Source organism: Bufo bufo, chromosome 2 (assembly GCF_905171765.1).
Source record: "Bufo bufo chromosome 2, aBufBuf1.1, whole genome shotgun sequence".
NCBI classification, from domain to species: domain Eukaryota; kingdom Metazoa; phylum Chordata; class Amphibia; order Anura; family Bufonidae; genus Bufo; species Bufo bufo.
In genome coordinates, this window is record NC_053390.1 from 637,140,830 (window position 1) to 637,212,918 (window position 72,089).

Consider the following 72,089-nt stretch of genomic DNA (forward strand, 5'->3'; position numbering starts at 1 on the left):
CTAATATACCTGTTAGGGGTTAAAAAAAATCGCATCTACAGCCTGCCAGCAAACGATCGCCGCTGGCAGGCTGTAGATCCACTCGCTCACCTTCCGATCCTGTGAACGCGCGCGCCTGTATGCGCGCGTTCACAGGAAATCTCGCGTCTCGCTAGATGACGCGTATATGCGTGACTCTGCCTGCAGCTGCCGCCTCCGGAACGCGATCCTGCATTAGGCGGTCCGGAGGCGGTTAAATATGGATGACCTATCCGGTGGGGGTACATCTCCCAGTTGAGTGCTGAGGCCTCTTTTTCATCTTGTGACATCCCATCTATTGGTCACATGGCCTTTCTGCAGCTCAGTGCCATTTTAGTGAACGGTATTGTTCTGCAATAGTCCAGTCACTATACTATGCTTTGATTCGATGCTGCAGCACTCGTCCAAGTACCATGGCCCCTTTTAACAGCTGATGGTTAGGGGTCCCAGAAGTCAGACCAGAACCCATTTGATATTAACCACCTCCCATCTGCCCGTTGACTATAAACGTCCGGGAGGTGGATCTTTATCTCTGAATGGACATTCAGAGATGGCAGCTGCACGCTAATCGTGCAGCTGCCGAGCGCGGGGCCTGCTGTCAGTGACAGCAGGGCACCCCAGAGAGAAGGCAGGGACAGTTCCCAGGCGTCCCTGCCTTCTATATCGCTGTATATGCGCTTCCTGTCCAGGCGGTCATGTGACCGCCGGGGCCGGAGAAGTGCAGGAGCTGTCGGGTCTTCCATAGACCTTGATCAGCCCTGCACTGAGGCTGTACAGCTACAGTATTAGGCCGAATGCACACGGCCGTGTTCCGCGGCCGAGAGCGGTCCGTGGTATGCCGGGCTGGATTCCTGTTCAGAGCAGGAGCGCACGGCGTCATTGGTTGCTCGTATAGTGTATTACTGTAGTGCAGCGGCGACATGAAGCGCACGGCGTCATAGCAACCAATGACGCTGTGCGCTCCTGCTCTGAACAGAAATCCAGCCGGCATACCACGGACCTCTCTCGGCCGCGGAACACGGCCGTGTGCATTCGGCCCTATGCTGTACAGCCTCTCTGGGGGGTGTATTTCCCCTGTAACTGGGGCTACTATGTCAGCACCAGTTACAGGTGAAATCAATAGTGGAAAAAAAAAAAGAAAGTCAAGTCAAATGTCCCCCAGAGGTCTTGTATGGGGGACGCAAAGTGTAAAATAAAAAAAATAAAAAGGTTTCACATGTAAAAATAAATAAATTCCACATGTAAGTAATAAAAAAAAAGTTAAAATAGAAAGAAAAAAAATAGACATATTTGTTATTGCCGCGTCTGTGACGGTCGGCTCTATAAATATATCACATGATCCACCCAGTCCGATAAACACCATAATAAAATATAAAAACTGTGTCAAAAAAAAACATTTTTGTCACCTTACATCACAAAAGTGCAACACCAAGTGATCAAAAAGGCGCATGTCCCACAAAATGGTACCAATAAAATTGTCACTTCATCCTGCAAAAAATGAGCCCCTACATAAGAAAATCACTCAAAAAATATATATATATAGCTCTCAGAACATGGAGACATTAAAACATAATTTTTCTGTTTCAAAAATACTATTATTGTGTTAAAGTGAAATAAATAAAAAAAACTATACATATTAGGTATCGCCACATCCGTAACAACCTGCTCTATAGAAATATCACATGACCTAACATGTGAACACAGTAAAAAAAATAAAAATACAAACAGTGCCAAAAAAGCCATTTTTTTGTCACCTAACATCACATAAAGTGCAACACCAAGCGATCAAAAAGGCATATGCCCCCCCAAAATAGTACCAATCAAACTGGCACCTCATCCCGCAAAAAATAAGACCCTTACTAAGATCGGTCAAAAAATAAAAAAGCTATGGCTCTCAGACAATGGAGACACTAAAACATAATTTTTTTTGTTTCAAAAATGCTATTATTGTGTAAAACTTAAATAAATAAGAAAAAGTATACATTTAGATATCGCCACGTACGTAACGATCTGCTCTATAAAAATTCACATGACCTAACCCCTCAGGTGGACGCTGTAAAAATAAATAAATAAAAACTATGCTAAAACAACCAATTTTTTGGTCACCTTGCCTCATAAAATGAAATAATGAATAATCAAAAAATCATATTTACCCAAAAATGGTACCAATAAAAACGTCAACTCTTCCTGCAAAAAACGAGCCATTGCACAAGACGATCGGCAGAAAAAAAATTAAAATATGGCGTTCAGAAAATGGAGACATAAAAACATTTTTTTTTTCAAAAATGCTTTATTATTATGTAAAACTGAAACAAACAAACAAAGAAAGTAGACATATTTGATATCATCGCGTCCGTAACAACCTGCTCTATAAAAATAGCACATGATCTACCCTGTCAGATGAATGTTGTAAAAAATAAAAACAGTGTCAAAACAGCCATTTTTTGGTTACCCCGCCTCACAAAAAACGTAATAGAGCAATTAAAAATCATATGTACCCCAAAATAGTACCAATAAAACTGGCACCTTATCCCCTAGTTTCCAAAATGGGGTCACTTTTTGGGAGTTTCTACTGTAAGGGTGCATCAGGGGGCTTCAAATGGGAAATGGCATCTAAAAACCAGTTCAGCAAAATCTGCCTTCCAAAAACCATATGGCGCTCCTTTTCTTCTGTGCCCGGTCGTGTGCCCTTACATCAGTTTACAACCACATGTGGGGTGTTTATGTAAACCTCAGAATCAGGGTAATAAATATTAAGTTTTGTTTGGCTGTTAACCCTCTATGTGTTAAAGAAAAAAAAATGGATTAAAATGGAAAATCTGCCAAAAAAGTGAAATTTAGATATTTCATCTCCATTTTCCTTTAATTCTTGTGGAACACCTAAAGGGTTAAGGGATCATGCACACGACAGTATTTTGCGGTCCGTATACGGAACCATTAATTTCAATGGGTCCGCAAAAGATGCAGAAGGCAGACGGGCGGCATCCGTTTTTTGCGGATCCGCAATTTGCAAACCGCAAAAAACGGCACGGTCATGTGCATGAGCCCTAACAAAGTTTGTAAAATCTGTTTTGAATAACTTGAGGGGTGTAGTTTCTACAATGGGGTCATTTATGGGGGGTTTCCACTATGTAAGCCCCACAAAGTGACTTCAGAACTGACTTTAGAAATTTTGTTAAAAATTTAAAAAATTGCTTCAAAAATTCTAAACCTTCTAACGTCTTAAAAAAAATATAATTACATTACCAAAATGATGCCCACATAAAGTAGATATATGGGGAATGTTAATTAATGAATATTTTATGAGGCATCACTAACTGTCTTGAAAGCAAAGAGATTCAGATTTAGAAAAGTGAATTTTTAAAAATTTTCGTTAACTTTTAGATTTTTTTAATAAATAAAGGTAAGACATATTGACTCAAATTTACCATTAACATGAAGTAGAATGTGTCACGAGAAAACAATATCTGAATGGCTTGGATAAGTAAAAGCGTTCCAAAGTTATTACCATATAAAGTGACACATGTCAGATTTGCAAAATTAGGCCTGGTCAGGAAGGGAGTAAATGGCCCGGATGTGAAGTGGTAAAGCACCATAGGCCAAAAATACTTAGTTTTTAGGTAAGCCCCTTTGAAACCACTACAATCAGTGCTTGGCTACAGCGGTCAAATATCCCTATGTTGGGATGTCATGACTGCAGCAGGAGGTAGAGAACGGTATGGGACCACATCTGATGTAGCAGCAGAATTGAAGCGGGGGATCAATATGATATGAATATGCCTTTTTTTATTCATGTACAGGATGCTGATAGGTTTGAAGGTGTTCCAGCATATTCCCAAATTCTACAGTACTCTACCTGCAAGGCTCGGTGGGCCTATGTTATGATTATCATTTTAGCATCTTTGTAGTTATGCTATGCCCGATCCAATCACTATGCCTTATTGGTGACAACCTGCATTAGCTACTGAGGGTTTATTTTTATAATGGATCTTCAGAGATCACAGAGGAGGCCACAGGTGACATTGTAGCCACTCACATCACCCCATGGGGCACTCTAGGACTGTTTATAGGGGACGTCTCAAACAATCCTTCAAAACTGCTTCCCCTGTCACCTATAGAACAGCTGACAGACTCCCTTTAAAGAGGACCTATTACAGAGAGCTTACAGGGATTTATTAGGGCTACCGGGCCCAAGAGACTGAGCGGGCCCAAAGGCCCTTGTGCCACATAAGAAGACACCAGTATTATAGAAAGTGCATGCTAGTCAAGCTATCCTCTGGCTGGAGGGAAGGGGTTAGGTCAAGAATTTGGCATGGCAGGTAGGGTGGGGGTGCCGTTTCAATTTTTGCCTCAGGCAGCACAAAGGCTATGTGCTTCCCTTCCCCTTGCCACAAATAACTGAGGGAAAGGGGGCCCAAGTTGAACTCTTGCACCAGGATCCATGAGCCTTTAGTTACGCCACTGCATCTACGTACTTCATTCCGGCAGGCTGTTCCTTCAGAGAACAGCCTGCCGGAATGAACCGGATCCGGCGCTGCCGGATGCAAACGGAATGTCCGCCGGCCCCATTATTAATAAGTATATTTACAGTATAATTGCAAATAAATACATTCCGTTAACATCCGGCTGACAAGCGGAGAACCCGCCGGCCACAAACAGCTGCATGCTGCTGTTTGTGTCCGGGCGATCCTCCGATTGCCTGCTGGTACAGGCTACTGGAACACTGCTACCGCAGAGGTGAAGGTAGCCTAAGACTGATCAGCCAAAAAAAAATTGTTGGAGTCAATTTTGTCAATTATATTAAAAGCTACACACCTCTTACTGAATTTTGCCCATTTTGGACTGCCCTAGTCAGAAAATGAAATTTTACACACCAAAATCTGCACCAATGTCTTGTGAATTCTTAGGAAAACTGAAAAAAAGAAACACTGCAAAACCGTTAACAATTCCTCTTTGGCCCGCAATTTGCTGTCCCCAATGCACAGGCACCATCCGTGCGGTATCCACAGACGGGTCCAGACCTATTCAACTTGAATGGGTCTGTGATCCGTAAGCACTGCAAAAAAAATAGAACATGTTCTATTTTTTTGCGGTGTGGAGGCGTGGAGAGAAACCACGGAAGTACTCCGTAGTGTTTCTGTGGGGTTCCGTGCCTCCGTTCCGCGCTGCACCTCCAGATCAAGTGAATGGGTCTGCATCCGTGATGCGGTGAGCACATGCCCTGTGTCCGCATTTCACAGACCCGCGGGCCGCAATACCGACACGGCCGTGTGCATGAGGCCTTTGGTATATACTATATACAGCACTCTTTTTAATAAGAGTTGCAGGATCGCACTATAACAAGCCAGATCATGGCGACTTTATATGTTTCAGCACATTGGGAATATAATTATCAGACCTAACACAAAAGGTTTTATGCTCCTGCTTCACACAGTGAAGCAGTCTTCTAATTGGAATACACAGAGCAATCTGAGGTATTTCTCGAGAAATGCTCATATAGAAAGACTTACATAGCATGCTAAAGCAAATTTTTTTTTACGGCACAAAACTATAGTGCACCACAAATTCATGCTTGATAATTGGATGCCACCTACTGACTTCTTACAGAATAGAAAACAAGAAATCTTCAAGTGGATTAAAGCATCTATTTATCACAGGAGAAAGCACCAGTACATTACATGGACTATGGTAAGTAGAAGGCCCAGTTACAGATTTTGCAGCTTCTAGTGTCACCTAGTAACATAGTACATAAGGCTGAAAAAAGACATTTGTCCATCCAGTTCGGCCTGTCATCCTGCAAGTTGATCCAGAGGAAGCAAAAAAAAAAACTGTGAGGTAGAAGCCAATTTTCCTCATTTTAGGGGTAAAAATTCCTTCCCGACTCCAATCAGGCAATCAGAATAACTCCCTGGATCAACGACCCCTCTCTAGTAGCTATAGCCTGTAATATTATTACGCTCCAGAAATACGTCCAGGCCCCTCTTGAATTCCTTTATTGTACTCACCATCACCACCTCCTCAGGCAGTGAGTTCCATAGTCTCACTGCTCTTACCGTAAAGAATCCTTTTCTATGTTTGTGTACAAATCTTTTTTCCTCCAGACGCAGAGGATGTCCCCTCATCACAGTCACAGTCCTGTGGATAAATAGATGATGGGAGAGATCTCTGTACTGACCCCTGATATATTTATACATATTAATTAGATCTCCCCTCAGTCGTCTTTTTTTCTAAAGTGAATAACCCTAATTTTGATAATCTTTCAGGGTAATGTAGTTGCCCCATTCCAGTTATTACTTTAGTTGCCCTCCTCTGGACCCTCTCCAGCTCTGCTATGTCTGCCTTGTTCACAGGAGCCCAGAACTGTATACAGTACTCCCTCTGCATCGATTTCTCTTGTTTCCTCAGGAGTTAGGGCTGATTCACATCATCGTACACGGTCCATGTGTCGGCCGCATCTCCAGGATGACAGCGTCTCTCCTGACCCAAACTGACTGTCAGTTCCTATCTGACTACTGGGCTCTTACAGTGTACTCAAAGCATTATGTGAGCGCAGTACCATCAGTAACTGTATCATAAAGACCTATGATACAACCAGTTTGGGTCACGGGGCCATGTTTCCCGGACTGAACATGGTCGTGGGAATAAGCCCTTACTTATCCCCCTTCTTTCTTGAGCTAAACTGAAGATTCGCAGAGCTGGACTGGTAAGTTTTGACTATACAATCGCCTCTATAGTTATGGTCACCATTTTAATATATATCATATAATACAAATCTTAATATGATAGCTTAGTAGATGTCTTCTAGGTCTCTAAGCATCAAACAGGCTACCCTAAAACACAACAGGAAAAATATCTCTATAGTGAGTGGGAAAATGTGAAACTATCATTTGACTAATTTTATATTTAGTTTTCTTTATTGATTTCTGGAACCCTGCATTGTAACTATACAGAATTGTTACAGTATGCAGTACTTTTTCTTCTTTATAATAATCAGCACTCTGTAAGACGCATTACTGAAGCAGACCAGGAGGAGGTAAGCACTAGATGTGGTCTGAGCTCGCATTATGTCAGATACTGTCAATCACAAGGAAAACACAGAGCCGGCAAAAACTGTTAGGTAAACGTGGGCCTCACCCCCAGGGAACAGTACTGCATTTGAAGAGATATTTCTATCTTTTAAAAGGGTTTTCTGAGATTTTTTTCTACTGATGACCTATCCTCTTGATAAGTCATCGATTGGTGGGGGTTCGACACCCAGGACCCCCTCCGATCAGCTCTTTTGAGAAGGTAGCCGCTCTCCTGCGAATGCTGCAGTCTTCTCAAAACTCACCAAGCACAGTGCCGTACATAGTATAGTGACCGTGCTTGGCATTGCATCTCAGCCTCATTCCCTCAAATGGGGCTGAGAGGCTCTTAGGCCACGTGATCGATGAACGTGTCGTCACTGGCCTAGGGAAAGCCGAGAGTAGGTCACAGCACTTACAGGAGCCACGCTGCCTTCTCAAACAGCTGATCGCCGGGTGTCTCCTCACCAGTCAGATACTGATGACCTGGTCCTATCCAAAAGGATAGGTCATCAGTATAAAAATCTCAGAAAACCTCTTTAAAACCTTGGAATATCACCCTTATGATTAGTGGGTGCCTGTCCTCTATGACCCTCTGCTGATCAGAATGAAATGGTGTTCCCTGCTGTACAGGGAACTGCAGCGCAGCTTTTATCTAGTTCTCTGTACAGTGGGTGGCCACCAATCTGTGAAGTAGCTTAAGGCCTCATGGACACGACCATGTCCGTGTTGCAGTCCACAAACCGCAGATCCGCATAATACAGATGAGGTCAGTGTGCCGTAGGCATTTTTATTTGGCAGACCCATTGACTTCAATTGGTGCTTGGTGCGCATTTTGCGGAATGGACATACGGATGCAGAAAGCACATGGATGATCTGTGTTTATGATGGGCAAATCTAGTTCATCCTGCTGTGGACAAACTGAAATTCGTTATTATCCCTATATCCGTAGATGCATTAAAATGTATTGCCTCCGATGCGGCTGTGTAAAGATGGCTGTCTTTAATGGTAGACTGCATTATTCTCGTGCATATGCCATTACTGTGAGTAGCGGCGCATGCATAGATATATTACAAGCAGGCAGAACCAGATTCGCTCGTCACTAACCTGTGATCTTTCCGCATCTGTATGTCCGTCCCACAAAAAGGATAGAACATGTCCTGTACTTGTCCACAAAATACGGACCACAGACCCCATGAAGTCAATGGGTCCGCAAAAAATGCGAATGCAACACGGACAGTATCCGTATTTTGAACATATGCAATTTACAGGCTGCAAAATGCATACGGTCGTGTGCAGGAGGCTTTGGGGTGATTATCTGGTTACAACAGAAAAAGGCAACTTTAAGAAAAGCCAACAATAATTAACATTACTCAACTATTAGACTGGTTCTCCCTTTCAGGCTTTTGTACATGGCTGCAGTGATATTATCATGCCAACACGTGACCGTTCAAGCCTTAGCAATGCAACATACAATGAACATTCTGCATTTTGGAAAAAAAGAAGCCACAAAAATGCCAAAAAGTGTAGTAGTGTATATAGTGCCATGGGGCACTGGAGTGAACGGACAGCACACAGCCACTATTCGGCCACCTTTCCATGCACCGCTATGGGACTTTCAAAAATATCCAAGCCTCTGCTCTCCATTCACTCCAGGGCCCCGTTCTTGAGATAGGAGAAGTTCCCACAGTTGGAACCCACACCTACCAGAAATGTATCCTATCACCATGCCATAAATGTCCCACATGGGAATAACCCTTTAACCCCTTAGGGACTGAGCCAATTTTTGTTTTTGCACTTTAGTTTTTTTTTCTACTTCCCAAAAGTCAACTGTGGTTAGGGGAATATGTTGTCATAATGGAACAACCCCTTTAATAGATGCCACTTACTATATTTCTCTGAACTATCAGGTCATAAATGACATGATCATCAGGTGAAGAAAATAAAAATATCCCCATGTGGCAGATATATCACCCAAAGACCTCCTAGGTGTTCACAAATAATAATAAAGTTATAAATCAATAAAAATAAGAAATACACAAAATATTCTAGCAAATGTAGTAAAATGTTCACAGACGACAGCCCTGAACTGATAAAGCTACAGCGCCAAATCAAAACTCCTGTAGCAGAAAGAAGAACTCTGCTTTTACTACAACGTTATACCAGTAAAGGCTATGTACACCTTTGGTGGCAATTTTTGTTTATAATTGCCTTTTACTTATTTTTGGTGAAAAATCATACTTTCCAGTGGCCCTTATTAAAAAATATTGAGCCGTTCTGTCACAAATGGTTAACTGTTTTTCTAGCTGTGTGACTAGTACTTTCACTTTCATCTAATAACCCTTATCTCTAAACTACTGAGAGGTCATAATCACTTATTTAATCAGTAAGATAAGGAATCAGCTTTGATGAGTGTTTATAATGTCAGAGAGCGGGGATAAGGAGTCTGTCTGCTTCTCAGATGACGGAAAAGACAAAAAATCCACTAGAGCATGTCAGCTCTCTACACAAAAAAGGATTCCATATTTTTAATAAAGACCAATTGAAAATATGATTTTTAGCTCAAAATAAGTACAATGCAATATTTAAAATAAAAAAATTGCCTACAAAGGTGTACATAGCCTTAAAAATGAATGCATGAGAAAATGACATTTGTTTTATTAACATTTTTTTCCAGAAAAAAAGTAAACAAAACAATCAATACTCTGTATTAAAGATAAGACCTAGGGGAAAATATAAACATTAAAAACTACTTAGAGAAGCAAAAAAAACAAAGAGTGTCTGTGTTCATTATTGTGATACCACAGTCTGTATACGTGGTCAAATGTGAAGCCATGACATCTCATTGCACACGAAAGGTCAGCTATGTATCAGCCTAATGCAACACTGCCATCTAGTGTTCATTCAATTATCACAACGCCATGGTTTCTGACGGAAAAAGATTTACCGAGTCTCCAGAAACATGGCTACTCTTTTGAGACATTACTATAAACGTATTACTGCTCTAGTGTTCACAAATCCGCTTAGTCTCGAACGGATGCTCCAGTTTTCTGGCCAATCACAGTCTTTGTTTTATGTCCGTAGTGAATGGAATGACGAAGGAGACACTCAGCTATTGGCTGAGTTTAGACTCGCTGGTTACAGTAGGAGGAGACCTAAACTCTACACAGCTGGGACGGAGCTCGGCGCTGTCTCTGCTCTTCCATAGCTTCCGGTGTGCATTAGGACACAAGGTAGGTGGTGGTGACCACTAGTGGTGCATGAGGTTTGCCGTGTCGCCCAGTTACTCCAGTTCTGCTCATTATAAGTTGGTTGTCCTGTGGTGGACTGCACTGGGGATAAGAAGTGTAGTACACATGGCAGTCTGCTTGAACTTTCCCTAAGCTGCTTAGGGACTCTGAGAGATGGAGGCTCCAGGTCTTCCTTCCTGCCAGTTATGTGAAGATGTGTAAGGTCACATTTTGCAGTAATACACCGGCCTCCTAAATACTGCCACACCGTGTCTATAATACCGCAGTGAACTGACTGGGTTCATTTCTGCTGCAGGTTTTTCACATTATTTAAAGTTCCAGCAAAGTCGAGCATTAAAAACATCTCATCCACTCTGTACAGAGAATGTCCTCACCGGGATCTGTATGTAGCTGATGTCCTGTGAATCTTAAGCGGTTTTCCGGTTATAGTGATAGTGAGGGGTATTCCCATCTTAGACAATGGGGACATATCGCTAGGATATGCCCTAATTGTCTGATAGGTGCGGGTCCCTGAGGTTAAACGAAGCCTAACATGAGGCCGGCAAAGTGGTGGCTGGCGGTGCCGGGTCCGGCCACCACCAAGCCTTCCTATTGGCCCGCCAAAAAATAGCCAGTCATTGGCTGGCGCTGTGCATGTGCCCATGCCGATGTAAACAGTGGGGAACCGCATTAGCATGGAGTAGGTAAGTATGAATCTTCTGTTTCAGCAGGCAGGCTGCGGGCACTTGCTCAAAAAATCATTATAATCGGGTAACCCCTTTAAAAGCTATGTACACCTTTGGGGGCAGTTTTTATTATTATTGCATTGTACTCAATTTGAGCTAAATTTTTTTTTTTCAATTGGTCTTCATTAACAATATGGAATCCTTTTTTGTGTACAGAGCTGTTACGCTCTACTAGCTGCCTGTGGATTTTTTGTCTTTTTCGTCATCTGGGGAGCAGACGGGCTCCTTATCTCTGCTCTCTGACATTACATGCACATTATAGCTCAGTTCTTATCTTACTGATAGGTGAAAGTACCAGTCACACAGAAAAACTGTTAACCCTTGGTGACAGAATAGCTCAATATTTTTTTTTAATAAAGGCCATTTGAAGGTATAAAACAATCATAAACAAAACTTGTCCGCCTTTAAAGGGGTTTTCCCATCTTAATGATCATATTTTAATGTGTTAATGAAGTGCCTGTGATAATGTTTCTAATTATGTTCCTTTATCAAATCCCTACCTATCTTGGGGAAAAATCATGCACTCCTACCCCACAGTTGTCTTCTTGTAACCACTAGATACGGCCACCGCTTGTGTGCCGCATCAGTGGGCCGCTCCTGCGCAGAACACATTATTATCCCCCGGCCGGGCTGCACATTGCTGTCTTGAAAGTGCACGCTGCTGCGCATGCGCAATGTTGACTTCTTCCTGGCCGAGTCTAGTACAGAGCCGCGCATGCTCTGTATACAGCGCGGACATCGGTAACAGGCGTGCACATAGAGGACGTGCAGAAGTGTAGGAGGATCGGGACAACTTCAAAATAGGTAAGTATCATTTTTCCATAAATAAATTCCCCACCAAATCCACCAACGATATTATGCTAATTGACACTAAAAGGTGGAAGTCAGGAGGAACTCCAAGGGATGAGATTAGGGAGCGGAGGGTATATAGTGGTGCAGATGGCGGAAATTATGGAATGGAGGGACACTGTATATATAGGGGTTCAGGGAAGACAGATGTAGCAGAGCTGTGTATATATAGCGGTTCAGGAAAGACAGATGTAGCAGAGCTGTATATGTAGCGGTTCAGGGAAGACAGGTGTAGCAGTGCTGTATATGAGGAGGTTCAGCCACAGTGCTGGTGGGAGAGAGAAATAGACAGATGCAGCAGAGCTGTATATGAAGTGATTCAAACAGTGCTGGTAGTGGAGAGCAAGACAGATGTAGCAGAACTGTATATATAGCGGTTCAGGGAAGACATATGTAGCATAGCTGTATATATAGCAGTTCAGGGAAGACAGGTGTAGCAGAGCTGTATATGAGGAGGTTCAGACACAGTGCTGGTGGGAGAGAGAAATAGACAGATGTAGCAGAGCTGTATATGAAGCTGTTCAGACACAGTGCTAGTGGAGGAAGGGAAGACAGATGTAGCAGAGCTGTATATGAAGTGATTCAAACAGTGCTGGTAGTGGTGAGCAAGTCAGATGTAGCAGAGCTGTATATATAGCGGCTCAGGGAAGACAGGTCTAGCAGAGCTGTATATGAGGCGGTTCAGCCACAGTGCTGGTGGGAGAGAGAAATAAACAGATGTAGCAGAGCTGTATATGAAGTTATTCAAACACAGTGCTGGTAGTGGAGAGCAAGACAGATGTAGCAGAGCTGTATATACAGTGGTTCAGGGAAGACAGATTTAGCCGAGCTGTATATGAAGCTGTTCAGACACAGTGCTAGTGGGGGAAGGGAAGACAGATGTAGCAGAGCTATATATATAGTGGTTCAGGGAAGACAGGTGTTGCAGAGCTCTATATGAAGCTGTTCAGACAGTGCTAGTGGGGGAAGGGAAGACAGATGTAGTAGAGCTATATATGAAGTGATTCAAACACAGTGCTGGTAGTGGAGGGCAAGACAGATGTAGTAGAGCTGTATAGGAAGCCATTCAGCCACAGTGCTGTTAGGGGACTGGGGAAGACAGATGTAGGAGAGCTGTATATGCATCTATACAGATACATGGTCTAAGGCTTATTGCACACGAACGTGTGCGCCCCGTGGCCGTATTGCGAACCGCATTTGTGGATCCGCAATACACGGGCACCGTTCCTCGTGCATTCCGCATCACGGGTCCGCAAATCCGGAGATGCGGAATGGTTTTGTCCCGTACTTCCATTCCGCAAATGATAGAACATGTCCTATCTTTTTGCGGAACGGCCAGATCGCGGACCTATTAAAGTGAATAGGTCCACGATCCACTGCGGCTGCCCCACGGTGGGTGTTGGTGCACACATTGTGTGCTGTCCATTCCATAGCCCCGCAAAAAATATAGAGCATGTCCTATTCTTGTCCGTTTTGTGGATAAGTATAGGCATTGTTACAATGGATCCGCAAAAAAAACAATGCAATACGGATGTCAAAAGGATGTCCTCTTAATTTTTCGTGGATCAGTGTTTTGCAGACCACAAAACACATACGTTTGTGTGAATGTAGCCTTAGGCCTCTTGCACACGACCGTGTGCCCTCCGAGACATACAGTCTGTGAGTGGGCCATATGTCCTGAAACGGCATTGATCGTGCGCACGTGAGTGCACAGCATCATAGATTACAATGATGCTGTGCACGTGGGACAATAGCCCTGCGGGCGGCCCGACCTGCACAGCATCATTGTAATCTATGATGCTGTGTGCTCCCGTGTGCATGATCAATGCCGCTCCGGGATATATGGACCGTACGTCTCGGAGGGCATATGGTTGTGTGCAAGGGCCCTTAGGGTAAGGTTTTTCCAGCAGGGCAGGCTTGGATCTTTCATGTTTGAGGGGAAGGAGAGGCAGAGACCTGATGTTACAGACACTTCCCACTAGTGGGTCCACAAAAAAAAATGGGTCCACAAAAAAAACCCGGAAGTTACTCCGTGTGCATTCTGTTTCCGTATGTCCGTACTTCCGTTCTGCAAAAAAAATAGAACCTGTCCTATTATTGTCTGCATTACGGACAGGGATAGTACAGTTCTATTAGGGGTCAGCTGTCCCGCTCTGCAAAATACGTAATGCACATGGACATCATCTGTATTTTTTTGCGGATCTGTTTTTTGCGGGCCACAAAATACATACGGTCATGCAGAGGTCGCAATAACGCCTGTACAAGCGTCATAGACGCCTGTTGAGGCCATTTTACTCCCTGAAAAAAGTCTAAGCCGTACCGATACGCCTTAGGCTACTTTCAAACTTGCGTTTTTCTTTTCCGGCATAGAGTTCCGTCACAGGGGCTCTATACCGGAAAAGAACTGATCAGGTATGTCCCCATGCATTCTGAATGGAGAGTAATCCGTTCAGTTTGCATCAGGATGTCTTCAGTTCAGTCGTTTTGACTGATCAGGCAAAAGAGAAAACCGTAGCATGCTACGGTTTTATCTCCGGCTAAAAAAACTGAAGACTTGCCTGAATGCCGGATCAGGCATTTTTTCCCATAGGAATGTATTAGTGCCGGATCCGGCATTCAGAATACCGGAATGCCGGATCCGTCCTTCCGGTATGCGCATGCGCAGACTGAAAAAAAGGTGAAAAAATAAATGCCGGATCCGTTTTTGCCGGATGACACCGGAAAGACGGATCCGGCATTTCAATGCATTTTTTCGACTGATCAGGCATTTTTAAGACTGATCAGGATCCTGATCAGTCTTACTAATGCCATCAGTTAGCATACATTTTGCCTGATCCGGCAGGCAGTTCCGGCGACGGAACTGCTTGCCGGATCTCTCTGCCGCAAGTGTGAAAGTAGCCTTAGACTTTTCCCTGCCATTCATGAGCGCAGTGAGCGCTGTGAACGGCACAGGCAGCGCAGCAATGCTGCCTGAATCAACCAATAACCAGGCTCCTTACAGTGAGGAGCTTTGTTATTGGTCAGTTTGAGCGGGCTGCAGGAGCTTATGGCACACCACTCTGAAGTGAGGAAGGAGGCGCACAATCCTTACTGGCGGGGTAAGTGGGCTTGCTGTGAAATATAATAGGGGTCCCGGATCTGAGCGCCTTGTTTTCCCCTCTAATGATGAGTCTGAAGTGCTCAGCCGAGCGCGGTCTCTCCTCCCTGCTGAGTGCGGTACTGAAGACTGCCTCAATAGAAGGTCTAGGGGACCGTCTTCACTACGGCGCTCAGCAGTGAGGAAAAGTGGCTGAGCGCTTCAGACTCCTGCTTATAGAAGTCAGCGGGGGTCTCGGCGCTGGGCACGCCAACAGGAGACCTCCATGCAACCTCTATAACGACAGACCTGTTACCCGTAGACCTCTATGTCACCTGTCAGCTTTCCTATGAATCCATCAAGGATTCATTGCTGCATGTTCCATCAGACGCTGCTATAAGGATTTCTCCTGTAATGCGCCGCCGCATGGCGGCACATGGTGCTACAAGGACTGCATGTGGCCATTTACAGCCTCCAGGACATACAGTCCCTCTGCCAAGCGCATGAAGTATTCACTGTAAAATTGTATAATCCAATAACCACAGCGATGGTGGCAATTTTGTGGCATGAGAGAGGGCACTGGGTCATGGAAGACAAACTCCCCTTTATAGCAAGATCAAGCATAACACAAAATGACAGCCTCTAGATCAGAGATCAGCAACCTTTGGCACTCCAGCTGTTCGGAAACTACAACTCCCAGTATCCTCCTTTCACTTCTTTGGAACAGCTGAGCAAGTGTGCATGCTGGGTGTTGTAGTTTCACAGCAGCGCTGGAGTGCCAATGGTTGCTGCACCCTAGATCAGTGGTTATCACTGCATGATGACATCCAGATTCACAACATGTGACTGTGGTGGTGTGAAGTACGTGCCCGAGTCTTTCGCTTGTGCCCTTGGCACCAGCATGCACCACCATCCATTGTGCCTGTGTCCTGCTCCGCCAGTGCCTCAGGTCTCTTTAGAGTCTACCAACAGCCCCGGTGGCACGACATACCCACCTGAGAACTCATCTACAGGGACGTAACTTTGGTGGGCAGCAATGGCCACGTGATGGATGGCAAACCCCAGTGACCAGCGGCACATAAACAGCAGCAAAAATTAAAGGGATTGTCCCAAGATCAAAACTATTTACCTATCCATATTTGACCCAGAGAACACTAGAACATGGTAACCAAGGTGGGGTCCCCAGCGATCATGTACTTGAAGGGGACATGTCTGTTTTAGTAACGACTTGCATTTCCCATGCAATAACAATTCTGGGGAGTCAATTTTTGTGACTCTATATTGTACCATTCCTCTATTATTCCTACTAGAACTTTTGAACGAATTGCTAGTAGTCTGCAATAAAGGTCCAGCTGGGTGTTACCAGTTGACAGCACTGATTGAATAATGTCAGGCTGTGCAGGGACACCCCCATCTGGACCTTCACTGCAAACTGCCAGCAAGTCATTCATAACTAATAACAGGAATAACAGAGGAATTGTGCAACATAAAGTCATAAGAGTAGATGCTCCTGGATTGTTACTACATGGGCGGTGCAAGTAGTTACCAAAACAGACAAATCTGGAGAGGTGAGGGGTCCTGTTTAACGACAGGTGATAAATATCGATCTTAGGACAAACCCTTTAAACCTCATAAAATCACTGCAACAGTGACCTCAGTGGTACCGACCCCTCAGCGCAACAGTGACCTTAGCTAAATTTAAAATTGTCAAAATTTTCTATTTATGCATGGAAGACAGTTCTAGATACTAGTAATGGTTTCCCTGCATAAATAGCAACCCCTTAGGCCTCATGCACACGACAGTGAAAAAAAAACTGACACACTGTCAGTTTTTCATGGCCATTTTGCATCAGTGTGTGCATCCATTTTCTGGCCGTGTGTCTGTTTTTAATGTCCGTTTTTCATCAGTTTTTCATGTCCATTAGGCCTCATGCACACGATCGTTGTGTGCATCCGTGGCCGTTGTGCCGTTTTCCGTTTTTTTTTCGCGGACCCATTAACTTTCAATGGGTCCGTGGAAAAATCGGAAAATGCACCGTTTTGCAGCCGCATCCGTGATCCGTGTTTCCTGTCCGTCCAAAAAATATGACCTGTCCTATTTTTTTGACGGACAACGGTTCACGGACCCATTCAAGTCAATGGGTCCGTGAAAGAACACGGATGCACACAAGATTGGCATCCGCGTCCGTGATCCGTGGCCGTAGGTTACTTTCATACAGACGGATTCGAAGATCCCTCTGCATAAAAGCTTTTTCAGAGATGAGTTTTCACTTCGTGAAAACTCAAATCCGACAGTATATTCTAACACAGAGGCGTTCCCATAGTGATGGGGACGCTTCTAGTTAGAATATACTACGAACTGTGTACATGACTGCCCCCTGCTGCCTGGCAGCACCCGATCTCTTACAGGGGGCTGTGATCCGCACAATTAACCCCTCCGCACAATTAATCCTGCACCTGAGGGGTTAATTGTGTATATCATAGCCTCTATAAGAGATCAGGGGCTGCCAGGCAGCAGGGGGCAGACCCCCCTCCCTCCCCAGTTTGAATATCATTGGTGGCCAGTGTGCAGCCTCCCCCGCCCCCTCCCTCTATTGTAATATCATTGGTGGCCAGTGTGCGGCCCCCCCGCCCCCCCCCCCCTCCCTCTATTGTAATATCATTGGTGGCCAGTGTGCGGCCCCCCCTCTATTGTATTAATATCATTGGTGGCCAGTGTGCGGCCTCCCCCCTCCCCTCTCCCCCCCTGATCATTGGTGGCAGCGGAGATTCCGATCGTAGTCCCAGTTTAATCGCTCTGGGGCTCCGATCGGTAACCATGGCAACCAGGACGCTACTGCAGGCCTGGTTGCCATGGTTACTTAGCAATATTACAATATTAGAAGCATCATACTTACCTGCTGGCTGCTGCGATGTCTGTGTCCGGCCGGGAGCTCCTCCTACTGGTAAGTGACAGATCATTAAGCAATGCGCCGCACAGACCTGTCACTTACCAGTAGGAGGAGCTCCCGGCCGGACACAGACATCGCAGCAGCCAGCAGGTAAGTGTGATGCTTCTAATATTGTAATATTGCTAAGTAACCATGGCAACCAGGCCTGCAGTAGCGTCCTGGTTGCCATGGTTACCGATCGGAGCCCCAGAGCGATTAAACTGGGACTCCGATCGGAATCTCCGCTGCCACCAATGATCGGGCGGGGGGGGGGGGGGAGAGGGGAGGCCGCACACTGGCCACCAATGAAATTACAATAGAGGGGGGGGAGGGGGCCGACGGAGGCCGCACACTGGCCACCAATGAAATTACAATAGAGGGGGGCTGACTGGGGAGGGAGGAGGGTCTGCCCCCTGCTGCCTGGCAGCCCCTGATCTCTTACAGGGGGCTATGATACGCACAATTAACCCCTTCAGGTGCGGCACCTGAAGGGTTAATTGTGCTGATCACAGCCCCCTGTAAAAGATCGGGTGCTGCCAGGCAGCAAGGGGCAGTCATGTACACCGTTCTCAGCATATTCTAACTAGAAGCGCCCCCATCACTATGGGAACGCCTCTGTGTTAGAATATACTGTCGGATCTGAGTTTCACGATGTAACTCAAATCCGATGGTATATTCTAACATAGAGGCGTTCCCATGGTGATGGGGACGCTTCAAGTTAAAATATACCATCGGATTGCAGAAAACTCAGATCCTATGATATATTAACTCCTGACTTTACATTGAAAGTCAATGGGGGACGGATCTGTTTGAAATTGCACCATATTGTGTCAACGTCAAACGGATCCATCCCCATTGACTTGCATTGTAATTCAGGACGGATCCGTTTGGCTCCGCACGGCCAGGCGGACACCAAAACGACTTTTTTTTTCATGTCCGTGGATCCTCCAAAAATCAAGGAAGACCCACGGACAAAAAAACGGTCATGGATCACGGACCAACGGAACCCCGTTTTGCGGACCGTGAAAAAATCCGGTCGTGTGCATGAGGCCTTAAGAACGGACATGAAAAATGGATGAATTTGATTGGCAGTTATTTCTAGACCCACCTTTCTGAGAACACTCACAGGATGGTAGGCCCCCAGCTAAATAAATGTCCCCTACAGTGTATATAATTTTTTTTTTGCTGCCCCCAGCCTTATTAATGCCCCCATGTAGGCCCCCAGCTAAATAAATGTCCCCCACAGTGTATATAATTTTTTTTTAACCGCCCCTAGTTTTAATAATACCCCCAATGTAGGGCACCATCTTAAATAATGTCCCCCATAGTGTGTTTCTTTTTTTTTTAGGGCCCCCAGATTTATGTCCCCCCATGGTTTATATAGCTTTAATAATGCCCCCAATTAAAGGGATTCTGTCACCAGGATTAACGCTATAGCGATATTTATATGGGCCCATCAGTCTCCTTGCTGTGTTTTAAAATGATCCCACTGTTACTGCTCTGTGTGTGTTAGATTCTGATAAAAAACTATCTTATTGATATGTAAATTACCTTGGTCAGGAGCCCAAGGGGTTGTCCCTCATCTGTTGGAGCCCATCCGCGCCCATCGATCCGGAGCCCAGCACCGCCTACCACTTAATTTATTCACTCCACTGGCCCTGACGTAATTTCTTCACAGTGCCGTAGTCTCGCACAGGCGCAGTGGACACTGTAGTCTGCGCCCGTGCGGACTACTGGCATCGGCATCGACGAGTCAACTGCGCATGCGCCGGCTCCCTTTTCCGGTGCCAGCGTGGTGCGCAGGGAGCCGGCGCATGCGCAGTTGACTCGTTGAAGCCGGTGCCAGTAGTCCGCACGGGCGCAGACCACATTGTCCACTGCACCTGTGGTAGGCATATTTTTGGACGGACGCTAATCACTGGCCGTTAAAAGAACGGCCATGTGAATAGCCCCATAGACTTTCACTGGTGCTAAAAATGGCCGTGTGACGGGTGTTACTTAGACGGCTGTCACACAGCATTTTTCACTGTTGTGTGCATGTAGCCTTAATGTTATGTAGGCCTTCGTATTAACTATTTGAATTACTGTAACTTTTGTACTCCTGAAAATACTCCTCCAAAAATGGTAAGAGGAGTATTTTTACTCTTCCAGAAAAAATGTAGCGCGACCTCTGAGGTCGTGTGCATCAGCCCTAAGGTTGAATGCTGCAACTTTATTTATTTTTTGTGTAACCAGAAAAACCCTTTAAGTTCAGAAAAGAGCAGAGATTAAATATATACCGTAAATTACAAGTTTTACTGAACCTTTTCCCTCCCCTATAACATGCTGCCTGTAGATTGCACAGCATTTCAGAGTGACTGGTTCTCTTTCAATGGAATATGAAAACGATATGTTGTTTAAATAACATTTTAATGTAAAACTTTTTATTTTTTTGGTCACTAGTTAAAAAATAAAAAGTGTGTATATTTCTGCTGTTTTCACACTGGCTACTAGGTCTAATAGGTCATGATTTCCTGTTCTGTACAGGTAACTTTCCATACCTATGATCATTATCACCAAGGCAGGTAAGACAGGATCCACCATGCGGGATCTTGACCTCTGCACAGAGCATGCCTAGAAAACTCTCCCATAGAAGTCAGTGAGGTCCCCTCCTGATCATTGTGCCTATGGCTCATGTAGCTGCTCTCAAGACAGGAAGTCTTAACATATTTTAGGCCTAGTTGCCCGTAAATTGCAGGACTATATACTTTTTTTTTAAATATGGTGACATGGAAAAAAAAAAAAAAAACATCTTTTAAACAGTGGTTTATTTTCTGATGACATATTTCATTTAAAGTGAATAAGAATGCCGGGGGAAAAAAAGCAATGCTTTCCTCATGGATCCCCCATCGCTGTTCAGTCCCCTGATGTTTTCTAACTCCTGGCATCCTCTGCGCGCACCAGTTGTCATCAGCCAACACAGTGGAGAAGGAGGGAGTCCCTCCCCCTTCACTGTGACGCAGCCGCCACTGCCACCATTGAAAAGATTAAGGGAAGGGGGCTGTGAAGCTGCCCCTGGCCCACCATTGTATATAGTACTGAGGAGGGTGGTGGGGGGGCCTGATGGCCACTGCGCCACCAATGAATATAATTAACACCTAAATACAAATGTTCCCGGCCGCCCCTGGCCTCAATGACAGAAAATGGCGATCCCAACGAACCCCGTCAATTGACCCCTCAAGTGCCCCTCCAACACTCCTCAGTATTATATTCATTGGTGGCCACAGGGACCCCCACCCTAAGTATTTTCATTGGAGGCAGTGGCAGCAGTGAAATCCGATTTATTACCATGACAGCCAGGATGGGGGCTGCCATGGTAAGCTCCCTGCTGCACAGGGCAGCAGGGACAGTGTAAAATCCTATTCACCCTAATAGATCTTTATTACGATGAATAAGACAAGGGTTCTAACCCGCTAAGATGGCTAATAGGTATTAAATAAAAGGTTAAAAAAAAAAGTTTGAAAACCCCACCAAAATATTAAAAGTTTAAATCATCAGGGGCGATTTTTCCATATAAAAAAAATAAACGTAAGGTATCACCACGTCCGAACCATGTGTTATCCAATACATTCCAGAACTGTAAGGGTTACATAGCCTCATAAATCAATATATTGCTATACGACCCCAGCAGTGCTGGGAGGTCAGGACAGGTGCTGTTATACTCATGCTGCTTACTAGAGCTAGTAGGTGCTATACCAGAGACTGTGCATGCTGTATATCACCCGGTGGCGGCATAACATCGGATCCCCCTGACTCTTTTATTAGAATTGATGTGTTAAAGTGCGTATTGTTTTAATCTAGAGCATGTTCTCTATTATGGCTGCAAATCACACGTACTAGATGATGACTACTACTACTACTACTACTACTACTAGGACGTCACCTCATTTGTAGAGATTTCTCTGGTGACAGAGTCTTCAGTACTATTTGTCAGTGTACATACTGCCTTATCCTCTACTGTTCATGCGTGCACCATGTCTGATGCTTATACCAGTGATCTGTTCCCGAACAGCAACAGAAAAAAATGCCCAAGAAGAAAACGGGTGCCCGTAAGAAGGCGGAGAGCCGAAAAGAAAGGGAGAAACAGCAGAGAGCATCTAGGGGGACTGTGGACCTGGCCAAACATCCCTGTAATTCTACAATGGTAATATAAACCACTTCGGATTATTATTTCTTACTAGTAAACTAGTATATTAACCCTTCAGGTGACCAATTAAAGGGAACCTGCAGAAACACATCTACAAATCTATAATAAAAAAAAGTGACATTTTTGGGAGGGTTTTTCCAATTATAACGGGACTGTTAGGAGGTTATTGAATTGCTAAACATAACCTCACCTCTACAGAGACTTTATTACCCTGTTTAGGTATCCCGTTTATTGCGGAGTTTCTCCTTATTTGATGTTTGTACAGTCTAGGCGCTGCACCGTATACTCATTAGTTGCTCTTTGTGCACATACCTTGTCAACCTAAAGAATTTTATACCTATGTAAAAGCTGCTAGCTGTAATAATGCAGAGCTCCTTAGAGAGCGAACAAGTCGTCTGTCCCAGACATATTTAATCGGGGTAAGGTTTTGTCACTTTGTGCTTTTTATGAAGCATCCAGGAAGTATAATTGATACTTTCCAGTCGTCATATTTATTGCTCCCCAGCCGGCTGTAATGGCTCATGTGTCCTCTGAGTACTTGTTATAGGCTGGTGTAGGAAGATAAAACCCTGTCACACAGAATAATTCAGGAAAGGAAGCCACACATTTACATCTCCTTCCACCGACAGGTGCATATAGATGCCTAGTAAGCATATACTATACCGAGGGCTAATCTGCACTATGGGAGCCATTATTTTTCCAGGACATAAAGTATCGCTTAAGTAAAGACCATTGGGAGTTTGTCATGTAAATGCTCATTCTGTTCTGATGTGCTTCTCTCTTTCTCTTTATAGGAATGTGACAAATGCCAAAGGTACCGTAAATCTTTTATTACTTTTCCCATTGTTGTGTATAGACAGGCAGTCAGTAATATTCAACGTACTGATTTTTTATATATTTTTTTTCTCCCTCATGTGTTAAGACGACAGAAAAACAGGGCATTTTGCTACTTCTGCAGTTCTGTACAGAAGCTACCTATGTGTGCTCACTGCGGTAAGTCCTACATAGAGTACAGTGGGGCTAGAAGAATGCCATTATCCCATTTTTAATGAGGTTTGCAGGCGTTGATGAAAATATCACTGCCACAGTCATAGAAATTGTCTGACATTTATATTTGAAGACAGCTCCCCCAAGTTTTTGTGGCATCTTGTCGCCATTTTCCACATGTTACACCCCCTGCCCCAGATCACTGACCAATATCAGTTTGGGATATTCCTTCCATTTTTAAGAATCATTCTCTATATTTCGGTCCCATACACGCACAAATTTTTGCTTTGCCATTTTTTTTATTCACTTAAAAAACATTATAGAAAGTGCTCCCGTTTTACCTATGCCGCATGCCTTTTGTTCTGCAGTTTTTTTCCCCTATAGAGAAGGGCTTGTGATAAACAGCCAAAAACCCAGAAAAGGAGACCCAAAAATACCACAAGAACAGCGATAGCGCCAAAAAAAAAAGTGTCTGTCCGGCATAAGATATTTCTCATTCATTTTCACCTAACCTCTGGAGCTGGCATTTTTACAGCAAGACACACCAAGAATGTACAAAAAAACGGCACTTAAAATGTAAAAGTGCCCAAAATCACCATAAAATACCTACGTGTGAATCCACTCATTTACAGCAAAAGACTCTCAGAAAGTGACCGGCCAAGCGTGGTGGACATTTTAGGCCTCTTTCACACGAGCGTGACGGATTGGCTCCAGATGCATTCAGTGAAACTCGCACTATTTTGCAAGCAAGTTTAGTCAGTTTTGTCTGCAATTGCAGTTTTTTCCGCGCGAGTGCAATGTGTTTTGATGCGTTTTTAGCACGCGTGATAAAAAACTGAAGGTTTACAAACAACGATCTCTTAGCAACCATCAGTGAAAAACGCATTGCATCTGCACTTGCTTGCGGATGCAATGCGTTTTTCACTGAAGCCCCATTCACTTCTGTAGGGCCAGGGCGGCGTGAAAAACGCAGAATATAGAACATGCTGCGTTTTTTACGCAACGCAGAACTGATGCGTGAAAAAACCGCTCATGTACACAGACCCATTGAAATGAATGGGTCAAGATTCAGTGCGGGGGCTATGCGTTCACGTCACGCATTGCACCCGCGCAGAAAACTCGCTCGTGTGGAAGGGGCCTTACTGTGTTTTTCTAATGGGCCAGTACGGGGTTAAAAGAGCAGAGATGCGTCGTGTTCCTGGTGGGTGTAGTTTGGTATATTGTATATTAGGCTCAGTTCACATCACGTCTTTTTCTATTGCAGGTAAAACTAAATGTATGATGAAATCGTCAGACTGTGTGATCAGGCATCCTGGTATATATAGCACTGGTATGGCAATGGTGGTATGTACCGAAATTCCACAGAAAGTTCAAGATAATATACGCACACAAAACACGCACTTTCTGTTGTCGGCATTTCTTTATCAGTGCAGATTGTTTTACCATTGTGCAGAGTGAGTTGTTTTCAATTGCCTCCTTCTAAGGACCCATTCACATGGCTGATACACATTATAAGGCCTCATGGACATGGCTGTTGCCCGGCCATCCCCGTATTGCGGCCCACAAACAGCAGATCTGCAGTATACAGGCACTGGCGGTGTACACACCGTATCACAGATGCAAACCCATTTACTTGAATGGGTCTGCAATTCAGAAGTTGCGGTGCAGAATGGAGGCATGGATCGGAAGCCTACGGAAGCACTCAAGTGAATGGGTCCGCGTCTGCACACGGTTGGTGCCCCGTGCAAATTGCAGTCCGCAGCCCGGGCGGCACACGTTCGTGAGCCCTAATGATCAGGCATTAACTGTTCATTCTCAGTCTCTTTCATCCCCATACAATTTCATTATTTGCGCTCTAACTCTGAAAGAGTAGTTGAGGCTTGAAACACACTCCCATCAGATGTGGTAGGGAAATCTACAGTAAGTAAATTTAAAGGGAACCTGTCACCATGAAAATGGAAAGTAGTCTGCCGGCAGCATGTTATAGAGCAGGAGGAGCTAAACAGATTGCTATATCGTTTTATGGGAAAATATTTAGCATAACTTATAATTTATCCATTTAAATTCCTGCTCATTCTGGGCTTTGAAGTCCAGGAGCCGGTCCTATCAGTGACTGACAGCCTTCCCTATATGACTGTGTATCCAGAGAGAGCTGTCAATCACTGGTACGACCGCCTCCTATATTTCAAAGCCCAGAAAGAGCAGGAATGTAAATGACTGAATTACAAGTTTTACTGAATCTTTTCCCACAAAACTATACATCAATCTGCAGTCACTCTCTATGTTTCTATGTACTTGGGTGATCGGTGGCACAGACCAGTTATAAGTGAATAAGCATTCATAACATTTGTTCCCGATAATCTGCCCACCTACACCCATCTTAACTGTTGCTTTGAAGTTCACTATATTTCATTGGCAATGTTAGAATAATATTTAGCAGAGATATGGCCTTCCTCCTGTCTTTGAGGCAGCACTGTCTCATTGCATAGTTAGTGAAAGCCACTGTGTACAACAAAGTACAAGCTGCTAATTGTGCTTGGTCAGTGCTCAAACAACCAAGGTTGGTGCACCCTTTTATTTTGGGATCTGCAGCAAGGTATATGTTAAGACAGGGTCATTAATATGGGTGCGATACAGGCTGCCACTCTGGCACGATAATGGTCATAAGTGTCATTCCAAGCTCTTTCAACTTGGACTCATAGATCAGGTGGTTGTTGGCTGCTGTGCATGGGCGATCCAGTTGAAGACATTCTCGATGGGGGAGGGATCTAGCAATCAGGTTGGCCAGGGGAGCTGCTGTATATCCGGAAGAGAATGTTGTGTGGCACTCGCAGTTTGTGGGCAGGAATTACTAGACACTACTTCTCTTATCATAGAAAAATGCCTTGTTCTCCAATTATGAGTTCTTCTCTTGCTCCCACCATTCTCTGAATTCTGTGATCAATCCGTCTTGAGAGACAATGCAGGCTGTCAGCTCACTGTAGGATCAGATTGCATTATCCCATAGAAATCTATTAGCTAATACTAAGTATTGTATCCACTTCAAGTGCTATATTCACGTCAATGCCTCTCAGTACCTCTATATAATGCCTAAAGTGATATTCTGAGTAATTCTGATTGAGAGAGAGTTAGGGATATTTCTAGTCTCATGTCATCAGCCCAAGTGCTAACTAGGAGGTGTTTCTGGTTTAGTGCTTGGAAACTCATTGTGGAGACTTGTTAGTTAAATCCAAAGATTTCTGGCAACCTGAGACGCAGTTTGACTCTGGAGTGATTTGGGGCTTAAGGATATAGTCACAGGATATAGAACAAAAAAAACCTGGTTTTATGGGTGAAACAATACAATTTAAAAATCATGTGTGCCTAATAACCAATTTCTTGTACAGTAAAGAATTTCCATTTTTTTTTAAAGAATGGGCCCCATTCTGATATGAGAGTAGAGAAACTGTTGTACTGAGAGAGTGTCTCTGTTCTTTTTTTTTATTATTCTTTTTTTTTTATATCAAACTGAGCCCCATTCTTTTACATTTCCCTTTTTGTATAAAATATATATATTTTTTTAAATTGTTTAGCAAAAAGTAAAACTGAGATTATCGAGGCCGAGGGCTCTTGATACTGAGGTGAGAAGGTGAACTCCACCTAGTAAAATCACACTTTGTCAAACTGTGCAGACCTATCAATATCCATCTTACAAGGTGGCATCTGAGCCTTTACCCCCAGAACAGCTTTAGCTTTCTTTAAGCCTCCAGTTCTTTTAGACGACGGATATCAATTGATTTTGCTCTGTTATGTTTACATCTGGAAATTCATTTTAACATGTAGCATTGTATGTGGCCCTTAAACTGCATTAGTGCTTTTGGCTGCTGTCCCCAACAATGAATCGACTACATTTTTAACCCCTTCCTGACCAGGCCTAATTTTGCAAATATGACGTGTCACTTTATGTGGTAATAACTTTGGAATGCTTTTACTTATCCAAGCCATTCAGAGATTGTTTTCTTGTGACACATTGTACTTCATGTTTATGGTATATTTGAGTCAATATGTTTTACCTTTATTTATTTAAAAAAAATCCCATATGTCTACTTTATGTTGGCATCATTTTGGTAATTACCAAAATTTTGTAATGTAATGTAAAAATGTAATTTTATTCTTATAATGTTCTAACACTGAATAACACTCGTATGAGTGTGTTGCTGCTGGTCTACAAAAGGGATTAATTGCCTAAACCCTAAATAAATATATTAATAAAACAAAAGTAAAGGTAGACCGCGCTGACTACACAGTGTTAAGTGGTGAGTCCCTCGATCAATGCTGCATCGAATAAAATGATACCACCAGGTAAGTACACACCAGGTGCTGTTCTGAGGACAAGACCAGCTTGTACCTGAGCCTAAAATTATCACTGTGCAACTTGAATTGTACCTGCAAAGTGAACAATTGAACTGAACCTACAAACTGGAGAGAAGAACCAACAACCATCCCTGAGGAAGGAATTAGTTAATTACAAAACGCGTCAGAGGTTTTTTGGTTTGAGAAGGCACCCATCCTAAGTGTGACGGAACTATCGCTCTGGAGGATTACCAGCTTGGTTTCCCTCGCGCGCACGAGTCACTGGCCGGGACCGCGCACGCTTGTAGAGGAAACCTGAAGACTCGAACACTCTAGCAGTACTACTGAGAACTACAGCGGGGATTCCGTACACCAGTCCAGCACAGGCAAGTTGCTATTTCCTGCAGCATCAACCGCAAACTTTTTTCCTACTAGGATAATTATCACGGATTAGGAGTGTATGTGGATTTGGTGAACATTGGGGTGTACTTACCTGGTGGTATCCTTTTATTCGATGGAGCATTGATCGCGGGACTCACCACTTGACACTGTGTAGTCAGCGCGGTCTACCTTTACTTTCGTTTTATTAATTTTATTCTTGTAGGACATTAGAAAGTTTGGAATTTTAGAAGCAATTTTTAGGAAAATTTCCCCAAAACTATTTTAAGGACCAGTTAAGTTCTGAAGTCACTTTGTGAGGCTTACATAATGGAACCAACCCATAAATGACCCAATTTTAGAAACGACACCCCTCAAACTATGCAAAACTGGTTTTAGAAATGTGGTTAACCCTTTAGGTATTCCAAAGGAATTGAAGCAAAATACAGGTGAAATTTCACTTTTTTTGCAGATTTTCCATATTAATAATTTTTTTCCTGGAACACAGCAAGGGTTAACAACAAAACAAACCTCATTATTTATTACCTGATTCTGCAGTTTGCAGAAACACCCCATATGTGGTCGTATACTGCTGTTTGGGCACACGACAGGGCACAGAAGGCAAGGAGCGCCATATGGTTTTTGGAGGGCAGATTTTGCTGGAAGGGTCTTTGGGCACTGTGTTGCATTTGAAGAGACCCTGAGGTGCCCCTCCCCGCCAGTCAAAACCCCCAAAAAGTGACCACACTTTGTAAACTACACCACCCAAGGAATTGTTAAGGGGTGTAGCAAGCACTTCACTCAACAGGTGTTTCATAGAATTTTGAATACTTGGGTGTGAAAAGGAAAAATGTCATTTTTTTTATTTTACAGGAAAATTGTGCTTTAGGCCCAAACTTTCTTTTTCACAAAAGAGAATTTGCTACCCACTTTCTCTTGAAATGCAGTAACACCCAACTGTGTTTGTAAACTGTTATTTGGGGATACGCCAGTGCTCAGAAGGGAGGGAGCAGCATTTGTTTTTTCTAACATGGAGTTATCTGTCAGGGTTTTTAAGAGCGATAACTTTTTTAAAATTTTTTGTTGAATGAGCTGCGTGAGGGCTTATTTTGTGCAGGACAAGCTGTAGTTTTTAATGGCACCATTTTGGGGTAGATTTGGCTTTCTGGTTGCTTTTTTAATTTTTTGGGAGGTGAAGTCACACAAAAAAACTGTTTGGCGATATATAGATATATATATATATATATATATATATATATATATTTTATATATACCGTTTACTTGATGGGGTAGATCATGCAATATTTTTATAGATCCGGTCATTACGGACGCAACGATACCAAATATGTCTAGTTTTTATTTTTTTTGCCGTTTTACACAATAAAATATGGCATTTTCTTAGAGCCATATTTTTTTCATTTTTCTGGCTTTAGTCTCGTATGAGGGCTTGTTTTTTTGCGGGACGAGGAGATAATGGTATTGGTTTTGCTACCATTTTGGGGTACATACGACTTTTTGATATATTTTTAGTGAGGTGACTGAATTATTATTATTTTTATTTTTTTTACACCGTTCACTTGATGGGGTAGATCATGTGATATTGTTGTAGAGCCAATTGTTACAGATGCGGCGATACCAAATATGTTTGTTTTATTTTTTAAAAAATTACGTTTTACTTTTACACGAGCATTTTTAGAAAAAAAATAATTTTTGTGTTGCAATTTTCTTACAGCCATATTATTATTATTATTATTATTATTATAATTTTTTTTTCTGGCTATGGTCTTGTGTGGGGACAATTTTTTTGCGGGATGAGGTGATGTTTTTATTGCTACTATTTTGGGGTACATACGACTTTTTGATTTATTAACATTATGTTTTTTGGGAGTTGAGCTAAGTAAAAAAATCTGTTTTGGTGTAAAGTTTATATATATATTTTTTTTTTACGTTTTCACCTGATGGGGTAGATCATATGATTATTATAGAGCTGGTCGTTGCGGACGCGGTGATACCAAATATGTCATTTTTTTTCTTCTATTTTTAACAATTTTTTTAATAACTGATTTGGGGGAAAAAAATAAAAATTTTATGTGAAACTTTTGATTTTTATTTTTCAAAACGCTTAATTTTTATTTTACAGTTTGTATCCCCCATAAGGTCATACAAGAGCTCTTTAACTTTTTTTTTTTTACTATTGATTTCTCCTGTAACTGGGGCTGACATAGTAGTCCCAGTTACAGTGAAAATACACCCCCCCAGAGAGGCTGTACAGCATAATACTGCGCTGTACAGCCTCAGTGCAGGGCTGATCATAGTCTATGGAAGATCCGGCAGCTCCTGCACTCCCCCGACATGGCGCTTCCTGATCTGTATACACAGTGCTCGTTGAGCGCTGTGTATACAGCGATCTAGAAGGCAGGGACACCCAGGAACAGTCTCTGCCTTCTCCCTGGGGTGCCTTGCTGTCACTTACAGTGGTCCCCCCGCTTGGCAACTGCACGATTTAACGTGCAGCTGCCATCTCTGAAAGGACGTTCCAGAACGTCCATTCAGAGATAAACCGACCGCCCAAGGATGTTTATAGTCAATGGGCGATCGGGAAGTGGTTAATATTAAACATTTTTATTGCTATGAAGGTTCGAGTGGAAAGAAGTACAAGCAGAGATCTGGAAAACCTTGAAGAGTTGAAAAAGACAGTATATTGAAAAACTATAACTTTTCATCAAAGCGTAAATAACATTTACTTACTGGAACCGTAGTGCCTTTTTATATGTGCATGGACATAATTATCATTTCACCACAAGGTGGAGCTAGACATGCAGGAATTATCAACGTGACACAAAAGTGAGGTACAATGAATTTTCATATAATTCTGTTTTTTTTTTTAGTATATTTGCTAATACAGTTGATGAATCTTCTGAGGTGACTTGTGAGACATTCTTATTATGAGCTTGCTAGGCATTTTTATGTCTAATAGACACGTCAGATGCCCATTTGATTTTTTTTGCACTGAGATAGTATGAGCTTCTATTGATCTTAATACAATGCAGCCTAAAAAGAAAGTATTACTTTGGCCACCTATTTCATAAAAGTTATCCAGGCTAAGGCTACTTTCACACTAGCGTTCGGGGCTCCGCTTGTGAGCTCCGTTTGAAGGCTCTCACAAGCGCCCCGAACGGATCCGTCCAACCTAATGCATTCTGAGTGGAGGCGGATCCGCTCAGAATGCATCAGTTTGGCACCGTTTGTCCTCCGCTCCGCTCAGCAGGCGAACACCTGAACGCAGCTTGCAGCGTTCGGGTGTCCGCCTGGCCGTGCGGAGGCAAACGGATCCGTCCAGACTTACAATGTAAGTCAATGGGGACGGATCCGTTTGAAGTTGACACAATATGGCTCAATTTTCAAACGGATCCGTCCCCCATTGACTTTCAATGTAAAGTCAAAACGGATCCGTTTGCATTATCATGAACAAAAAAAAATAATATATAATTTTTTTTTTGTTCATGGTAATGCAAACGGATCCGTTCTGAACGGATCTAAGCGTTTGCATTATAGGAGCGGATCCGTCTGTGCAGATACCAGACGGACCCGCTCTGAACGCATGTGTGAAAGTAGCCTTATTCACACTTCAAATGTGTGGTTTTTTTTTTTTTGGGTTTTTTTTGTGTGTGTTTTGAGTTGCCTGTTTTCCATCTATATTTATTTCTTTTTTTTTTTAAAGGTACAGGAATACAGTTGATCAAAAATAGAACAAATATGCACATGTGATCTATGCAAACAGGGAACATGTCTTTCTACCCATTGACCTCTAGAGGCTAACAATGGTACCAATACAGATCTGTTAGAACTGAAAAAAGTTGTCTGCATAAAAAATGTGAATATGAAAAAATGGAAATGTGAAAAAAAATGTTAAATCTATTGACAGTATATTTTCAATGAAAATAAGTGGCATTAATACAAATTCCTAATACACAAGCATGAATGAAAACAAAGCAGTGTGCAGTCAGAATTTAAAAACCAAGAGAGTACAAGCGCAAGGATAAAAGCACGTAAAAAGTACACTTAGTCCATAAACGTGAGCACAGGGAGAAGGACCATAACACATTGAGATAGAGAGAGATAGATATATATATATATATATATATCTATCTCAAACAAACAAACAAAAAACAGTAGCTGCACACCACTATATGCTCTAAGACTAAGTGAACAGGTGAATGTGTGAACATGGTCAAATACATGACGCCATATACAGTACAGACCAAAAGTTTGGACACACCTTCTCATTCAAAGAGTTTTCTTTATTTTCATGACTATGAAGGCATCAAAACTATGAATTAACACATGTGGAATTATATTCATAACAAACAAGTGTGAAACAACTGAAAATATGTAATATTCTAGGTTCTTCAAAGTAGCCACCTTTTGCTTTGATTACTGCTTTGCACACTCTTGGCATTCTCTTGATGAGCTTCAAGAGGTAGTCCCCTGAAATGGTTTTCACTTCACAGGTGTGCTCTGTCAGGTTTAATAAGTGGGATTTCTTGCCTTATAAATGGGGTTGGGACCATCAGTTGCGTTGAGGAGAAGTCAGGTGGATACACAGCTGATAGTCCTACTGAATAGACTGTTAGAATTTGTATTATGGCAAGAAAAAAGCAGCTAAGTAAAGAAAAACGAGTGGCCATCATTACTTTAAGAAATGAAGGTCAGTCAGCCGAAAAATTGGGAAAACTTTGAAAGTAAGGGCTATTTGACCATGAAGGAGAGTGATGATGGGGTGCTGCGCCAGATGACCTGGCCTACACAGTCACCGGACCTGAACCCAATCGAGATAGTTTGGGGTGAGCTGGACCGCAGAGTGAAGGCAAAAGGGCCAACAAGTGCTAAGCATCTCTGGGAACTCCTTCAAGACTGTTGGAAGAGTATCCAGAGGATAGATCATCAGCAAACTGCTGAACCCCTTTAATTATATGCACCTATAAGGATAATTATCAAAATGATACCTGGGGGAAGCAGCTTGATAGCTCAGTGATTAGCACTGGTGCCTTCCAGTGCTTAGGTCCTAGGTTTGAATCCGACCAAGGGCAGCATCTGCATGGAGTTTGTATGTTCTCCCTGTGCTTGTGTGGCTTTTCTCACACACTCCAAAAACATACTGATAGGTGATTGTCAGCTCCACTGGGGGCAGTGAGTAATGACACTGTGCAGGTGGCAGAAAGCTGTGAATGCACAGGCTGGTGAAAGACCATTGTGAAGGCATAGAGAGACACATATTTAGCATGCGCTACAAAAAAATCTAAAATCCAACGCTGCCCTAAATAATTGATAGATAAGTGACCACTAAAAATGAGTAAATGAAGTATAACAAGTATTACAGGCAGTGGGTGTGGAATCACTGTACCAACCAACTGGTTTGACTTAGGGCTATACATAAGGGTGTTGTGCTGGCATTCCCCTGGTTTTCACCCTTTAACCCTATACAGGGATCTGGACTTTGTTGCAGGGGAACTACCAGGCCGCTACCTTTTGGAATAGCCCCGATGTGGTTGCCTGCTGATCCACAGGGGTCAGAAAAACTGGTGTGAAGCACCAAGGGGTCCGGCAGTACTCAGGAAAAAAGGCAGAGGTCAGGGCAGGCGGAAAAAGTTCAATAGGGTAATCAGGCTAAGGTCAGGTCAGTGAGCAGAGGGTCAGAATCGGTAAACAGGTGGAGGTTGGCGCATGAACAGTGCACACCTTCACTGGGAATTAGCAAGCAAGTTAACCAAAAGCTCAGGCACCCTCCCCTAGAGGAAGGTGCGTTAAATGCCTATAGGTGACCAGCTATTAGGCTGGAGAAGACTAGGGTGTGCGTGCTGGACCTTTTTAAGAGCCAGAGAGTTCACCCGCATTTGAGCTCTGAGACGTGTCGCAGCCATCTCCATATGAAGCCAGTGCTTCTATGAACGTGTATATTTCTAGTGATGTGTATGTGCTCCTGGATTGGTCTGAATGCCTCCTTATGTCAGAAATATTTTGCCTATCTATGCTAATTCTTTTAGAAGCATCTCTTATTTATTGTAAGGTACAGTCGGTGTAATGCATATAAATCGGTAAAACTGGCTTAAAGGGGTATTCCCATCACATACAATGGGGGCATATTGCTAGGATATGCCCTCATTGTCTGATGGGTGTGGGTCCCACCTCTGGGATCCTCACCTACAACGAGAACGGAGCCGGGAGAGCTGTGGCTGGAGGACCCCGGATTTCCCGGGGTCTGTCCACCTGTAAGTGCTGCACCCCGCTGCTCCCATAGAAGTGACTGGTCCCATTCATTTCTATGGGGCAGATGAAAATAGCCGAGCCAGCGCTTCGCTATTTTCGGCGGCCCCATTGAAATGAATTGAGGGCGGCTGCACATGCGTAGTGCGCCCTCTGTTCATTTCCCCGCTCCGTTCTCATTGTAGGTGCGGGTCCCTGAGGTGGGACCCTCACCTATCAGACAATGGGGGCATATCCTAGCGATATGCCCCCATTGTCCGAGATGGCAAAAGCCCTTTAACAGATGCAATGAGTTTACATTCTCATATGTTTTTTTACAGGGTGCAATTTGTGATTTCTGCGAGGCCTGGGTGTGCCATGGCAAAAAGTGTCTCAGCACCCATGCGTGCAGCTGCCCACTAACGTCTGCTGAGTGCATCGAATGTGAACGAGCAGTCTGGGACCATGGTGGGTTACCACATTAATCTTCTCCACAAGCTCTCAAACTCTGGTGGGGAGGAGGGGGCTGTGAGACCATACATGTTTCTTTGAAAGGCTCTGTTCTGCGGGAAAACAGCTGCATATTTGTGAGCTTGTGTAAGTGGATAGGGAGCTATCAGGATATAGGAACACAATAGGCAGCTTCCTTTTTCTAAAAGTTCACATACAGTTTAACCACATAAACATGCGTGTTAGCCTGATATTTATATATTAAAGGACATTTACTGGGCCAAAATCTTTCATTTAACTGCGTCAATATGTCCATGAGTTGTGCTCTTATGACAGGCTGGTTAGGTGGTCTGTCTGTGGGAAAGCTGGTATGATCACCATTACAGATCTTATCGCCCAGATGTCCTGAATGGCAGATCTGCCTGGCTCTAAGTGATAACATTCCCATGTATCCGTGCATAACGTTAGGAGTTCTGGCAGCAGTTTGATGTTTTCTGTTTGTATGGATGGAATCCAGTTCAGTTCAGGGCCAGATTATGGACATCTAGGTGCGGCTAAGTGGATCAAGTATGTTTGGAATTCTAAAGATATCGCAAAATTGCCATGTGAGCTTTAGCATTTTCCCCATCTCTTAGCCATAAAATGTTGTTTCTTCAAAGTTCTTGGAGAAGCATGAAGAGGTAAGGTAAACGCGTAGTATTACATGCATCCATCAGCATTTCTCTGTATTCCTATGAGGGCACAGACCCTCAGGGTCCTCTTACATGGGCCAAACCAAGTGACCATTGACGATGTTTAAGTCAAACGGCGCTTGTTTAAAGGGTCTTTCACACAGCCCCATTCAAAGTGAATGGAGGATGAACAGTCATTATCGTGATCATTCGTCCCCATTCACTGTGTATAATGTCGGCCACGTACCTTGTTTATCTAGGGCGATGTCCTGCTGACAAACGGTGATTTTCTGTGCCACATAAAGGATGCGATCACCCGACAAATGAGTTTTTGGCTCATTTGTTGTGGGATCAGCAGACCCTTTACACGAGCCATTTATTGGGAACGAGTGTTCATTACTGATAATAGACCTGATGGCTCTGGATAGCTGTTTGGCTTCCACTTTATGAATAGAAGACAGCCTTCTGGAGTACTAGTAAGTATCTATAGCACATTGCATCTGAGGTTTATGGATCAGGCTTGTAACATGCCGTCATTTTTGTGCTATGCAGGTGGCAGGATATTCAGCTGCTCGTTCTGTTACAACTTTCTCTGCGAAGACGACCAGTTTGAGCATCAGGCTAGCTGCCAAGTCTTGGAGGCTGAAACCTTTAAGTGTAAGTTTATTTCCTCTGGTATTTTCTGAATCCACCCCATTCTCACCACTATAACATAACCTGTAAGTGCTTTCTGAACCCTCTACACTCATCCTAATGTTGTTTCTTGGGTGACTATATATGAATGTTCTGAGTTTCCCATATTTTCTGTTAATAGGTGCTTCCTGTAATCGTTTAGGACAACACTCATGCCTCCGCTGCAAGGTACAATGTTTAATTTAAATATCCAGTTAATTTGGAATGCAAAGACTTGATGTGAGGGCTTATTCACATGTCAGTGAATCACAGACGTGAGTTTCCATGTTTTCCACGGACAGAGCAGCTATCCATCCATTTGAATGTGTGTATTCACAAATCCTTGTTTTTCCACTGACATTGAGTCAACGGAGACATGCACTACTTTGGTATGAAAGCCTGGTTCAATGAGAGCAATGGACTGAACACGGATGCCACCAGTGCTTGGTCTGTATTTCATGGGGAACTGCCAGGAGACCCTAGGGAAATCCCATTTTCGGCCTAACCTCTTAATTAACATTTATCATGTATCTACTAGTACGGCCACAGGGGATCCCTCTGCTAGGATCCTCCATTGATCACGAGACCGGGGTCTTGGATCCATGCATGTATGTGTGCTTCCCCTCTGTTAAAAGGGGTTGTCTTACTTCAGTAAATGGCATTTATAATGTAGAAAAAGTTAATACAAGGCACTTACTGATGTATTGTGATTGTCCTATTGCCTCCTTTGCCGGTGGTCGTTGCTTGCACAGTATAGGAAAAACGTTGGCTTCTCTGGTGGCTGGGACAGTAGGAGTGCGCATTGTGGCAGGCGCAGCACTATGAAGTGCCTTTTGCGCTGTAGTATTAGAAGAATTCTTATATCTCTGACTTGTTTAGTCTAACCAGATACCAGACTGTCTATTACTCTATAATTCCTCTAGCGCCGTTCTATGGAAACAGTAGGTTTAAAGAGCACATCAAATGCTTGAAATAACTTCTTTATTAACTTCAACTTTTCTTCATGTATAACACTGCCGCCTCCACATGTGTTGAAAAGATATCACAAAATGGCGGTATGCATAAGATGGTGGTTCAACTGTTCAATCTTGTCATTCAACATAAAATGGTGGATATATTTCTCTCTTCAGTATCTGTACTCTCACTTTAAGTTATTTAAGCACTTTATGATCTCTCTGAGAGGTATATCTGAGGTCTAACTAATAGTTCTACTTGCTGAATTTGGTCGCAATTTGCAGTATGATCTGGTATGGTTGTATGCAATTTGGATTGCAATATGGAATTTGAATTTGGATTGTGAACTTTGTAGTTTGCAATTGGTGGAACTGTAAGTAAACACACATATAACTGGTTTAGTATACAGTTCTAATCACTATATTAACAGTGGGAACATTTATATAACTGTTTTAAATACCTATTTTGGCCTCTCTGTTTCCATAAAACACAGCTCTAAATGGAGTGAATGTCTGTTCAGCTTCTCTCCTCCGGTGTAATGATTCTAGCAGCTCCTGCTAGGGGAATTTCCCACATAGGCTGTGTGTGAGGCTGGCTGTGATTGGTCAAAACACTCCTGCCCAGCAACAACAGATTAAAGCCTCATTCACACGTCAGTGTTTGGTCCGTGATTTCCATCAGTGATTTTGAGCCAAACCCAGGTGCAGCTCTAAACACAGAACAGGAGCAGATCTTTCCCTTATACCTTATGTCTGTGGAGGCTCCAGTCCTGGTTTTGGCTCACAATCACTGATGGAAATCACTGACCAAAACACTGACGTGTGAATAAGGCATAACTCTGTGCTTTCTGTTGTTTCTGCTGTGTCATTGAGCTTACCTTACATTATATAATTAATCTTAAAGGCATATTATCTTTTCTGCTTCTGTGAACATAATATATAACACTTTTGTGACATCCAAACATGAAGTCAATGTAGATAACTCTGCTTTTGTCTTTAACACACAAACATAGGAACTGTATTAAGGTTATTGGCAGGTTTAGCTGTATAAACACACAAGCTATATTAGCAACCTAGGACAGGTCTTAAGTGGCCAGCTACACGCATAGTCCAATGCTTTTTCCTGTTGGACTTTTTCCACTGTTGGATTCTAGGGTGGTCGTTGCCATGGAAACAAGCAGTGTATAATGTGATGGAAAAATTAATCTAGTCAGTAACGGAAGCAATATGGATAATAACAATACATTAGTAAGTGCCTTGTATTAATGTTCTCTATATGATAAACACCATTTGCTGAAGTGAGACAACCCCTTTAAGTAAATAGGACTGAGGAAGATAGCTGGGCGCTGTACTCTATCTCATCATCCCATAGACTTGAAATGGAGCAGCAGAGCGCTTGCGTTCCCACCACTCCATGGGGACCGGTGAGAAGTGTTGATTATGGGACAACCCTTTTAGGCAAACCAGATCAATGTTTTTTATTCAGGTCCTCAATGACTTCAACAATTTTTGTATTCATGATTTCCAGAATACTACAGATATAATTTAAAAGTGTTTTCCAGGATGGAGTGAATGAGACTGAGTGGCAATACCAGGCACAGCCACTACAAAATATATGGCACTGTACTTAATAAACAGTGGAGGGTTTGTGGTGGTTACTGGAGCACGGACCCCTTCAGTCAGTGAGGGTGCAGAGTCAGAACCCCACTGATCTGATGGTCATATCTACAGTATCCTAAGGGTATGCCATTAGTATAAAAGTCAAAGAAAACCCCTTTTAACTAGGATAAATGGCAATTCCAGATTACATTATGCTGTCTATGGGAGACCCTAAAAAACACATGACCTGTTCAGGTTCCTTGTGGACTGCAGAAAACACTAAACCTCATTTGTTGTGCTGCAACATGTTCCTCTTGGGACATATTATGAGACTGTGTACATTATACTGCAGTACATGTTTCTTATAGTAACTGTTGTAAGTGTTTTGTTACTGTTGCTGTTTACAGCGGTGTGTTACTGCCAAATCATTCTGATCTTTCAGCTGTCTGTGGTGTTGACTTTGCATTAGACAGGCTATACCTACATATCAGAGCCCATGTAGACATTGGGCTCCAGTAACATCAACGTAGATGTGCTGAATACATACTGCTCATCTGGCACCAACTAAGGGGCATATTTATTAAGACCGGCGTTTTAGACACCGGTCCTAATATAGCCTGAGGCCGGTGGTTCCGCTGAAGTTATGAAAAGGTGCAGGCATCTTGATAACTTTGGCGCATCCAGCGCCAGTTCTAAATGTAAGACAGGTTGCTAGCTGTCTTACATTTAGACCATTTTCTACACCTGGAGCAGGCATAGAAAATGATAAATGAGACCGGCCTGCCGACCGTCCCCTTCCCCGCCTATGCCGCGCCCACTTATTTAGACCTGGCGTGAGCAGGGCGAAGTCCCAGATTGTGGCACAACTAGCTGTTGCAGCGCAATCTGCGGCTGAAATACGCCTAGTTTAGGCGTATTTCAAAATGATAAATGACCCCCTAACTGTTTAAAATAAATTTGTAGTCAGAAAATGACCTATTGTTTAAATCATGTTTTTATGTTTAATTATTTATATATATATATATATATATATATAATACACACACACACACACACACTCTCTCGCATCTTTAAGGCCCCTTTCACACGAGCGAGTTTTCTATGCTGTTGCAATGCGTGACGTGAACGCATTGCATCCACACTGAATCCTGACCCATTTATTTCAATCGGTCTGTGTACATGAGCATTTTTTTTCACGCAGTCCGGGCAGCATGTTCTATATACTGTATTTTTCACGCAGTCCGGGCCCCATAGAAGTGAATGGGGCTTCAGTGAAAAACGCATTGCATCCGGAAGCAAGTGCGGATGCGATGCGTTTTTCACTGATGGTTGCCAAGAGATGTTGTTTGTTAGCCTTCAGTTTTTTATCATGCACGTGAAAAATGCATCAAAACGGATTGCACCCGCGCGGAAAAAACTGAACATCTGAATGCAATTGCAGACAAAAAGGACTGAACTTGCTTGCAAAATGGTGCGAGTTTCACTGAACGCATCCGGACCACATGAAAGTGCACATTCACTGGTAGCATTCTCCTTTATGCTTTTCCAGCCTTTTTGCCGGTGCTTAGTTGTAGCACAGTCCTGGATAGGAAGGCAAAAAATATATACCAATGTAAAGGGTGGAGGAGTTGATGCACTCCTCTTGGTCAGTACAGTGGCATGTACAGTGGATATAAAAAGTCTACACACCCCTGTTAAAATGTCAGGTTTCTGTGATGTAAAAAAAATGAGACAAAGATAAATCATTTCAGAACTTTTTCCAGCCTTAATGTGACCTATAAACTGTACCACTCCATTGAAAAATCAACTGAAATCTTTTAGGTGGAGGTAAGAAAAAATATAAAAAATTAAAATAATATGGTTGCATAAGTGTGCACACCCTTTAACTAATACTTTGTTGAAGCACCTTTTGATTTTATTACAGCACTCAGTCTTTTTGGGTATGAGTCTCAGCATGGCACATTTTGACTTGGCAAGATTTGCCCACTCTTCTTTGCAAAAACACTCCAAATCTGTCAGATTGCGAGGGCATCACCCGTGCACAGCCCTCTTCAGATCACCCCACAGATTTTCAATTGGATTCAGGTCTGGGATCTGGCTGGGCCATTCCAAAACTTTAATTTTCTGGTGAAGCCATTCCTTTGTTGATTTGGATGTATGCTTTGGGTCGTTGTTATGCTGAAAGATGAAGTTCCTCTTCATGTTCTGCTTTCTAGCAGAAGCCTGAAGGTTTTGTGCCAATATTGACTGGTATTTGGAACTGTTCATAATTCCCTCTAGCTTAACTAAGGCCCCAGTTCCAGCAGAAGAAAAACAGCCCCTTGGCATGATGCTGCCACCACCATGCTTCACTGTGGGTATGGTGTTCTTTTGGTGATGTGCAGTGTTGTTTTTGTGCCAAACATATCTTTTGGAATTATGTGTTTTTGCAAAACGTAGCCTGGCTTGGATGTTTTTCTTTGTAAGAAAAGGCTTTCATCTTGCCACTCTACCCCATAGCCCAGACATATGAAGAATATAGGAGATTGTTGTCACATGTACCACACAGCTAGTACTTGCCAGATATTCCTGCAGAAACTTTAATGTTGCTGTAGGCCTCTTGGTAGCCTCCCAGACCAGTTTTTTTTCATCAATTTTGGAGGGACGTCCACTTCTTGGTAAAGTCACTGTTGTGCCATATTTTCTCCACTTGATGATGACGGTCTTCACTGTGTTCCATGGTATATCTAATGCCTTGGAAATTCTTTTGTACCCTTCTCCTGACTGATACCTTTTAACAATGAGATCCCTCGGATGCTTTGGAAGTTCTCTGTGGACCATGGCTTTTGCTGTGGGATGCGACTAAGAAAATTTCAGGAAAGACCAACTAGAGCAGCTGAACTTTATTTGGGGTTAATTAGAGGCACTTTAAATGATGGCAGGTGTATGCTGACTCCTATTTAACATGATTTTGAATGTGATTGCTTAATTCTGAACACAGCTACATCCCCAGTTATAAGAGGGTGTGCACACTTATGCAACCACATTTAAAAAAAAAAAAAATTTTGTTTCTTCCCTCCACCTAAAAGAATTCATTTTTATTTATTTTTTTCAATTGAGTTGTACAGTGTTTAGGTCACATTAAAGGTGGAAAAAGTTCTGAAATGATTTATCTTTGTCCCATTTTTTTTAGAGCACAGAAACCTAACATTTTAACAGGGGTGTGTAGACTTTTTATATCCACTGTATATTAGCTTGCCTATCCAGAACTGTGCTACAACTAAGCACCAGTAAAAGGCTGGACACACGTAAAGGAGAATGCTACCTACCAAATGTACACTTTGATGTTTGTAACCTGTATTTGAATAAAATTGGATTTTCTGCTGCTGAATCTGGATTTTCATTCCTGTACTGCCACTCTGGAACCAGTCTGGAGTTCTTTCCATACACTGAATCCTCCCACTACTGCTCCTGGTTACTGTGGGCCCAAATAAAGGAGTTATGCCATGGTAGTTGTAAAAAAAATGTCCTATAGTACATGATGATCTCTTTAAAAAAAAGAAAGCTAGAAGAAGCCCTGTACCTCACATGGATCCAGACCATTCATTGCTCTGTTAGATTCTCTTTAGCATGGTTGCTTGGAGGGCGTGTCCTTTTTGCTGCAGCTGAGGGGGCATGTCCTTTCTCAAAAGGATGTGTCTTTTCTCAAGCGGGTGTGTTCTTTCTGCTGCAGCTTTCTACCTGTAACTGTCACAGCTTCTAACAGCACATATGGCTGGTGGCAGTTGAAGGATGGAACTGAGCATGTGCGACCACTTCATTAGCTGGATATGCACAGCACTATACAGATTATACTCTTGGGAGTGCCATTATAAAGAAGTAAAGAGAATATCTCACAACTGGAACATTTTTGTCACAAAGTAAATTTCAACGTAACTCGTTTTTCATGCTGAATAATATTAAAATAACATTTAATTGTGGCACAACCCCTTTAACTTTATGGCGGTGAACTTACTCCTCTCTTTCGTATTTTATTGATAAATGTCAAAAGTGTAACATTTTTCCCAAACCCTTGGCGAGGGTTTGATTGCTTTCATGTAGTGGTAATCAGCGTTTGTTTGTTTTTTCTGGACATTTTTGATCCTTTGACAAAAAAGCATAGGATGAAACATGTAGCTGAGCGCAGCCCATTCATTTCAGTGAACGTATATGTAGTTTTTGAGTGCTGTTTAGTATCCACTAGCTAGACTTTTGTATCGCCGAATGTTTACCGCGCTGCAGGCCTGTCTACCGTAACAGGACCCGTTGACTTGCATGGTGATTGATCTTGGCAATCTATTACTCTTCACTGTAAACAGGAAGTCATTTTAACTGAAACATTCAGTGGAATTTCTGACGGTGGGTAATATTGAAATACAAATAAGAAATATTTCGCTAATTGCAATGCAACAGATTGAAACCAGATGCCAAATCATTTTTAACTATCCATTTCTGCAGTAGATGGAAAACAGATGCAAAATAATTTCTTAACTATCCAGTTCAGTCATTTAAAAAAAAAAAGCTCATTCCATCAGTATGTCAGATGCTTAAAGGGAATCTGCCACCACAATTCTGGCCATTAACTGTAGTAATACATGAGTAAAACTGCTGAGTCCAGATCACTATTCTTTATTTTTCTACTGCCCCCGTTCTCCCGCTGTCAGCACTCGGAGCTGCATTGTCAAGTCCTCTCCATTATGAAGGGTTTTCTGAGATTTTGATGCTGATGTCCTACCCTCAGGATAGGTCATCAGTATCTGATCAGTGGGGGTCTGACATCTGGGACCCCCGCTGATCGGCTGTTTTAGAAGGCACCGTGTTCCTGTGACCTTGCTATCGCGCTCATCCCCATTTACCATGTCCTCACTCGGCCTAGGAATAGTAGAGAGAAGGCCACGGCACTCACAGGAGCACTGCTGCCTTCTCAAACAGCTGATTGGCGGGGGTCCCGGGTGTCGGACCGATTAGATACTGATGACCTACTATGCTGAGGATAAGTCATCAGTATTAGAATCCTGGAAAACCCCTTTAACACAGCACAGCAGTCTGTCTTGACTCTGTATTTCAGCACAGCTTTAAGTACTGACAGTGTGGTAGCCAAGGCTAGTAGAAAATGCGTGATGTCCACACCTTATCTGTAGTGCTACTCATGTGTTATTGCAGATAATAGTCCAGAATCGTAGTGATAGATTCCCTTTTAAAGTGGTTTTCCCATGCTAGTATATGCCACAAATGCCAGATAGGTGCTCCTGTCTCAAGAACAGGCCTCTAAAGTGAAGGACAGCAGCTGCGTATACGCAGACACCCTCTATTACCCGCTAAGGGAGTTCTGAAAATAGCCGACCACCGTTTGGCGATTTCCAGCGGGCCCCTAACAGTGAATGGAACAGTGGCTGCATTTGTGTGACTTGTTCTCCGTTCACTACTATGGGACCTCTGAAAATAGCCCCGTTCTTGGGATAGGAGCAGGCCCCAGAGGTGGCAGCCACACCTATCTGAGATTTGTGACATATCCTAGCGATATGCCACAAATGTTTAGAAGGGAATACCTCTTTAAGCCCTTAGTGACCAGTCTGTTTTATGCCTTAGTGACCCAGTGTTTTGTTTTTTTTCTCATCGTCTCCTTCCAAGAGCTGTAAGTTTTTTACTTTTCACTCGATATAACTGTATGAGGGCTTGTTTTTTGCAGGCTAAGTTGTAGTTTTTTATGCGGTACACATAACTCTTTAACTTTTATTAATTCTTTCTGGAGTGGAAGAGTTTATTTTTTTGGCGTTAATACAGTAACTTTATTCTCTAGGTCAGCGGGATAACAGTGATACCAAATTTTTTTTTTTCTTTTTAGTCTTTTTTTTTTTTAGCTACTTTTGCACAATAAAAACACCTTTTTTGAAAAAGAAAATGTTTTTGCATCGCAGCATCCCAAAATCTATAACTTTTTAAAAAAATTTCTTTCTACGCAGCTGTGTGGGGGCTTGATTTTTTTTCAGGATAAGGACTCATGCACACGACCGTATGTATTTTGCGGTCCGCAAAACGGATCCACCAAAAATACGAATGACGTCCGTGTGCACTCCGCATTTTGAGGAACAGAGCAGCTGGTCCCTAATAGAACAGTACTATCCTTGTCCGTAATGCGGACAATAATAGGACATGTTCTATATTTTTCCGGAACGGAAATACGGACATTACGAAACGGAATGCACACGGAGTAACTTCTGTTTTTTTGCGGACCCATTGAAGTGAATGGTTCCGCATATTGTCCGCAAAAAAACGGAACGGACACGGAAAGAAAATACATTCGTAAGCATGAGCCCTAACTTGTACTTTCAATTGATGTCATTTTGGGAAACATAACACTTATTGATCATTTTTTATTTCGTTTTCTTTGTGGAGAATAAGCAAAAACAATTTTTTTTTTTTACGGTGTTCACTGTACAGGATAAATTGCATCATAATTGTGTAGTGCAAGTCATTACGGATGTGATACCAAATATGTGGAGGGGATTTATTTAATAAATTTTTATCCATTGGAAATCTTGGTTTATTTTTTTACTTTTTTTTTACTTAGTTAAATTTTTTTTATTTAGTATAGGTGATTTTTTTTGATCGTTTCTAGAATACATTGCATCGCTGTGCACAAACTTTGGCACCTCACAATCTTATTCGTGGGGTGCTGATGGAAGTCTACTCCCTCTGTAACTGCTTAGATGCTGCGGTTGCTAAGCAGGAGCCCGGCCTAAGGCTGCTTAGTGACTGCTGTAAATAGGTGAATCAAGTGTGCAGGAACAGCACTCAATGGTCCGTACTTCTTACAGGAAGATGCAGCAGCCCCGCACCAGCGGATCCAATCAGCCAGAGAATACGTAAAAATCAAACAGCGGTGGCAGCATCTCCCATCATTTCATCTTTATTGAGGACTTCACAGCATACACAAAATTCAAAATTAACAACGTTTCGGCTGTGCAACAGCCTTTGTCAAGCATGTTTGACAAAGGCTGTTGCACAGCCAAAACGTTGCTAATTTTGTGTATGCTGTGAAGTCCTCAATAAAGATGAAATGATGGGAGATGCTGCCACCGCTGTTTGATTTTTACGCCGTGAATAGGTGGTCACTAAAGGGTTAAGGCCACTGTCTCACGAAGACAAACGCAGCAGCCACAGTGCTAGTTAGCTATTTCTTTTGGCTGCAGTACATTTCCCAATGTTAGCAGTACTCTGCTGGCTCATAGAGGGGATATCTGCCTCTATCATTTGACCCCTCTAAATTCCCAGGAGCCATGCCACTTTGTTTCAGTCTTTTAAATGTCGATGAAATGTTCATTACGTTCTAGTGTACAAAATGTTTCTTGTTGGACTAACGTCTCTCATTGTCATGGACAGGCGTGTTTCTGTGGTGATCATGCTCGGAGCAAAGTGTTCAAGACTGAGAAGGGAAAGGAGCCGCCCTGCCCTAAATGTGGCCACGAAACTCAGCAAACAAAGAGTCTGAGCATGTCAAGTAAGACAAATTTTTCCTAAAAATCCAGTTTCTTTTTCATATTTTTTTTTCTAGTAGGTAACTGCAATATTGCCACTGATGTTCATTTCTGTGTAACCAGAGTGGTATTTGATTATAACTGACAGTACTTATTTTGATATATTAGTTAATTTTATTTGCCCTCAACTAATGTATAAAACATCTTGGATTTCAGCTTAGGATCTATTAAAGGATATGTATCTTTTCATGCCAGTATAGTAACCCATATATTACCGTCATATACATCTGAATATTGTGGAGTCTTGTGTAAAATTTTGGAAAAAACAGATCATGTGGCAGTACACTTGATTAAATTAATTACAGTAAGACATGCAGCATATTAACCCTTTCATGGTCGATTAGTGACCCTTACTTTTTTATTTGTTTGACTCCCAAAATAATTTTTGCGTTGTTACTTGACAGGACTTTTTAGAGATTTTTTTCCCCCCTTTTTTTAGGTTTAATTCGGAAAACTGCAAATTCTTGTTAAGAAATATATTTTTTGTAAATTATATTTTTTTGTTCAGTATTAAAACTGACACAAATTAATCACTGCAATGGGTTCCCCATTTTGTGACTATCATTTTGATATAGCACATGCATAGGTTTGAGTGAACGGGCGACTGGTGACGGTTTCCATTAGTGACCACATTTTTATTATTATTTTTTCCTTTTTTTTTATTTGCATATTTTTATTATTATTTTTTTTACTTATATTCTATTATTGGCACATATGCCCCCCAAAGAGGTAATTAAAAGACCTCTGGAGGACACTGACGTTTTTAGTTTTTTTTTACACTTGCACTGTTTCCACTGTAACTGGGGCATCCACAGGAGCCCCAGTTATAGGGGAAAACAGCCCCCTATGGGGGCATTACACACAGGCAATGCTGATCAGAGTCTGCTTAGGCCCAGCAGCTCTGCTGCTGCCCTGAGACACCCGGCGGTTGGATAACCGCTGAGACTAATACAAGAAGCCGCTTAGCCGGTTCCTGCTCTTCCCCCCCTCCCCCCTACACTCGTGCAGCGATCTGCTGACAGCACTGGAGAAAGCAAGAGTGGTAATAAACTGGTCCTGTCTTCTACTCAAGGTCCCCGCTGTATCTTACAGTCAGGACCCGACCTTCTCCTGCTAGATTGCAGGAGCTTTAATCACAGCACTGTACAGCGCTGGGATCAAAGGGCTGCCTGACCGTTTATATACATGCTATCTGCATGGCGTATGTGCAGATAGGACATATATAGCCATTGGGCAGTCCTCAAGGGGTTAATGAAAATACTGGAAACTATTCTTTGGGCTCACACCTTACTACTTATCCTTTGACATATAGACCATTTAGCATGAAATAAGCTGATTTCTAGGCTATGCCATCACTTTGTGATAACACGAACACCTTTCTGACTTTTATCTCATCTAGGTGCTGCTTTTGGTATTTTTCACAGCACACCGTTAATTAGCAGCACTATGACCTTTACCGATCACACATTGATGGTGAACAACTCCATTAAAGTCCTACCATAATAGATCAAAGATTAGTATGTACCTGTAAGACTGTGTTCACATCAGTTTCTGTCCCATGTATAACATATACTTTGTATATTCTTTAGCACGCACAGTGAAGTTTGGCAGACAAAGTGGAGCAGATGAAGATGATGATGATGGTGCTTCTGGCTATGAGAACTACTGGAAGAATCTCGCTTCTGGTGGTTCAAACCTAAACTATGATGATGATGAAGATGATGAAGAGGAGGAGGATGAAGATGATGAGGAATGTGATGAGGAAGGGGATAAGGACTCTGAAACAGAGGCTTCAGAACCATTTAGTCATTTGAATTTAGGCAGGACATATGCCAGTGGCTATGCCCACTATGAAGAATCCCAGGAGTGAACTGTAAAGTATATGTGGGTGATATAAGCATATTGTATAACATGGCAGTGATTTGAAGCGACCAGGTCATAAAATATATATAAAGGTTATTTAATGTTTTGTGGCAGTATGGTGGTGGTATTTTATGCAGAGAAAATTTTACACAAACTAAAGTGTGAGGTGCCGTATTAGTTTCATTTTCTGGGTTGTTTTTAATATTTTGCGTCCGCTTTAAAGGGGTTTTCCGAGCATACAATATTGATGACCCGTCCTTAGGATAGGTCGTCAATATTTCATTGGTGGTGGCCATACTCCCGGCAACCCGACCATTCATATGTTAGAAGAGGTTGTGGCGCCCTGGTGAGTTCTGCGGCCCATTCCTAGGCCATTGACCTTTATGTTCATCAATCACATGGCCTATGTGCAGCTCTGTTCCATTCAAGTGAATGGGCCTGGGCTGTAGTACCAAGCACAGACGATATACAATGTATAGTGCTGTGCATGGTAAGCTATGATGAGGCCGCAGTGCTCACTAGAGTGCAGCAACTTCTTCAAACAGTTGATCGCTGGGGGTGCCTGGAGTTGGGACAACCACCTTGTCTGATATTGAAGACCTATCCTGAGGATAGATCATCAGTGTTATTCTCCTGGAGATCCTCCTTAACATATCAATGGAAAAAGCTGTTGAATTAGTACAAAGAGGCCAAATGCTTACATAACAGTACCATTAATAGGGATCTGTAGGAATAGTTTAAAATGACCGCCAGCAAACTGTCCTAGAATGCGAGAAGGACTGGTGCTTCCACTTGCAGAGCTGCCTGGGGGGTGGTGTGTGTGTGAATGGTTGGTACCTCACTACACACTAGGCTGCTCTACAATAGATGGTAAGGATGTGATTTGGGATGAGTGAACTTTTGTTTCTAAAGTTCGGCGTACAAGGTTCAGGTTATCTAAGAATTCTGTTACGGATTCCGCTACCAGGGACCCAAAGTTATGGTCCGTAGTAGTGGAATACATAACGGAAATTCTTGGATAACCCGAAACTTGTACGCCAAACTTGAAAACAGAAGTTCACTCATCCCTAGATGTGATCCTTTCTATGATATGCCATCATGGCTGAGCAGCCTGACAGGATCACCACTATGTAGTATATGCAAGTGCTAGATTGTAATGTGTGTTGAGGCCCTGCCCCCTCATCACCTAGGCAGCTCTGCAAGTGGAGGCAAAAAGTCCTGCTCACATTCTAGGACAAGTTAGTGGTGTCCTTTTTTAAATAATTCCTGGAGATCCACTTTAACTGTAGTACTAATCCAATATTGGGTAACTGTTGCTCAGCATAAAAATGCTATTGAAGTGCATTGTGTATTGTATGGTTATTCCATATTTGTCCATGTATTAAATTACAATCAAGACCAAATCTTCATTCATTCTTTATCTGTGAAAACTGAAATTTGACTTGGTTATTGATGCTATGTCATTTATAGTTTCATTTATGGCCATTTTTTGGCTGCAACATAAAGAATAGGTGTGCATCCATTCCTTTGGACAACATAGAGCACAGGTATAGGTCATTACAGCTGAAGGTGCTGCTTATGAGAGGGCTAAGGATTTAGTTTGAATGAATAAATTAACTGCTAGTGGATTTTAACATGTTAGGTTTTATAATGTGAGGACCAAAATATCTGAAAGGGGTACTATGGTAATAGTTCAGAAAGTCTGGTAATCCAAAACTGGTTTCCAGCACACATCTTCTATATAAATTAAAAATGTACAAGACTCAAAGCAAAAACTGAGCAGAGAACCCTCCTATGAATTAAATACATATGACTAGGATTTGTGTTAATGTTTCACTTAAAGGGGGTTTCCCCATTTCCATCAATATCCTTTAAAATAATAATTTATGAAGCTAGCTGTAATTTTGTAATGTGTTTTTTACCTTCATTGCTCCTATATTCTGTTCTGGGCTGTGGTCACATGACTATGTCCATGTAGCTGTTTCTTATTTTCTGTGATATCATGTCCATGGGCATATCGTATCAAAAAAAAGGGGCAGTGATAGGGGAGTGTCTATGGAACTAGCTGGGTGGGAGGAGCTATAAATTAGCAGGGCAGTGATAGGGGAGTGTCTATGGCACTAGCTGGGTGGGAGGAGCTATAAACTAGCTGGGTGGGAGGAGATATAAACTAGCTGGGCATTGTTAGGGGCAGTGATAGGGGAGTGTATGGAACTAGCTGGTGGGAGTAGCTATAAACTAGCTGGGTGTTGTTGGGGGCGGTGCTGGAACTATGGCAGAGGAAGGAGAAGTGCATCATGGGTTTGGTTGGATACAACAACAGGAAGTGCTATATATAGGATGGAAACACACCAGAGTGATTTGTTTACATGGTTAAAACGGGTCAGGAGAGTCTAAACTGAGAAAAGCATGAGGAAGATGTACATGAGGTAGGCAACTACATGAGCATATCTGTTAAACAGTAATCCTGGAAAACCCCTTTAATAAGTGAGTTTTATACAGTTTTCTATGACTGTGTGATAACCCATAGTATCTCCTGTTGATGCAAGATTACAGGAATTTTGCTGAATATAGGAGGAATAGCATCGTTATGTTTCCAAAAAGGACTTGACAGTGTGCAGTGTCATGGTAGAATTTTTGTATGATCCCTAAAAAAGGGATCTAACCATATAGCCTGCAATGCCCCAGATCTTAGTATAGGGGTAAAAAAAAATGAAAAAGACATGACTTATGGTGGTATATGAATCTTCCTCCATCTCTTTCCAAACTCCAGAAGACTCTTTTTATTAGCAAAGCCTTGGGCGTTACCCATACAACCTAAAAATAAAAAATGAGCCAATAGGAATGTGACGTTTTAACAATGAGTGAAGTATATATCTATATAGTATACATCTGGACACAATTAGGATACTCCAAGCGAGTAAAGCAGCAGAGGAATTCCTTGTCTAAATACATGAGGTTCCCTCTGTAGCTGTCTAGCTTTGTACGTGTACGGCGCAACTGGACGTGACATGTACGGAACGCTGATCGGGTGGGTGCAGAAGCTGTGCCCGCCCAATCCGCGGCAGGGGTCCGGCAGTCACAGATAGCCTGGACCCCTGCTGTATGCGCTGGCATCGGTAAAATCACCGATGCTGGCGCATAACCCCTGCACGGCCTCTGTCAGCGCTGACCGCCGCACGTGCGATGTCTGTGCGGGGAGGAAGCAGCCATCGGGTCCCGCGCTGCTGTGACGGGGACCTGATGGCAGCCCGATGCCTTCCGGGAGAGCCTGTGAGATACAGCCCCCACAGGCAAGCAAGCTGTAAGCGTATTACAGTCTGTAATACACTTACAGCCAATGCATCACAATACAGAAGTGTTGTGATGCATTGTAAAGGGGATCAGACCCCCAAAAGTTGAAGTCCCAGAGTGGGACAAAAAATTAAAGTGGAAAAAAAGTGAAAAAAAAACGTCTTTTTCCCAAAATAAAGTAAAAAAAATAAAATGTAAATGGGGAAAAAAAGTAGACATATTAGGTATCGCCATGTATGTATCAACCGCCTCTATAAAAATATCACATGACCTAACCCCTCAGGTGAACACAGTCAAGAAAATAAAAACTGTGCTGTGTCACCTTACATCACTAAAAGTGCAACACCAAGCGATCAAAAAGGCATATGCCCCCCAAAATAGTACCAATCCGTCACCTCATCCCGCAAAAAATAAGCCCCTAAAAATAATAAAAACTATGGCTCTCAGACTATGGAGACACTAATACATGATTTTTTTTTTTTGTTTTGAAAATGCTTTTATTGTGTTAAATGTAAAAAATAAATAGATATTGGGTATCGCCGCGTTTGTAACAATCTGCTCTATAAAAATACCACATGGCCTAACCCCTTGGGTGAACAGCATAAAAAAATAAAAATAATAAGTGTTTCAAAAAAAGCCATTTTTGTCACCTTACATCACAAAAAGTGGAATAGCAAGTGATCAAAAAGTCATATGCACCCCAAAATAGTGTCAATCAAACCGTCATCTTATCCCGCAAAAATGATACCCTACCTAAGACAATCGCCCAAAATCTAAAAAGACTATGGCTCTCAGACTATGGAGACACTAAAACATGATTTTTTTTTGTTTCAAAAATTTGATAGTGTAAAACTTACATCAATAAAAAAAGTATACATATTAGGTATTGCCACGTCTGTAACTACTTGCTCTATAAAAATATCACATGACCTAACCCCTCAGGGGAACGTAAAAAAATAAAATTGTCCAAAAAGCCATTTTGTCACCTTACATCACACAAAGTGTAATACCAAGCGATCAAAAAGTCATACGCACCCCAAAATAGTACCAATCAAACAGTCATCTCATCCCACAAAAAAATTAGACCCTCTCTAAGACAAACGCGTAAAAAATTTAAAAAAAATAGGGCTCTCAGAATATAGAGACGCTGAAACATGATTTTGTTTTAATAAAAAAATGCTATTATTGTGTAAAACATAAATAAAAAAAAGTATACATATTAGGTATCACCGCGTCCGTAACAACCTGCTCTATAAAAATACCACATGATCTAACCTGTCAGATGAACATTGTAAATAACAAAAAATAAACTGTGCCAAAACAGCAATTTTTTTGTTATCTTGCCTTACAAAAAGTGTAATATAGAGAAACCAAAATAATATGTACCCTAAAATAGTACCAACAAAACTGACAGCTTATCCTGTAGTTTCCAAAATTGGGTCATTTTTTGGGGAGTTTCTGCTCTAGGGGTGCTTTAGGGGGTCTTCAAATGTGACATGGCAGCTTAAAATTATCCCAGTGAAATCTGCCTTCCAAAAACCATAAGGTGTTCCTTTCCTTCTGCGCCTTGCTTTTTGCCCGTACAGCAGTTTACAACTACATATGGGGGGTTTCTGTAAACTACAGAATCAGGGCAATAAATATTGAGTTTTGTTTGGCTGTTAACCCTTGCTTTGTTAGTGGAAAAAAATTGATTAAAATTGAAAATCTGCCACAAAAAGTTAAATTCTGAAATTTCGTCTCCATTTTCCATTAATTCTTGTAGAACACCTAAAGGGTTAACAAAGTTTCTAAAAATCCGTTTTGAATACCTTCAGGGGTTTAGTTTCTAAAATGGTCATTTTTGGGTGGCATTTATTATGTAAGCCTCACAAAGTGACTTCAGGCCTGAACTGGTCCTCAAAGTGTGTTTTGAAAAATTTCCAGATTTACTTCTAAATTCAAAATGATCCAAACATGAAGTAGACATATGGGGAATGTAAAGTAGTAACTATTTTTGGAGTTATTACTATCTATTATAAAAGTAGAGAAATTGAAATTGGGAAATTTGCTAAATTTTCCCAAATTTATGGTAAATTTTGTATTTTTTTAAATAAAAAAATATCAATTATTTATGACTTAATTTTACCAGTGTCATGAAGTACAATATGTGACGAGAAAACAGTCTCAGAATGGCCTGGATGAGTAAAAGTGTTTTAAAGTTATTACCACATAAAGTGACACATGTCAGATTTGCTAAAAATGGGCTGTGCAGAACCCCAAGCAACAAGACAGAGGTTAAACAATAGTGGATTTATTAAATAAACAGCACTATAGTCCAAACCAGTAAGCATATACAGGTAACCAACCCAAATAATAACCTGTGCAGGGAAACACCAAGGGGTCAGCCAGTGACCAGGCCAAAGTTCTTATGTGCAGTATTAGTCCTTGTAACGTGGTACCTAGGGATGAGACGTCAGGATTTCCAGGGTCCAATCCAAGGTCATACACAAGACAAACTTCAGCAAAGATGAGGTATCCAGAGGCAGTCTCTAGAGATAAATCGAGGAAGGCAGAGGTCATGCACAGATAAGTCTGGGAGGATATGAACTGCACCATACACCCGGGTTGTCAAAACCACAGTACGTTCGGCCGCGTATCCTTTTGTGAACCTTCTCTTAAGCGCGGACGCTTGAGCAGCCCAGCATGAATACACGATCGCATCGGCACGGACGCCGGAATGGAACCCGCAGGTGATACCGGAGACAGGACCGGCCGCTGCGTGCCGCCACCAGTCTGGTCAATCTGCCTCCGAGACGGCGACCAATGCGGACGCACTACCGCATCTGCCCGCAAAGGAGTCTGAACCAAAGACTCCCCAGTCACATGCCTGACCTGTACCACTACTCCAGCGGGGTCCTCGCAGGCCGAGCCCCACGAGGGCCCCAGTGGATCGCGGAACAGGAGAGTGTCTTACAGCAGAAAGGTGAAAAATGGCTTGGTCTTAAAAGGGTAAAAAAAATTTATGTATTTTACTCCACCGGCCTAAATGACCTCCATTGTTTTTATTGTCTTCTCCTGCACTTGCTGCAAATCAGCAGTGCTCGGCCACACAGCACTCTACCACCCTGTGGTCACTACATGAATCCCAGGCACAATTACCTTAAAAAAAAGTGGTTAGATCAATATTCATTTATTAACATTACATTATACATTTCAAAAGTCCTGAGCGCCCTTCTGTAAGATATTGTGATTTTAGGTCTCTGGTGTCCAAACATTAGCCTACATGTGTACTTACCCTTCTGCTCAAGTACAAATGTCCCAAGCAGCTGATTCCACAAGCCATGTAAAGAGCTTTGCTCTACATCACCTGAAGCTGGCTTGCAGAATAATCCTGACATGTAGTAGTAAGCTGAGGTTTTGTTGTAGCCTGTTCGGTTTCTTTTTTCCACTTGCCTGTGTAGATCTTGCTCTTCTGTATTTGCTTAATTTGTCGCTCGCTGTTTCAGACTGCTTTCTGTGTCTTGATGCTGGTATGTTTCTGCCTTTTACATAGCTGTCTGTATTTGTCCATTTCTGTGTTTGTCAATATGTCTGAGCCCATCTGCAAATATTCCATTGTGCTGCTATGCATTTTACTATGTATCTCACTATTTCCATATCTCTCTGTACATATTGTTCTGTCTTTCTCACAAACATCGCATGACAGAGGATGTGGGGTGCATAATTTAAAAACAGAGTCACAGTCACTTCAGAGGCTAATTTGTATCAGGTTAGTTTAAGTGCACCACTTTTGGGGAAATTTTAAAATTGACTCTGTTTTCTAGAATATACTCTATTGTAATTACTGAAATTAGTGAAGGTTGCACGATGTTCTAGTATTTTGACTTTCACCCGTATGTGCAGGGGTATGGTCTATGCAATAAGGAGGTCAGAGGCCATGGAAACATAGATCATTGCCACCTTGAAACTTGAGATAAGAATAACTGGACAGTTAGAACAGGTCTTGTCCTCAGGTACTTTTTGATAAAATTATCCCTAATATCTGTAACATTTTCCAAATGCCTTTCAAACCGTGAATATGTTGTTAAAACTAGTTCAAACCAGTTTCAATATGCCTCAAGATTGCCTATATCAACTCAACTTCAACAATATACTGCGGCGCAGACATTCTGCTGCATCTCCATACAGTGTGTTTTTCTCTTCTTATATAAGAACAAAGAGAAAATACCTCCTTTAACCTTAAATTCAGATGACATTGGGATCCTTTCTTGGTAAAGAAAATTCTTTTAACAACCACATACACACCAACGCTACAGGAGTTGATAAAAGTTACATAATCAAAATACCACTTTAAGCATAAATACTGTCCCGCTAGCACTCTGTGCCTGTCTTGCTGTCCACTGTGGGCTTGGGCGCCATCTTACTCGCCTTGCCTGCCGTTGTCTTTTTTTTCCTGCTGGCTGTGCACGCAGCCGTCGGCATCCTTGATCGTGTGTGCGAGCTGTGGCCTGCGCATCTTCTGTTAGCCTTCCTGGTCTGCTCTAGGGCACTTGCATGCATGTCCAAATATTTGCCCAGTCAATGGCTGGCTATCCCCGGGTACTTAAGGCACCCTCCCCAGTAGCAGAGTGCCTGAGCTTTAGATTTCCTAGTCTCTAGTAACCAGCAAAGGTGTATTGTCTGTCTGACTACCGACTCTGGCTTCTAGCCATGTGCCCTGACCTCAGACTTGTCTACTTTGCCTATCCTGACTTAGTCCAGTTTCCAAACTACACATATTGCCTAACCCCACTGTGCTTTTCACCAGTGTCTCTGACACTTGAGGAACAGCTGCCAACCCCAATGGGACTATCTCAAGAAGTAACTGCCTGGTAGCTCCCCTGCAAGCAAAGTCCAGATCCCTGTTAAAAGGTAAATACCAGGTGTATGCCATATTTAGCCCAAAGCTAAAACACGTTGGTTGGTACAGTGGGTCCATAACAATTGACATTAACAAACAATGCTTATTTTATCACTGTATTTTCTGTTGGGGACTGTTCGTAAAGTGTCTCAATATTTTTAGTGCTGCTCCCCTTACTGCAAAACAGACTGCCACTCTGGCATGATAACGTTGATACAGATGCTGTTTTTTGTTTTTTTTTACTCTGGTGATGTGGGGTTCCAAGGAGACAATGCCTGCCCACACATTGCTTCTGACAGTATCCACTAGCTCCCCTGGCCAGTTCAATCACCAGATCTCTTCCCCCAAATACAATTTTTGGATGGATGAGGTGACGGATCTCCCATGCACAGCAGCCGACAACCACCTTGGTTGAACTACAGTTCAAAGTTGAAAGAGTTGAAATGACATACTGATAGGAATCTCTGAGTCCCACTTGGTACCCCTGGCACCAAACTTCTAGTATCGGCTTGGTTTGAGTCCCTTTCTGACGTCAGGAGAGCGCTTCACTCAGTAGGTAACAAAAGACACAACAGTGATGTACTGAATGAACACTCTGAGGTTTATTTTTAATGCACACAGGTTATATAGAGGGGGCTTTACCCTCTTTATTAGCATATCATCGTAAGTTATGTATTTAACCTATCATATTAACACGTTTCATTCTACGCTCAGAGAAATAGAAACAAAAACGGAACTTCCATATTAGGAATATTGTCCGGGAGTAGTGCCAAAGAGATAAGATTCAGGGTTACAGAGAATAGAAACCTTACAGCAATTAGTTTCACAGCAATCAGAGTTAGTACCTAACATAGAAACAAAACTTCAGCAAAAAGCAGAATTCATTTTGACATAATAAAGAACATGGATTCCTTTCAAATCCCCTCTTAAGAACCTTTAGTGGATCACACTACATGGTTCTTTCCTTTCTTGTCCTTTTTCTCTCTATATGATATTAGGTAATTCTTATACCCATCTGGGCTTCGATCCTCCTGGGGTACAGTAGTCTGATATAATGACATATTAGAGAGCCCTTTTTCTAGCATTCGTCTCACACAGGGAATAACACATAATGCTACTACACCTATTACTACAATTACTATTAGTATGACAATCCCTAGTTGCATGAGACCTTGTTTCCAACTTGTGAACCATCCAAAGTATTGATCCCATGGATCATTTATACCTGAGTTCTTTTTCAGTTCTACTGACAGATCTTCAAGCTTCTTTATAGCTATTATGACCTTACCAGTGGGGCCAGTATTATTTGGTATGTATGTGCAGCAGGAGGTTGGATCAGTCAATACTCTGCACACTCCGCCCTTCTCTGCAAGAATCATATCCAACACCATTCGATTCTGGAATGTCATGATTGAGTCTGCTTGTAGTTCTTCTGCTACCCCTAGAAATGCATCTCTGGTATAGTTTACAAACCTTTGCTGATTGTAGTATATGTAATTTATCCAATCCACATTTTTATTCACAGTAATGATGGGAAATATTGATTCAAATCCGGCGGGTACTTGATCTCTAGCTTTGAACTCATCTGGGACCCCTCTTGGAACACCTATTGCATCTATATACACATGGGGGTCAAAACTTGAAAGGGGGCTGCTTCTTTTGTTTATCTTTAGCACCCCTTTGTCTATAATATCTGATTCAGTAAAAATGTGCATGTTCATTATAGCTTTGGCAAGCGCACATTCACCTTTCCAGGCACCTTCCAATCTGGATCTTATTTTTCCATCTCCACAGATCCAGTACACATCTCCTATGGAGTACACTTGGTTCTGAGTGAGGGATATGTTCAGATTGCTGTATTTTTGACAATAACCTTTGGTGAAATTCTGTACATTCCTCCCATGTGTACTCCCCTTGTAACATGTGTAGTTACCTGGATATACCTGGATACCTGCCCCATGGCGAGGATTTTTTTTAACAAAAGAGGGTATTTTGATTTCCATTCTGTACATGCACTGTGGTTATAAGACATATTAACAAAAAGAGTCAAAAAACATTCTTCAACACTTTCTGGTAACACTAGGGGTACGGTACCTAGGTGTGGCTTGGCAGCACCGCATATGTAACAGTTACTTTTATTCACAGAGGCTGCACTATACTTCATCCACTCCAGCCACAAATTAACATCAGAAAAACCCGTCCCCATGGCCAAAGTATCCTCATATGTGGGATTAGATATGGCCCTTAGGTTTTTTTTAGAAAAACTATATGCGGGGCTAGTGGGTTTTTGGGGACACCTGTGATGGGTTGGTATTCCCTAGACTTATACATATCTCTAAGTTTGAACATTTGTGTTACCTGAGAAGTCTCAGCTCCCCACATTTTATGGAAGTACCATCCCAATACATAATCTCCTTCATCATATTACCAGGGTTGTCTATTGTCAATACAATTTTCATTTCCGCTGACCTTTTTTTGCAATAATTAAATGAGGAGGTGTCCACATAACACGTCCCTCTCTCAAGGAGTGTCATTCTTAGTCAAAAGGGACTTAGAATTTTTATCCCTCCTTTTGAGGGCACTTTCTGGTTTATATCCCCATTCTGTCCCTGTATTCCATCCCACTGATCCCCAGTATGCACAACCTTTTCCCCAGTTTAAGTCTGTTACACATACATAGGCCTGTCCTTCTACATAGTCGTTGGAACAATAGTTATAATATGAACATGTTTTCAATATATCACAAAGGCAAAAGGTGTAGGTAGCTACGTGAGTGTTAGATGAATTATACCAAAAATTGATGACGCCGCCCTTGCTAGTTGCGGCTACTTCTCCCTTACTACTAATTGGTAAAATCAACAAGATTATTGAAGCAATCTTAGTCAGTACATTCAACCATTTCCCAGAAAGGGGTGAGGAGCTCATCATGTTGGAGGTCAGGGCTGTCTGCCCCCGTTAGTACCTCTGGGCCTTGTTGGAGGTCAGGGCTGTCTGTCCCCGTTAGTACCTCTTGTCCTTCTTCAAGGCCAAGGCTGTCTGCCTCCGTTCCTGCCTCCTCTCTTGTTCTCACAAGCTTCACTCGGGTGGTGTGGATCCAAGTTGGAGACTGTTAAGTCAGCACGGCTGTTCTGGTTACTGCGACCACGGTAGTGGGTTGGCCATATGCGAAGTCACCTTGGGATTTTCCTTTCTTCAGTGTTTTGATCACTACCTCATCCCCCACCCTGTATGGGTGGGTGGGTTCCTGTGGAAGAGAGGGAGACTTACAAGCAACTTTTTCCTCAGTTTTATTAAGAACCTGTATCAATTTGGTGACATATTCTTCCCTTATTAAATCAAGATCACCTTCCTGCACTATCATTGGGCGTCTTGCCCAGGGGGTGGGGAAAGGCCTTCCCATGAGTATCTGTAAGGATTCTCAATACTGTTATATCCTACCCCCTCTTTGCAGACTAATCCTGTCTTAGGATTTTTCTGCAATACTGGATAACACCAGTCTTGCTGTTCCTGTTCAGTGGAATATCTTTGAAGATCAGTAAGCATTTGTGACATCTCAGGGGTTGGAGGTGCCAAACATGGCATCTCCCAATGGTTACATGGACCTGTGGGGTTGCATTTGGCCACTCGTTTCGCCACCTTATCTGCCAGCGCATTGCCCTGTGAGACATGATCCTTACCATCTGCTGCCGTGAATCCTCTCCTCTGTCAAATCATACCATGGTCCCACACTACCCCATGTGCGTACCTACTATCAGTATAAATGGTGACAGATCTATCAGTATGTAGAATACATGCTCTAGTGAGTGCAATGAGCTCAGCTGCCTGCTGTGTTGAGTGTGGATGTCCTTGAGTAGGCCTATAACATCATGTGTAGTGTGCAAAAATGGTGTAACGTCACATTGTGAAAGGAGTTGCCAACTCTACCATCATAGCACAGGCTGCAAGAGAACACAGACATGCCGGCATCCCTTGAACAGGGGTGGGCATTACCTTTGAGAAAAATACACAAGGACGCAACTTGCCTCAGTGTTCTTGTGTCAGTACACCCGCCATGGTTTTACAATTTTGTCGTGCAAACATGTGGAAGTTTGTAGTCAGGGAGGCCTAATCCTGGACTTGACATTAATGAACATTTCAGATAATCAAATGCATTGTACATTTCTGAAGACCATCTTATTAAATCAGGTTTGTCCTGCAGTGTTGCCTGCCTCAAGATATTGTCATAGTAGGAACAGTCTGGGATCCATTGTCTGCAGTAGTTTATCATTCCAAGGAAGGATAGCATTTCCTTCTTGGAGAGCGGGGTGACCAAGCCCGCTACAGACTGAACTCTCCCTGGACTGATCCTCTTTTCCCCCTTTTGAGGACAAACCCCAAGTATTCGACTTGCTGTTTACACCATTGCATTTTCCCTAATGACACTTTGTGTCCACATTCAAACAACCATTGTAACAGTGATATACCATCCTCAATGTTGGCCTCCACTGACATACTGCACAACAGTAAATCATCCACGTATTGCAACAACACGGAACCTTGGGGGGGGGTGCCATGGTTTTAACGTGGCTTGGAGGACTATGCTGTACACTACAGGTGAATCAGCACATCCCTAGGGCATTTCTGCCCCAGGTCAGTTGACATCTGTCAAAGGAAAAAGCAAAAATTAGTCTGGTCTTCTTGTCAACTGGGATAGAAAAGAATACATTTTTCAGATCTATCACACTGAACCAAACAGCGTCTGCTGGAATGGCAGATAGTAATTGAGTGATGTCAGGTACAACAGGGGCTATAGGCACAATGATGTTGTTGATGGCCCTTAAATCCTGTACAAAGCGGGCAGTACCATCTGCCTTTGTCACTGGATTCACGGGCGTGCTGTAGGGTGAAATCACCTCTTCCAGGATTCCCTTTTGTAGGAATTCTTTTATCATTGGCCTAAGTCCATCAAGTTTCTCTTTTGGCAGTAGGTATTGTTTCTGGAACACTGAAATGACACCTGGTTTTACAGTAGCTTTGTAAGGTGTGCAATCTATGAATCCTGTGTCATATTCATTTGAAGACCATAATGCTGGGTTAATGTTGTTAAGTTCTGGGTGGTTCTGTATGTTTGCAAGAATCAGTGGCACTGGTGTAGAGACTGGAATGAGATCTGAGTGTACTCTTATGCCCTGATTTTTGGCTGACACTTGTAAGTCAAGCTTAGGTGACGCTGTGGTCCACCTTCTGTCTGTCATTAGTGTCCCAGCTGTCCATGAGGGCAGAGCTCTGATGTGAAGCACAACACTTAACATGTAACACATAACTTCAAACATTGAAACAAACAGATCTGACAATACAGACATAAACGCACAAAAGGTCCATAAAAACTTTTCATTGACTTCAATAATAAAAAAAATTTACAGCTTGATCAATGCTGTTGGCACCAATAAAAACCAAAAACTTCCAAGAAAAATAAAATAAAATTCTCAATGCGCATATTATATGAAAACAAATATCGTACTCCATACACATTCATATACATTTCATGAACTCATCTTCACAAAACAGCTCATAACCACGCCCTTACACATAAAAACTGAATTGCACACACAGCTCTCCTAAAGCATCCATTAGGGCTCTTTCACACTTTCAACTCCACTACAACTCAGAGCCACACCCATTCACATTCCACTGAATCATTTGTCTTCCAACCTAATCACACAATTGTCTTTGTTTCATCCCAAAACTTGCAGCACAGACAAACACAGCTTTCCACACCACACCCAGAATTGCTGATGGTCTGTCGCTGTAAGACAATATACATGTTATAATCATAAAGTCATTTTGTTAAACCCAAATCATTTTATATGTCAGGTGTTCTTAGTTAATGTTGTACATATATAATAATTCTTGTTAAAAGCCGGATTCTCACATTACACTGCTGGGGAAAGAAAATTATTGAACAATTTTTGTCTTTTATAATAATATTACACATATAACATCACTTACTCTGCAGGATTCCCTACTCCTTTGTATCATGTAATCCATATCCTAGGACGGGTCATGGTCAAAATGTGGCCATGCTTCTTTGTCTCCCAGACAAAGACCCTTTATCATGTCCATGTGGTACGGGCTATTATCGCCGTCCCTGGGAAAAAGGGGGCTAGCAGCTTGCATGAACTCAGTCCATCCAGCTAAGTTATCCACCCATGGGTTAAATAGGAAGTAATTTGTGGGACTACACCGTGCAACATAAACTTTGCATGTTTCTCCCGTCTCAGGTTTGGGATGATTTGTTTTAGACCCTTGTGACCCCATTCCGTCTGATATTTTAATGATGCTACTTTCCTAGGACTGGCTGCACTGAAGCGTTAAGGATTCGACAAATTAATGCTGTCAACTAGGCAAAGGACTCAGGTCTGATCAGAAAATATCAGAGTGTCTCATCAAACATATAATTTGTTGCTTTGGTCTGCCGCTTGTGTTCACCTATCTGCGGGTTAATGGATTGCTCCCAGCCAGGGGTGGGGCGTATTGCAGACCTCCGCAACACAGTAAAACAACAATGCAATGTCCTCAAAACTCTATGCAAATAGTGAACTTCAGTCCGTACACTTACCACCCGGACATCAGTATCCTTATCTCAACTCTAATAATCTTATACTTTAAAACAACGTTAAAAGAGTCAAACCAAGCTCCATCCTTGTCTCCCTGAGACAATATTATGTAGTGCGCACTATATTTTCTCTGAGTGATCCTCACGGCGGACTCCCCCAGACTCCCGGAGTCTGTACCCTGTATCCCTGATACAGTAATTATACTAGAAGTTGTAGGTTCTACTTACTAGATCGAGATGTGGTTCTCGGATCGGCTAGAGGACAATAACAGATGCCTTTCTTACCGAACACGAGGAAAACCTTCCCGATCCCCGGACGCGAGCCCCCAAACTGATAGGAATCTCTGAGTCCCACTTGGTACCCCTGGCACCAAACTTCTAGTATCGGCTTGGTTTGAGTCCCTTTCTGACGTCAGGAGAGCGCTTCACTCAGTAGGTAACAAAAGACACAACAGTGATGTACTGAATGAACACTCTGAGGTTTATTTTTAATGCACACCGGTTATATAGAGGGGGCTTTACCCTCTTTATTAGCATATCATCGTATGTTATGTATTTAACCTATCATATTAACACGTTTCATTCTACGCTCAGAGAAATAGAAACAAAAACGGAACTTCCATATTAGGAATATTGTCCGGGAGTAGTGCCAAAGAGATAAGATTCAGGGTTACAGAGAATAGAAACCTTACAGTATATTAGTTTCACAGCAATCAGAGTTAGTACCTAACATAGAAACAAAACTTCAGCAAAAAGCAGAATTCATTTTGACATAATAAAGAACATGGATTCCTTTCAAATCCCCTCTTAAGAACCTTTAGTTCCAAGGAGACAATGCCTGCCCACACATTGCTTCTGACAGTATCCACTAGCTCCCCTGGCCAGTTCAATCACCAGATCTCTTCCCCCAAATACAATTTTTGGATGGATGAGGTGACGGATCTCCCATGCACAGCAGCCGACAACCACCTTGGTTGAACTACAGTTCAAAGTTGAAAGAGTTGAAATGACATACCACAAGAGGATATCCAGTATGACCATTACCATACCGGAGTCACAGCCTGTATCGGAGCAATGGGAAATGCCACCCATTATTAATGTGACCCTGTATCAACATATACCCTGCTACAGAACCCAAAATATAGGCATATTTAGGTGCCAGATCTTATTTACATTATAAAATTCAGGCTACTGTTGGCCATCAATGGAGGGGGCTTATTGCATGTAGCAGTAGGCTACATTTTTGGAATGCTATCAGAGACCAACATTGCTCAATAATATAAGACATCAGCACAAAGGCCTACATCTATCAGTGTATTTGCACGCTTTTCTGTCACATTTAACTTCAATATTGGGGGGGTTATCAGTTCCCTTGCACCACAAAATAGGAATCTGGAATTTTTTTCACAAATAACGCTTATGCAAAAAATGTTTAACTTTGGGTTTTATGCCACATTTGCCACTTTTCCCAAAAGTGTGAGTGGTGTGTACAAGGCTTTGAGGGAGGGAGCATGGCTTCCTGTCGCCTGGTAAATCATAGCTTATAGCTGATGGAGTGTGACTATTTAAAATGTCTCACTCCTGTAGGTGAGTGTTGTCAATATTGAAGAAACATTTCAAAGCATATGCAATCAATTTATCAATAGTATGTGACATTTTGATCAATTTGTTGCGAAGAACTGGAATGCCTCCAAACAGGCTTCAAAAAATCCCCTCAAAATGTCTGATCTACATGGTATTACCGTATTTTTTGCCCCATAAGACGCACTTTTCCCCCCCAAAAGTGGGGGGAAATGCCCCTGCGTCTTATGGGGCGAATGCTGCCATTTTACATCGCAGCCTGTGATGTATCAGCGGGGAGGGAGCAGGGACTGGAGTACGGGAACTTGCGGCTGGGCCTGGTGCAGTCACTGTACTCTTACACCGAGCCCCGCCGCTCACAGCAGTATTTATATCTACAGTAATCCTTAACCTCTTAATAACTTTTTAACTAAAGTTGCGCTCTCCCCTGTATCAGCACTTACTAACAAGCATCCGTAGCAGGCAGAGCGGCTGGCAGCGTTACGTCACTCACTGACGTTGCACGCCTGCTCCTCCCACTTTATGAACAACGTCAGTGAGTGACGTTACGCTGCCAGCCGCTCTGCCTGCTCCGGATGCTCGTTAGTAAGTGCTGATACAGGGGAGAGCGCAACTTTAGTTAAAGTTCTTAAGAGGTTAAGAATTACTGTTTAGAAATACTGGCGGAGCCCAGTATATTGGGGGACAGTTATGGGAGGGGATCTGTGGATGACACGTATATGGCAGTGTAATCCACAGATCTCCCCCATAACGGTGTCATCCACAGATCCTCCACCCCATAATAGTGCCATCCACAGATCCCCCACCCTATAAAAGTGCCATCGACAGATCCCCCGTAACAGTGCCATCCACAGATCCCCCCCATAACAGTGCCATCCACAGATCCCCCCATAACAGTGCCATCCACAGATCTCCCACATAACAATGCCATTCACAGATCCCCCAGAACAGTGCCATCCATAGATCCCCTCCATAGCAGTGCGTCATCCACTGATCCCCCATAATAGTGTCATGCACAGACCACCATTAGTTCAAAACCCACCAAAAGCACACCTTTTGGTTAATTTTTTCTTTTCTTATTTTCCTCCTCAAAAACTTTGGTGCGTCTTATAGGGCACAAAATACGGTAAATGGTGGATGTTCATAGTAAAGTCCATGTTAGAGTATTGTGTAAGTATTTTAACTTGACATTTTACATTTATAAAAGTATCTTTTTTAGCCATTTTTGCACACATTAGCCGTATTAACTATAAAAGAGAAATGAAAGAACCATCTACTTAAAGAGTAACTAAACTTTTGTATAATTTTTTGTGAAGGTGTGCCTAATGCCTTAATAGTAATGTATTGTGTATTTTTAGTCCACTTTTGCCTCCCTAAAGCACGTTTCCCTGTGCACTTAAAATCTACTTCTCTGTACACCACTGACTCCTGAGCAGTGTACGGAGAACACATTTTATGAATGGAGCCGCAGTGCAGCGCATATTGCTGCTCCTCCCCGTGCCCCCCGGAGGTTTACTAGCTCCTGGCATAGCACATGGGTACTCTGTAACCATGTGCTATGCCAGGATTAGCTGAGCGGACTAAGCTGACTAAGTTAAGAGCTGACATGCAGTTCTCTTACTGTAGCTTAATGAAGTAGAAGCCCACTCCACTCAGCTACTCTTGGCATAGCACATGGGTACAGAGTACCCATGTGTTATGCCAGGAGTTAGTAAACCTCCGGGGGACATGGGCAGGAGCAGCAATATGCGCTCCTGTCCGTACTTGCTGCACTGCGGCCCCAAAATGTGTTCTCTGTACTCCATACACTGCTGAGCAGTCAGTGGTGTACACAAAAGTAGATTTTAATTCAAGACAGGAGACTCCATTATGCATATATCTTTCTTTTTTACTCCCAGCAGCAAAATAGTTAACAATGTAAACATAGAAACATTTTTTATAAAATATGTAAATGAGCCTCTAGGAGTATCCAATGAACAGCCAACAAAGGTTATATAAGGTTTAGCCCCACATAAAAACGTCCTTCTTTCTTGCTGCTCCCAGAAAGATATGTATTGAAGTTCTTTTGTCATATAAATATAATTATATAGATTATTTTATATACTTATTATAAATAATTCTTATATTGATTATTTATTCTGCTTGGCTCAAAAAGCCACTAGAAAAATCTGCAAGAAACAAACTACGAGCTGAATGCCCTAGACCCACTCTCCCACATAAAATTTCAGATCTTTATCAGTCCTAAAAGGATGGTCACAAAGGGCAATATGTCTATTAGGTAATATAAATGCGACCATATGCACTGAAAGAAAGAGGTCTATTCTTATGAGGTTAGACCCACAATTGACGCACCTTGCCACGGTGCATAATGACCCGGATAATAATCCATCCTCCGATGGGTTACTCTTCGGAGATTATTTTGTTAAAGATATTAATAAGGAGAGGATTATGTATTCTCGTAGGGGCTGTCCTCAGAAGTTCCAGAAGATATGGGGACCATGGTGTGCTTCTCCTATGACTGCTATGACGGCCCACCTACATTCTGTAGCTTAATCAATACGTTTAGTTTGATGCGCTTTTTCAGAATTTATTGATGGGACTTATTTAATAAAGATAAACCACAATACATAATGTACTAAATTGACTAAGGTTGTTTAATGGCATGATGTACCAGGGCTAATGTGTGTTTTGATTATTGCTTTCTGTAATGATACAGATTGATCAATTTCTCATTATATTCTGTACTGTATTGTATGATTCTGCACATTGTATTACCCTTTGAATGTACTGTTACATATCTTGCTTACTATTTTTCAATAAAGCGAGTTTAAAAAAGATATTAATAAGTATGTGGGGCTATTTTCATCACTTGATAAGGCCCAGACTTCTTTAAAAAGAGTCTTCCAAGGGCGTGTTTTTGGAAGGGCTGGGAGACGAAAGGGCCGGTTTCCCAGCCGAGGATCCCATGACAGACAATTCTTTAAAGGCCCCTCCCCACAACAAGAATATACTACTTACCCATCCACCTCCTACACTACCACTCCATTCTTCCCTACAAGAGAAAGACCATGGCGTGCGAGAGGAAATAGAGGATTCCTGAGATCAAGACCCTCTGCAGGTAAGAAATCTCTTTCCATTTTCTTCCCACATTCCCTTAGAAGGTCGGATAAAACATTTTATCCACGTCTGGGCTACGATTTCAACAGACGCATGGATATTAAACACCGTAAGAGGCTACCAAATAGACTTTGGCTACAAACCAATTCAAACTCAGTTACCACATCCGATCACATTTTCCCAGACAGATCAAAATCGGATACATTTAGAAATCAATGAACTATGTTCCAAAGGCGCTTTAATAAAAATACCCATACAATCTCCTCTTAGTGAAAAAGAGGGATGGAGGTCACAGACCTGTAATCAATCTGAAAACCCTCAACAATTATGTCATCTACAGACATTTCAAAATGCAGGGTATCCATTTACTGAGAGACCTACTCCTACAAGAAGATTGGCTCGCAAAAATAGATCTGAAAGACACCTATCTCACGGTGCCTATGCATCCGATGTCTCAACCTTACCTCCAATTTCTATGGAAGGGTCAGAAATATCAATTCACCAGCCTACCATTCGGACTGTCTTCCGCTCCTTGGTGTTTCACAAAACTATTAAAACCAGTGGTAGCAATCCTTCGGACAAGAGGTGTACGCCTCATCATTTATTTAGACAATATTCTTATCATGGCTCAATCTCTTTCACTAATTCACCTTCATATCCATTGGGCACTAACTCTTTTGACCAATTTGGGATTTCTAGTCAACTACGAAAAATCTAAATTAATTCCATCAAAACAGGTGGAATTTTTGGGCTTCCTGGTAGATACTCAATCTGCTACTCTGAGTCTTCCATCCAGGAAATTGAAGACTATCAGAAAAGAAATCCGATCTGTCCTCAACAAGAATTTAGTATCTCTGAGGACAATAGCACGGATTGTAGGCCTACTCTCAGCCTCAATCCAAGCAATTTTTCCTGCTCCCTTACATTACAGGGCCCTCCAACGTTTAAAAACACAACATTTAAGGGAAGGATTAGGTTACTCGGACGAAGTAATCCTAACCCCGGACACCAGGGAGGAGTTAATTTGGTGGCTACAACATATCCAAGACTGGAATGGGAAAACTATATTCAATTCTGTCCCAAATATAATTATCGAGTCGGACACCAGTCTACTGGGTTGGGGTGCTCGGTGTGGCTCCCTTTCCACAGGAGGGAAATGGTCCGAAAAAGAGTCTTCCCTTCATATCAACTGTTTAGAACTTTTGGCAGGCTCTTTTGCCCTCAAGAGTTTTACGAAACAAATATCCCATTGTTGTGTCCTTCTTCCGATGGACAATATAGCGACTGTACAATACATTAACCGCTTGGGAGGAACCAGATCAGAGACGCTAGCCAACATTGCCAAATTTTTTTGGCATTTCTGCCTAGACAAACATATCACTCTGAAGGCAGAATACCTTCCGGGCTTATCCAATACCATTGCAGATTGGAATTCCCGATTTCTCACAGATTCCAGCGATTGGAGATTAGATCCCAACATCTTTCATCAGATCGATTCACTTTGGGGTCCAATGTACCTGGATGTTTTTGCCTCTCGACTCAATCGTCAACTTCCTCGTTTTTTCAGTTGGAGTCCCGATCAGGAACCATGTCACAACAGTCAACTCTGGTTCTGATAACCCCACTCTGGACAACTCAAACATGGTTTCCCCAGATACTGGCAATGACGATAGATTACCCACGCATCCTTCCCATTCATTCCTCGATCCTTCTAAATCCAGCAGGACAACAACATCCGTTAATTCTATCGAACCATCTATCCCTAGTAGCCTGGTTAATTTCCTGTCGTCAGGAATTGATTTAGAAATTGCACAATCAGTTAACGACATTCTTTCTGACACCTGGGCTCCAGGCACCCGATCTTCTTACAGATCAGCCTGGAAAATTTGGTCTAATTGGTGCAGTCAACGGTCATTGGATCCCGTATGTGCACCTTTAAATCAGATTATAAATTTCCTGTCTGAATCTTTTGACGCAGGAAAAGCATATAGAATGATTAACGTTTACCGATCGGCCATTTCCTTTTATCATATCCCTATCTAAACTCTACCAGTAGGCAAACACCCTTTAGTTTGCAAACTCATGAAGGGTATTAGATTTCGAAGACCTCCTATGCCCAAATATAATTCTACTTGGGACGTAAATTTGGTTTTCAATTTGTTCCTAAATTGGGAGGATAATGATCTTCCGTTGAAATTGTTGTCATTTAAACTAACCATGTTATTATGCCTTATTTCATTTAAACGAGTATCAAATGTCAGATCTTTGGATATATCCCATACACAGTTCCTACCACAAGGCATCCAATTCTCTATTGTACGTCGTACAAAAACCAATATCTCATCGGTTTTCTACCCTGCGTTCCCTTTACAAGAAAAACTTTGTGTAGTTAGGTGTTTACAATCCTATGAACTAAAAACCTTACCACTCAGGAATCCATCGGTATCTCAACTCCTTATTTCTTATTGTAAACCTCCCTTACCAGTGTCATCAGCAACCCTGGCTAGATGGGTATCTCAAACTATGTCTTTAGCTGGAGTTGATACCTCACTCTTTGGAGCACACTCCTCTAGAGGAGCTATGTCTACTAAAGTTAGACAAGCTGGAGGATCTCTATCAGACATCTTAAAAGCAGCTAATTGGTCTTCCAAATCAACTTTTAAAAACTTTTATTTTAGACCTGAAGCACATGTTTCCATGGTATTATTTAATAACCAGTAACAATGTTGTAATATTTTGTTTTACATTCATATCTACAATTAAGCTTTGAACTTGCATAATGGAGTCTCCTGTCTTGTATAAAAATTGAAGATTTTCCTAGTTTTCAACGAAGGAAAATATAGATTTTATGAAAGACAGGAGACGAACATTATCCCACCCTATTGACCCAACCCTTACAGTGGCGTAACTAGAGTGTTATGGGCCCCAGTGCAAACTTTGTATCGGGGCCCCCCTACCCCCCGATTTTTATAAAGAAGCGGCAGATTTTCTTACTAATGGCTTTCCCGTGTGGCTAGTCCGCTGCGTGAATGAGGGCCAAGCCCCATTCCGGACAGCAGAGACACGGAGCAGTAACGCGATTGATAATGCTCCGTGCCTCTCTGTGACCTTTTTACTAAAAAATCACAGGGAGATAAAGTGGTCACCGTGATTTTGTAGCAAAACGATCATAGAGAGGCATGGAGCATTATCAATCATGTTACTGCTCGGTGTCTCTGCTGTCCGGAGCGGGGCTTGGCTCTCTTTCACACAGCAGATTAGCCACACGGGATCCGCTCGTGTGAAAGAGCCCAATGCATGGCTACACTCACCCAATCCTAATAAAATCTGGTCCTACCTCATCCAGGGTGTCGCTGGCGTCGGTGTGATGTCCGCTGGATCCAGAACAAGGTCCCTGTGGTGATAGAAAAAAAAAAGAATAATCACATAAGGAAGGGATGGTGACTACCCCTGTGAAACTACCAGCTGGGGGCGCTCTGCTGGCCTGGTAGACTGAGCTATGCCAATGTATAGCAGGGTAATTTAGGACATTTCCCCTAAGTGCTACCACACAGTACTAATGTCCACATTGTGGCCCCTCACAGTAGTAATGCCCATCTTGTGGCCTTTCACAGTAATTAAGCCCACCTTGTGGTCCCTTCACAAAAGTTATGTCCTTCTTGTGGCCCCTCACAGCAGTTATGCCCACCTTTGTTCCTGTCACAGTAGTTATGCCCAGATATGTGCCCCTCACAGTAGTTATGCCAAATATGTGCCCCCTAACAGTAGTTATGCCAAATATATGCCCCCTCACGGTATTTATGCCAGATATGTGCCCCTCACAGTGGATATGCCCAGATATGTGACCCTCACAGTGGATATGCCCAGATATGTGCCCGCTCACAGTGGTTATGCCCAGATATGTGCCCACTCACAGTAGTTATGCCCAGATATGTGCCCCTCACAGTGGATATGGCCAGATATGTTCCCCCTCACAGTAGTTATGCCAGACTATGTGCCCCTCACAGTAGTTATGACCAGATATGTGCCCCCTACAGTGGTTATGCCATATTATGTGCCCCTCACATTAAATATGCCCACATATGTGCCCCTCACAGTGGTTATGCCAGATTATGTGCCCCCCTCACAGTAGTTATGCCTTTATATGTGCCATCTCATAGTTATGCCTTTATATGTGCCCCCCTCACAGTAGTTATGCCAGATATGTGCCCCCCTACAGTGGTTATGCCAGATTATGTGCCCCTCACATTAGATATGCCCACATATGTGCCCCTCACAGTGGTTATGCCAGATTATGTGCCCCCCTCACAGTAGTTATGGCAGATTAGGTGCCCCCTCAGTAGAGATGCCCACTTTTGTGCACCCTCACTCTAGTTGTGCCCATCAACCCCCCCCCCCTTCCCCTTTGCCCCCAGTCTGCAGTGTTAGGAAAATAAAAAAAAAACACATACTTACCCTCTTCCCTGATGTTGCGCTGCCACACTCACATCGCGCTGCTGGCTGTACTAAAGGCAGTTTCCCGGGCCTTCAGAGCTCCTCCCACAGCCAGCAGCCCGATGTGCGGCCAGCAGAGGGAGCGCTAGAGCTCCTGCTTCACTGATGATCTGGAGACAGCCCGGCAGTGACAAGAACTGCCGGGCCGAGTGTATGTGAGTGAGTGCGCGCGTCCTCCCTCTTCCTCCCACCCCCTCTGCGCAAACCTCCCCCACCTTGCCTCATATTAAACATGTAATGGAGCGCCCTGACGGGGCCCGGCATTGTCACTGTACTTCATGCCGGGCCCCTTCACAGCGCTTCATTACATGTTAGTACAGCGG

At 42.5% G+C, this 72,089-nt stretch overlaps 1 protein-coding gene across 1 annotated transcript; it reads left to right on the top strand.

The window, feature by feature from the left end:
• Positions 1 to 10,211: 10,211 nt before the first annotated feature.
• On the top strand, positions 10,212 to 49,206 carry ZNF330 (zinc finger protein 330). Its single transcript, XM_040418486.1, has 10 exons — positions 10,212 to 10,315; positions 21,965 to 22,096; positions 22,894 to 22,913; positions 23,022 to 23,092; positions 24,351 to 24,430; positions 34,381 to 34,507; positions 35,713 to 35,817; positions 35,975 to 36,021; positions 45,786 to 45,903; positions 47,530 to 49,206. The coding sequence occupies exons 2-10, from the start codon at positions 21,977 to 21,979 to the stop codon at positions 47,808 to 47,810; spliced, it is 969 nt and encodes a 322-aa protein (XP_040274420.1). The 5' UTR covers positions 10,212 to 10,315; positions 21,965 to 21,976; the 3' UTR covers positions 47,811 to 49,206.
• The last annotated feature ends 22,883 nt before the right edge of the window (positions 49,207 to 72,089 follow it).

Bases quoted from the DNA above. Each gene is read 5' to 3' on its own strand.
- ZNF330 (XM_040418486.1), top strand. From the start codon at position 21,977: ATGCCCAAGAAGAAAACGGGTGCCCGTAAGAAGGCGGAGAGCCGAAAA. The intron at 34,508-35,712 runs GTGGGTTACCAC...TGTGCTATGCAG, and splicing joins ACGAGCAGTCTGGGACCATG to GTGGCAGGATATTCAGCTGC. The intron at 45,904-47,529 runs GTAAGACAAATT...TATATTCTTTAG, and splicing joins AAAGAGTCTGAGCATGTCAA to CACGCACAGTGAAGTTTGGC.